The sequence below is a fragment of the Eublepharis macularius genome, chromosome 1, assembly GCF_028583425.1.
Source record: "Eublepharis macularius isolate TG4126 chromosome 1, MPM_Emac_v1.0, whole genome shotgun sequence".
Lineage (NCBI taxonomy): Eukaryota > Metazoa > Chordata > Lepidosauria > Squamata > Eublepharidae > Eublepharis > Eublepharis macularius.
Genome location: NC_072790.1, coordinates 143,051,043 through 143,123,131, shown reverse-complemented (window position 1 = coordinate 143,123,131; position 72,089 = coordinate 143,051,043). Strand labels below are relative to the sequence as shown.

The 72,089-nt window shown below is 42.9% G+C and overlaps 2 protein-coding genes across 2 annotated transcripts; both read right to left on the bottom strand.

The window, feature by feature from the left end:
* Nucleotides 1-18,394: 18,394 nt before the first annotated feature.
* On the bottom strand, nucleotides 18,395-30,046 carry LOC129329397 (sulfotransferase 6B1-like). The gene is made up of 7 exons (XM_054978959.1): nucleotides 29,845-30,046; nucleotides 27,670-27,803; nucleotides 26,050-26,139; nucleotides 24,606-24,732; nucleotides 22,294-22,388; nucleotides 21,017-21,173; nucleotides 18,395-20,293 (listed from the first exon to the last, which is right to left on the bottom strand). Exons 1-7 carry the CDS (start codon nucleotides 30,044-30,046, stop codon nucleotides 20,163-20,165), a joined length of 936 nt encoding a protein of 311 aa, XP_054834934.1. The 3' UTR covers nucleotides 18,395-20,162.
* A 13,792-nt stretch (nucleotides 30,047-43,838) lies between these two features.
* Nucleotides 43,839-67,178, bottom strand: LOC129329390 (sulfotransferase 6B1-like). The gene is made up of 8 exons (XM_054978946.1): nucleotides 67,109-67,178; nucleotides 65,941-66,195; nucleotides 62,250-62,374; nucleotides 60,115-60,204; nucleotides 58,851-58,977; nucleotides 58,077-58,171; nucleotides 46,203-46,359; nucleotides 43,839-44,377 (listed from the first exon to the last, which is right to left on the bottom strand). Exons 2-8 carry the CDS (start codon nucleotides 66,140-66,142, stop codon nucleotides 44,259-44,261), a joined length of 915 nt encoding a protein of 304 aa, XP_054834921.1. The 5' UTR covers nucleotides 66,143-66,195; nucleotides 67,109-67,178; the 3' UTR covers nucleotides 43,839-44,258.
* Between the last annotated feature and the right edge of the window lie 4,911 nt (nucleotides 67,179-72,089).

Here is a 72,089-nt window from a genome sequence, read left to right as displayed (position 1 = left end):
TTGGCAGCAGGCGTTCAGGCGCCTCGCTTTCCAAAAAAAAACAGTGCTTCGGACAGCCCAAACTTAGGCTCCTTCAGACCATCATTAATTCCAAGCCGGAAGTCTCTGAGGGGAAAGAACATTTTTGACAGCCTGTGTGATGTAGTGGTTAGAGTGTCAGACAAGGATCTGGGATGACCAGGTTTGAATCCCCACTCGGCCATAGAAGCTTTCTGGGTGATCTGGGCCAGTCATGCACTCTCAGTGATCTGGGCCAGTCATGCACTCTCAGTTTAATCCTCCTCACAGGGTTGTTTTGAGAAGTAGAACAATGTATGCTGCATTGACCATTGGGAAGAAAGGTGGGGAATAAATGAAGTAAATAAATAAAGAAATTGTGGTGCTACAACATTTGATTCAGAATTTTGTATTCCTTGATTCAATCATCAACCCAAAAGGGAGACTGCGAAACAGAAATCAGAAGAAGATTGAGGCTTGGAAGAGCAAATGTGAGGGAACTAGAAAAGATCCTTAAAGATAAGGATGTCTCTCTGGAGACCAAGATCAAGCTCTGGGGACCAAGATCAATCCAAACTATGGTATTCCCCATTACTATGTACAGATGTGAAAGCTGAACAATGAAGAAAGCTGACAGGAAGAAAATTGATTCATTTGAAATTTGGTGCTGGGGGAGAGTTCTGTAGGTACCATGGATGGCCAAAAAGCCAAGTGGGTTCTAGATCAAATCAAGCCTAAATTCTCCCTAGACGTTAAAGTGACAAAACTGAGACTATCATACTTTGGTCACATCATAAGAAGAAAAAACCCTCTGGAAAGTAATGGTAGGAAAAGTGGGAGGCAATAGGAAAAGAGGAAGACCTAAAACAAGATGGCTTGACTCAATAAAAGAAGCCATACCATCCAGTTTGCAAGATCTCAGAAAGTCTGTTAACAATAGGACGTTTTGGAGGTCTTTCACTCATAACGTCATCATAGGAGACTTGACAGCACATATCAGAGAGAGAGAGAGAGAGAGAGAGAGAGAGAGAGAGAGAGAGAGAGAAATGAGCCCTTTTACAGTGTAAAGCACTGTATCTATCTATCTCTGCCCAGCTTGGGAGTAAAGAGAAAATAACAGTTTTTCTCACTTTTACAATGCAAAGATGAAAAGCATTCTTTCTGACCCTGCCCAGCTTAAAGGAGAGGGGAAAGCTCCCTTTTGCACCTTCATTGTGCAACTATTTTGCTAAGGAAGTAGGATGGACAAGAACCCAACTCCCAGCTGATTCCCCTATGAGCTGTGAGTCTGCTTCTGACCAACAGGTGGCTGTAAATTTGCTCAGCAGCTGTTCAAGTTGCTGGATATAATCTCAAGATATCCCCTATCGGCTCAGTCTTAGTGTCAAACAAGGTAAATTTTTCTGCAGAACAGGTTTGCTAAGAAATTTGCAGCATCCCTATTCACAGGTTTTTGGCCATTTGGACAGACATCTTTCTGAAACCTAAGTGCAGATCTGTATTCCCAGATACAGATGTTCTGGATGAGTCTGGTCAGGTTTGATTCATGTACAGGCATGCACTTAAGAATCCCTAAGTGTCTAGTTACCTTTCCTATTATCAAGTCATTTAACTCCTGGCAAAGGTACACCACAAATAATGGTTTAAGTTATTTAATAGGTATAGTACACAAGTAATACTCTCACAGAATCGCTGCTTCCATTCTAAGCCTTTATTATTAAAATATGATTATTCAGTATTCTTTATATTAACTCAGTCAACAGAAAATCAGACAATCCTTTATAATTATGTAGATTATTAAAGAAGAGTAATTACATGAGTCCAAAAAGGTATCTTACCCAAAGATATGCACGTCATAGGCAAGGGGCCCATTCTAGGAAGGAACTCCTAATCAGTTCAGCTTCTCATATTTATAGGGCTTCACAACCATCTCCTAATAATAACTAACAGTCCCACTTCAAAGGGTTCACATTCTTGGTTAATTTATGATCTTATAATATCAGACAAGGACCAGGTTATCTATATTTGAAATACCTTCTTAAAGTATATAATTGTTAGTTCATTCTTGCTACGTTTTATCTTTAAAAAGTCTATGTAAAACTAGTGATTCCAAGTTTCTCATACATATGAATATCTTTTAGACCTCAAGCAATGCACTCATCCTTAAATTGTATCTCCGCTTCTGTGAAGTCAAACTCCCTCTGTACCTGGACCTCAACACATAGTATCTATTGATAAGACTTAGATGATTCTTCTAATCTACACAGGGCCATACAAACTGTGTTACTCTTCTGTTGTGTACCTCTCTCCAAGGTTGTTCTATTTTAGGCCTACGTTTGTGGTATTTCTAGCAATGGAGTTAGACTAGCCCTGTTTCTATATGCAAAGACATCTACTATTTTCTGGGTCAAAATCAGCAACAGTTCTCATGTATTTCTAACTATATCCATAACACAGGGATGGCAGATAAAAAGTACCTCTATACTCCACAGAAATACAAAGGTTGTTTTCACACACCTAAAATCTCTGGAAAATCATACAAAACTCACAGCATGACAGAATCTTCATAGCATGATTTCCTGTTTAATGGTGTGATTTCTGCAGTCATCACACCATTAAATGGGAAATCGCACTATAAAGATGCAGTTGTGCTGTGAGTTTTGCGCGATTTTCCGGAGGCATTTACAGGTGTGTCTGTTCCAGAGGTGACCATATCAAGGAAGATGAAGAAGAACAACTTAGTCCATCCCTTCACCCACTCAAAGATAATGACTAGAGATAGGCACAAAAAGGGGGGGGGGACCTGAACACAACGTTCGTAGTTTGTTGCCATCCGCAAACAGGGGTCCGCGAACATCCCATGACCATGACCTGTTCACAAATATGTTCATAGTTGAAGGTCCATGGGAGCCAGAACAGCTCTCTTGGGACTTAGCTGAACTTGAGCTGGGAAAGGCATGACCCATGGGTCCCCCCCCTTTCCTGTCATTTTCTCTTCACAGTGGCAAAAACTGGACTGCCTGTTGGAAGCTACTTTGAGGGGTTACAAACTGACCTTCCCAATGTCCAATACCCACCAAATTTGCAGGGGACATAGTCCTCACTGTCCTCTGAAGACCCCCCAAGTTTAAGAGAGATTGCACCCCAGGAAAGGCATGATACATGGGTCTCCCCCTTTGTTGTCATTTTCTCTTCACAGTGGCAAAAACTGGACTGTCTGCTGGAAGCTACTTTGAAGGATTAAAGCCAGAAGGAGTTCAGACAGAGTTCAGACAGTCCATGCCTTCGTTGCTAAGGGAATTGTTTGAAAGGCGCCAGACTGTCTGGGTTTACAAATGGCTGATGAACACCACGAACAGGGCTTGGAACGAATACATGTTCCTCGGGAATGGGGCCTCATGAACAGCTTGCTCGCGAACAGCTGATCGGGCTGTTCGTGGCCTTTTTTTTGTTCATATTGCTGTTCGTGCCCATCTCTAATAATGAGTTTTCATGAGAAATTCTTTACATTAAAAAGTGGCTGATGAAGATTCACATATCATACTTATGTCATTTAGTAAAATCAGATTAAAGCCTATTGTGAAGTGACATTATGCTCAGCTTTTCTCTACTTTTGCTGCTGCTTGTGGTTAGCAGGGAAATACAAAGCATGTCACACAACTTCTTTAACTAAATATTATTGGGTAACACACTGAAGAGACTCTATGCAGTGGCCATCATGGTTCTCAGGTTCACTAACAGTGCAAATTAAAGAACGCTTTCCTGGGAATAAACCCCATTCAATAGACATGAGTAGTATTCATAATGAACTTGCTTAGGATTTCTCTTATAGTTTGGCTCCATCATGGGCCATCTTTACCAATCCCTGCATCAGAGAAGATACAATGAAACTAGGGTTGTTAAAAAAAACAAAAAACATCATCCCTTTACGAAGTGTGGGAATGAGCAGCTGAAGCTTTTCATAACATGGAAGTTAGTTACACCACCTGGTAAGCAATATCCTTGTCAACCTGTATTAAAGGCACAGGTTATATTTTTCCAGGCAGTTGGCAATCCTAAGTGAAATTGTTGCATTGGAAAGCATCATGTTGGAGAAAAGGCTGCAATGAGATGTGCTGTCCTCTGCAAGTGAGCCTGTAGCCTAAAACTCATGGCTTGATAAACTGACATGCTGTTCCCCTTTTGTTATTCTTCACATTCATGTACAGATTTAAACAACAAAAAAATGATAAGGATCTCCCTCCTTAGGGGGATTTCACTGTTTAAAACTTCACCATGAAAAATCACCCTTAGAACTGTAATCTCAACCATTCCAGCTGAGGAATGTTGAAAATCATGCTGTGGAAGCCAGTTCTATGTGTTTTGTTCTTAGTAAATTTCCATTCCTAAATCTGCCAGCATTCTAATCCTTTTTGTAAACCCATACTTTGCTTTAATAATATTTTGCAAGAAAACAATCCCTTAATTAAAAGAAGTTTTATTTTCTTCTTTTTTAAAAAAAATGAGAAGCAAAAATAGAAATTACTATTCAGAGTTTTGTTATTACATCTTCCTCCATTTATGCTACCTGAACCCATTTTCAAGAATGAAGCAAAGCAATTTACTTTTGTTTAAAATAATGTTATAGCTAAAGAAATAATTTCAAAGCATTATATATAGTGCTGCGATTCCCAACATGGCCCATGGGTGCCATCAAGTTTCCTGCGATGTCGTGCTTTCTGACCCCCTTACACACTAATTCAATATTCTTTCAAGTCCCCCTTTTCTATTTTGTTCACTCTTAATTCCTCTTCAACGATGTCTTTGTTGCTTTTCACATTCTTTCCTTCCTCTTTCTCTGCCATCCTCTTTTCCTTCACCTCTACCTCATACCACTTCCTCAGTTGCCTTTGAGATAGATTGAAGATCATAGGAGGATGAAGAGGTTGTGGTGGCAGCACTATGACTGGTGTGATTCTCTACCTGAAACATCCCTGGGGAGGTGCTATTTGGAGAAACCCACAAGTTCCCAGGATACAAATACATTTCCCCAACAGGCCAAATACAGCCTCCCTGGGATTGTTTCAGGCTACGAATGTGGAACAGTGGACAAGACTGAAGACTAGGATTGTGAACCTCCAAGTGGGGCCTAGAGAGATCCCAGGATTACAACTGATCTCCAGGCTACAGACATCAGTTGCCCTGGAGAAAAATGGCTGTTCTAGAGGGTAGACTCTATGACATTATACCCTGCAAAGGTTGCTCCCCTCTCCAAACCCCATCCCTTCTTAAGCTCCACCCCCAATTCTTCAGGAATTCTCCAATCAGAAGTTGGCACCCCTACTGAAGCCCCGGTAGACCTGATCCAAATAGAGCACCGCACATAGGAGAACTGACTGAGGTGAACCTGCAACATATATGACTGAGAGTGTGACTACAAGTGACTTCCTTCATGTGGAGAACACTAGATTTTTCTCGCAAGGTTACCTGGGAAGTGAAGTCCGAGTGGTCCTTCCCCTCTCTGTTAGAATTGCTGCCTGAAGAGCCACAAGAGGGCTTTGTTTGGGGGCGGGCAGCTGCTACTTTCTCCCAGGGTGTCCTGCAGGCTGCCTGCTTCCGGAGAGCTGCTCTGGAGAAAGCGGTCATGTCAGTGAAGCTTTAGCCGCAGTGACAGTGGAAGGATCTGCTGCAGATTCTTCTGCTGTCGCTGTGGCTGAAGCTTCACTGATGCTGCCACTTCCAGAGCAGCTCCCCAGGAGCAGTCAGCCTGCAGGATGCCCTGGGAGAACGTAGCAGCTGCCTTCCCCCAAACAAAGCCCTCTTGTGGCTCTTCAAGCAGCGATTCTAACAGAGAGTAGAAGGACCACTCAGACTTCACTTCCCAGGTAACCTTGTGAGAAAAATCTAGTGTTCTCCACGTGAAGAAAGTCACTTGTAGCTTTGCTCTCTGTTACTGCTGACTCCAGATCCAACTAGGGTTGCCAGCACAATGTGGGCAACCAGAGGGAGACTATTGGGAGGGGCCTCACCAGTATCATCACATCAAATGTGACAGGAAATGATGTCAGCATACTGGAACACTGACAACCACCCTCCATCCCCCCCCATTTTCTCCTACTGCACAGCTGAGTGGTGATGGGAAGGGCCCAATAGGGGTAGAATCTTAGCAACCCTAGATCCAACCTATCTATAATACGAATCAGAATGTCAAAATTCTGCTACCAGGCAGTTTAGTTAGTGAAATAACACAGAGAGCTGCAAAGGAAAGGCCTTATTTGATTCAATTACAGACAATCAAATGCAGAAATTTGAGTAGAGGTCAATTAAATGTGGAAGAGAGGCCAGTTCAATGTGTCTCCATTTAATCAGTTTTGATCTGAAGCATTTGGTCATTTTGATGTATTTATTTCTTTATATAGAAGTTTGGATAACTTCCCATTCTCAATAGTGTACATGGTACAGTTGCCAACTTAGAGATGGGGCCTGGAGATCTCCCAGGATTACAACTGATTTCCAGTCTTCACAAATCAGTTCCCCTGGAGAAAATGGCTGCTCGGAGGGAGGACTCTATGACATTATGCCCTACTGAGGTCCCGTCCTTCCCCAAAGTCCACCCTCCCCAATCCTCCCCCTCAAATCTCCAGGAATTTCTCAAACAAGAATTAGAAACCCTAGTACAGGGTTTCATATTTCTGCTTTGCTTATGTAGCTTTTGCAAAGCAAGATGGCATCGTTTCACATTTCTTAGTGAAGGATTAATGACATAATGAAGTAACTTCTCAAATAGTCACATGTTATCAGGCTGTTCAATGACAGGCACCACAGGGACAGCACTTCCATTCTTGGACTGTGTCTGAATGACTGGTTCAAAGGGAATAGGGGCAGAAGGCCAACTGCCTTGTGAGGGGGAACTATATGAGATTTTTTTCTCTATATACAGGATACCACCCACCAGTTTAGATGCCTACTGAGAATCATTTTTATTTAGGCCTGTTGAAGCCTCCCCTAATTCCATAGTTCTTTCTTCTTTTAAACAGTCACCAGTCTTACAGATTTCCTTAAATTTTATGCCAGCTTGGGCAGTAGTTTTAGTGCTTGATGCACATTCAGAGAAGGGGCTTATGGCATAACCATAATCATAAACCTTCTAATATTATGGGGGTGGTTCTGACCGCTAACAGTAGCATATGACCAATAATATCTGACTGTTCTAAAGTCAGCAGATCTCAAAATGATTTTAAGAAATTATCATCAACTGCGTTAAGATCATCACCTTAAGGCATAGAAAACTACAACTGTTTCTGAAAAGCCAATCCATTGTTTCTTCTCTCCTTTTCTTGGAATTGTGTATTATTGACCAGACATGTTAGATCAATCAGCAAGTTCTCTTTCCCTTCTAGCCCACCTGAGGTGGGCAAATCCTTGAGCCTTTGGGTCTGAATGCTTTTAGTAGAGAGCAAAGGGGTAATAGTTAAGGTTTTAAGGAAACTCTGAGGGAAAATGCAGTGTGAACGCAACCACTCAGCATTAGCTATAATCAAAGATGTGATTCTAATGGAAAAGAAGAGGCACATCAATCTATCAGAGCAAATGGAGCCCAACAATCATTCATAGTACTTTAGCTTAACACAATTGATCCTTTGATCAACTGCTAAGTGTTCCCTGATCAAATGCTCATTTCCTCAATTGATAATATGACCTCTAAAAGGGTAAATATCAAGAACAACCCTGCATGAGTTAAATGCAGTCCTTTGCTTTACATTACTCCCAGACATTCTACCTGGCTTGGCAAAGCCCCTATTAACTCTCCTATTATCTGTCGGAGGAACTGAGTTCTGGACAGTTGCTTTGTAATTAGAGTAGTCAGGTTCTCTATTTCCTCATAAATATTCTGCAAAGTCCTCACAATCAACTAAGTCTGTAATATTTTCAAGTAGCAACATCCCATTAACTTCTGAGGAGATTCATCTTGTTCATGTAATCTATCTAAGGAGGACATAACTTTATTAAATTGTTGAGAGCCTAAAAGGTTACAGTCTCCTAATAAGTTATCATCCACTTCTGTAGGCAATGGGTACTCAATATCACTGCTCTCCAGCAACACATTAAATCTGTTATTTATCTTAATATTAGGTTTAAAAAAGCCATTGAGCTTAGTTTATTTCAGAGAAAGCTCAAAAGGGTCCTCAAAAGGGCAACCTCTTTTCCTACTCATCATAACTAGCTATCAGATGAAGGAGAAAACCCAAACACACACATATTCACAAAGACAGACTCAAATGCAATTTAACAGAATCTCTGTAAAATAACTATTTCTGTAGCTAACTGTAGTGTGAAACAGAGAGTGTGGAAGTCTCCCTATCAAAAGTCTCCTATCTCTTAACAATAGGATTGCCAGGTCCCCACTCTCTCAGTGGGAGGAAGGGGACCCAGCAGTTGCCTGTATCTTGTTCTTGTCTGTGTGCACTCAGCCCAGTGCACTGATGTCACTTGATGGGAGTGACATCATTGCGTAGGCCCAGGAGCACTCCTGGGTCCTGTACAATAATGTCACTCTTGGGACTGATGTCATCATGTCGACTGGGAGCATGCCTTGGGAGACCAGGGTGGCAGGGGAGGAGGCTTGGAGTAGGGGATTCTCCACCCCTACTTGGGGAATGGCTCTCCTGCCTACCAACCAACTCCCCTACTGCCTCCCTCTCACACAACAGAAAGACTAATTAAACCAAGCCAGTATCTTCACAAGGACATAGTCAAAGAACCATTCCCAAATGCTCCAGCCTGCCAAAGAAGCTACTTTAAGATAATAACAGTAAACCAGAAAATAATAGAAATTAAAAGAAGAATTAAGATTAAGATTGAGATACATTAAAAGAACACTTTATGGAGACAGAAGTGTCATTCCCCCACCCAGGGCAGGGGATCCCCTGCTCCCACTTCTCCCTTGCTCCCACTTACCTGGCCAGTGGGGGGGTGCACCTTCCCGGGCAGCACGGCGCACCCCCAGGTGGTGCGGTGTGCTCCCACGCCCACAGCAGCCTGATTTTGGGCTGAATCGTGCCCTGCAGTCGGGCAATTCAGTGTGCGAGCACTCCCAGGCTGCCCTTTGACCCTGACCCTTGTCAGGGCTTGCCGCAGCTGCCGCTGGGCGTGGCACTGGGCAGTCTGCTCCTGACGTCACAGGGGGGCCAGGGACTCTGCAGGACCCTGCTCTGTGGAAGGAGGGGCGGTATACCTCACCCAGACTCCCTCTCAGTCCACTCGCTGGCCTGCTCAACCTGGCCTGCTTACCCTCTGCATCCTCCTTCATCTCCTCCTTCCAGAACTCTCCTCCAAGCCACCACCCTTGCATCCTACTGCTCTCACTCCACATCATCACTCCTCACTCACACCCACCACCTCAGAGCTCTTCCTAGCCACCTTATATAGGGCTTCCTTTCCCCGCCCTGCCCTCCTTCTAGGCTTGTTCCCTCTCCTGACTTGGCCCAGCTGTGCCTTCCCTCAGGTGTTTCCCTCCTACCACTAATCCCTTCTTGGCTTCCTTGCCTTGCTGGCAGGGTGGGGTTGAATGCGAGCCATCCCCAGCTGAGGTCTCTTTGGCCTTGCTCACGAGGAGCTGCCCCAGCCGGCTTCTGTGCTGCTGAGCCTGCCTGGCCTTGCTCGCGAGGAGCTGCCCTGGCCAGCTTTTGTGCTGCTGAGCCTGTCTGGCCTTGCTCGCGAGGAGCTGCCCTGACCAGCTTCTGTGCTGCCTGTTCATTGATGCTGGGAGGGGCTACCCATCTCCTCCCCCAGAATGCCTGTGGCAGCTCCACCTGGAGGGGCTTGGCTCCTAGCACCTCCTGAGCCAGGCTGCTGTCCTCTAGCCAGGGTGTGGCTCTGGGCTGTGGTGGCTGCTTCTCCTCCTTGGAAGGTAAGGGCTCTGTCTGGGCTGTTGCTGTGTCCCTGTTCCCCTTGCCTTGGCCCTTTTCCTCTAGCCTGCTTAGCCCCCTTTCTCCCCCATGGTGGGTGGGACTAGCTGGCTTCTCCCTGCTCCCTCCAGCCTTCTGAGGCTTTGGCCTTTTGCCCCTTCCCCCTGGAGTAGGCAGGGTCTGGCTCTGTTTGCCAGACAGAGCAGCTGAACTGCTGTCTCCCGGCTGCCCCCTGCCGCTGTCTGCCAGCAAGTCCGGGGGCTGGGCTGCTGACCCCGGACACACACCCCCTCTTAGCCTGGACGTTGGCTCGGGGGGGTCTGGCTCGACGAGCCGTGACATGAAGTCCGCATCCCTATGGCTGGTCCCCCGGCGGTAGGTAATGGTGAACCGGTATGGCAGTAGAGACAGGTACCACCTCAGGATGCGAGGGTTGTGCTCTTTCATCCGGTGCATCCATTGGAGGGGTGCATGGTCTGTCACCAATGTAAAGGGGTTATTCGCCAGATAATACCGCAAAGCCCCCACGGCCCATTTGATGGCAAGGGCCTCCCTCTCAATGGTGGCATACTTCTGCTCTGCTGGCTGGAGCTTGCGGCTCAGGAACAAGACGGGCACCCTCCCTCCATCTTGCTCCTGCATCAGGACCGCCCCCAGGCCTGAGGCCGATGCGTCAGTTGCCAGTACGAAGGGTTTCTCAAAGTCCGGATTCCAGAGCTTGGTGGTGTCCGATAGTGCAGTGCGTAAGTCCTGGAAGGCAGCCTCCCGCTCCGGCGTCCAGCCGAGGCGACTAGGGCTGCCCTTCTTCAGACAGTCCGTCAGGGGGGCTGAGCGGGTCGCAAAATGGGGGATGAAGCGCCCGTAGTAGCCAAGAAGCCCCAGAAACCTCCTGAGCTGACGCTTGGTCTGTGGTTGGGGCACATCCCCTATGGAGGCCACCTTTTCAGGCGGGGGTCGGATCTGTCCACCTCCGATGACAAATCCCAGGTACTTGAGCTCCTGGAATCCCAAGTGGCTCTTCTTGGGGTTGGCCTTCAGCCCTGCCTTCTGGAGTGCGGTGAGGACTTTCTCCAGGTGCTGTAGGTGGGAGGGCCAGTCGGGACTGAAGATGACGATGTCATCAATGTAAGCCATTGCAAAGTCCCGACAGTCCCCCAGGACTTGATCCACCAGCCGCTGGAAGGTAGCCGCTGCCCCGTGGAGGCCAAAGGGCATGCGGCGGAACTGGAAGAGGCCCCGGGGGGTGGCAAAGGCCGTCTTCTCCCGGTCCTCCAGGCGCACTGGTACCTGCCAGTACCCTTTCGTCAGGTCGAGGGCGGACAAGTACCGGGCCGGCCCCAGTTGCCCCACTAGGACGTCCGCCCGCGGCATGGGGTATGCGTCGAACTTGGCCACTTTGCTCAGTTCCCGGTAGTCAATGCAGAAGCGAGTCGACCCGTCTGGCTTTGGCACCAACACGATGGGGCTGCGCCATTCACTTCGGGACGGTTCAATCACCCCCAGGCGCAGCATTTCCTCCGTCTCCCGATCCACCGCCTCCCACTGCTTCCGGGGGATGGGTCGCCAGGTTGCCCGTGCAGATTGCCCCGGCTGGGTGGGGATGGCATGGTGCACCAGGTTCGTGACCCCGGGGCGTCTTGAAAAGACCCCGGGCGCTTGCTTCCACAGGGCCTGTAGCTGGGCCTTCTGTGCAGGGTTGAGCTGTGGATCCACCTTCGGCTCCTCGAACTCCGGGGCGTCAGCGGTCCATGGCAGCTCGCTGTCTGGGAGGTCTAAGGGGTCTTCGGCCAAGGCGCACCCATCCTCTGGCCGCTCATGCCACCGCTTGAGCAGGTTCACGTGCAGGGTTCTCCGTCGGCGTCGGCCTGGCCCGCACTGCAGCTCATAGGTGGTGGGGCCCAGCACCCTCCGAATTTGGTAAGGGCCCCTCCATGGGTCCCCCTCCTCCCGTGGGAACACCGAGTGGTGTACCAGGACCTTCTCTCCGACTTGGAAGGTCCTCATCCTTGCGCCCCGGTCATAGGCCGCCTTCTGCTTTGTCTGGGCGTGGGTGAGCTGGCGGTTGGCCTCAGCCTGGGACTGCTGCACCCGCCCACGGAGCTGGCTCATGTACTCCGGTATGGGGGGAGCAGGGCTGCTGGTGCGGGGACCCCACTGTTCCGCCAGCCGAGAGAGCATCCCCCGCGGCTTGCGCCCGTACAGCAGTTCAAAGGGGCTAAAGCCAGTGGACGCCTGCGGGGTCTCCCTAAGGGCGAACATGAGGGGGTCGATGTATAGGTCCCACTGTCGAGGCTTGTCCCGTGTCATCTTCCTCAAGGCTTCCTTGACGGTCTGGTTCAGACGCTCTGCCAAACCGTCAGTCTGAGGGTGATATGCCGAGGTGAACACCTGCCGGATCCCCAAATTCTGGCAGAGTTGACGCATGGCTTTGGCCCGGAACGGCCCCCCCCGGTCTGTCAAGATTTCATCAGGCAGTCCCACCATGGCAAAAAGCTTGGGCAGGGCTCGTATCATCCCCGGGGTCTGCATCGTCTTAAGCGGGATGACCTCAGGGAATCGTGTAGCATAGTCCACAATCACCAGGGCAAAGCGGTGGCCCCGGGGCGTGCGTGGCAGTGGGCCGATAAAGTCCATCGCGATGCGCTGGAAGGGCGTCTCCATGACGGGCAGCGGGGAGAGGGGGGCCTTTGGTGGGCGCCGGGCTGCCACCCGCTGACAGGTGGGGCACGAGCGGCAGTGGGCCTTCACGTCCGCGTTCACAGAGGGCCAGAAGAACTGCTCGAGGATCTTCTTCAGGGTCTTGTGGTGCCCCAGATGCCCGGCCCAAGCGTGTTCATGGGCCGTGCGGAGGACTTCTGCCCGGTAAGCTGCCGGCACCAGTAGCTGGCGGATCTCTCCCTGGCCGTTTGGGGCACGGGCTAGGCGGACCCACACCCCTCCTTGCTTCTCAATGCGGGGAAGCCGTTGGGACCTCCGCTCATCCTGCACTCGGTCCTCTTCACGAGCTGCTGTCTCCCGCAAGCGCTGTAAGGACTCATCTGCCCCTTGGGCCTCGCAGAAGGGGCGGTCGGCCAGGGGTTCCGCTGGTTCCTTGGCCTGCGGAACTGCTCCTGGTCTGGTAGAGGGACCCTCATCCGGGTCGGGGGCCTCCTCTACTTGCAGCGCTGGGGCAACCTGTGGGTTTGCCAGTCCCTCGGCTGCCTCCCTAAGTAGCCTGGAGAACCCCGGGGCATCTCTCCCCAGCAGCATAGGGAGCGGTAAGTGGGCTACCTTGGCCACTTCCAGGCGGCGGAGCGCTCCCAGGTATTCCACTGTGATCCAGACCATAGGGTACGGCTGGGTGCGGCCCATCACGTCTGTCACCGGGACCCAGCGATGCACTGGGGTGTCAGCTGGGATAAGTTGGGAACGAATTGCTGATACTGCGCTCCCTGAGTCCAATAGGGCTTGTAGGGTCTGCCGTCCTATTCTCACGGTGGCGCACAGCTCCTGCACCGCCTTGCCGGCTGGTGGGTTAATTTCCCACGCGAATGCGCATACCACTGGTGGAGTGGCTGTGGGGGCGCAGGCTTGTATCTGGTGTTCCACCGCCTGTGCTAGCTTCACCTGAGCTGCTTGGAAGGTTGCCTCCAGCTTCCTCCACACCTCATCCAGGTGTGCCTCTAGCCATGGTCTGAGCTCTGCAGTGGCATTGGGATGCATCCCCTCGCCTGGCGCCTGCGTTGGAACGACCTTCCCCGTACGGGCCACCAACTTGTCAGGGCTTGCCGCAGCTGCCGCTGGGCGTGGCACTGGGCAGTCTGCTCCTGACGTCACAGGGGGGCCAGGGACTCTGCAGGACCCTGCTCTGTGGAAGGAGGGGCGGTATACCTCACCCAGACTCCCTCTCAGTCCACTCGCTGGCCTGCTCAACCTGGCCTGCTTACCCTCTGCATCCTCCTTCATCTCCTCCTTCCAGAACTCTCCTCCAAGCCACCACCCTTGCATCCTACTGCTCTCACTCCACATCATCACTCCTCACTCACACCCACCACCTCAGAGCTCTTCCTAGCCACCTTATATAGGGCTTCCTTTCCCCGCCCTGCCCTCCTTCTAGGCTTGTTCCCTCTCCTGACTTGGCCCAGCTGTGCCTTCCCTCAGGTGTTTCCCTCCTACCACTAATCCCTTCTTGGCTTCCTTGCCTTGCTGGCAGGGTGGGGTTGAATGCGAGCCATCCCCAGCTGAGGTCTCTTTGGCCTTGCTCACGAGGAGCTGCCCCAGCCGGCTTCTGTGCTGCTGAGCCTGCCTGGCCTTGCTCGCGAGGAGCTGCCCTGGCCAGCTTTTGTGCTGCTGAGCCTGTCTGGCCTTGCTCGCGAGGAGCTGCCCTGACCAGCTTCTGTGCTGCCTGTTCATTGATGCTGGGAGGGGCTACCCATCTCCTCCCCCAGAATGCCTGTGGCAGCTCCACCTGGAGGGGCTTGGCTCCTAGCACCTCCTGAGCCAGGCTGCTGTCCTCTAGCCAGGGTGTGGCTCTGGGCTGTGGTGGCTGCTTCTCCTCCTTGGAAGGTAAGGGCTCTGTCTGGGCTGTTGCTGTGTCCCTGTTCCCCTTGCCTTGGCCCTTTTCCTCTAGCCTGCTTAGCCCCCTTTCTCCCCCATGGTGGGTGGGACTAGCTGGCTTCTCCCTGCTCCCTCCAGCCTTCTGAGGCTTTGGCCTTTTGCCCCTTCCCCCTGGAGTAGGCAGGGTCTGGCTCTGTTTGCCAGACAGAGCAGCTGAACTGCTGTCTCCCGGCTGCCCCCTGCCGCTGTCTGCCAGCAAGTCCGGGGGCTGGGCTGCTGACCCCGGACAACCCTAACCTGTGTGACAACGTCACTTTCCAGAAGTGACATCATCACGCCAGCCAGGAGCGTAAATGTGCTGTGCACATGCACAAAAACAGAACAGAAAGACAGCACGAGGTAGGAGCCAGTGTCCCAATCTCCCACCAGGGGAGTGAAGGGACCTGACAGCTCTACATGGAGCACAAAACAATATCATTACCTAGCTCAAATCTCAACTGTTGTTGAGATTTTCAATGACTTTTTTTGTTAGAACACATTTCTCTTTAAATCCAGTTAGAAAGTCTACCAACTCTACCAACTTCAGTTAGAAAGTCTACCAATTCATAGAAGCAATGGTGATGGTAACAGGATAAAGTAGCTGAGTAGGCTAGTAGGCCTATTGTGGCCTGAAGGCTTTCCAGTGGGGAATGGGAGTTTATAGCTTTGAAAGTTCATTCCCTTCATTCCCTCTTGTCCCTAAAGAAGGACTATGAAAAATCACTCCATTTATAGGCAATTTAAGTACATAACAGATGCTCATAAATCTCCCCTTAGAGGTTAATCAATCCAAGAAAATATTGAGGAAATTCTTAAAAGCCACTTCACCTAGTTCCACTTTAATATTTTTAATAAGGATGGGTTTAATCTGAGCAGAAAGGGCTCTTTGGTGGAGACAGTATTATTTTTGAAGTGAGCCTTCAGCCCTGCTACTTTTAGTAGTTCCAGCCCAGTGCATGAGATGTCTGGTAAGGAAGTACAAACAAATATGTATACACAAATAGAAATATATATAGAGAGAGAAGTGGAAATCAATGTTTCATCCTGCATTGGGCAGGGGGTTGAACTAGAAGGTCTGTATGGCTCCCTCCAAGTCTGTGATTCTGTGATTATGTTTATTTTGTTTAAATTTCATCTCTTTCATTTCTTTATAAATAACAAACATGACAACTTTGCCTACACATTTACTCCATTTCATTATGTGGTGTGGTTGAAACAGAAAATGCTGAGAAAATAATCACTCCTGGCTATTTAATAAACAGGTTTCAGATAAGCTAATAAAAAGACAACACTTGTTCAGATCTGTAGTTTTGTGTTGCATATAAAAGCTTGTGTACTTGAAAATAGTCTTACACTTACTGACTGCAATCAGCACATGCAGCAGAATGATGAGGTAGAATTGGCTGTACCACACTGTAGATTAGAATGATGTAGGGTTGCCAGGTCCCCTTACACTCCCAGTGGGAGGGGGGAACCCAGCACTTACTTTCCTGGTGTTCCAGGACACTCCTCCTACATGTGTGTGCTGCCCCGTGCTGGCACAATGACTTCACTTCCTGGAAGTGATGTAATTGCACAAGACTGGCGAGCACAAGCGTGCTCTGCTATGGACTGATTTAGGCCCCAAACAGGCTCAATTTGACCCATTTGGGACCCAGGTCAGCCCGCTGCAAAGTGCAGGAGTGCTCTCAAGGTGGTGCAATAACATCAGTAACATCATGCTAGCCCCTGGGAGCACATCTGGGAGGCCTGTTCCCCACCTTTCCCCTGGCTGGCCAAGTGAGCAGTAGCGGGGGGGAGATGGGAGCGGGGGATCCCTCACCCTCACTGGGGGAATGAGATCCCTAGAATAATAGTATTTTTTAAATGTTCCCCATGTAAAAGCTCCCTGAAAAATTTAGCACATAAAGAAACACTATACCCTAGTCTTTTGCAGGTTGTGCTAGTCTTCAGCTTCCTCTGAAGTAGTCTGAAGTAGTCCAGTCCACTCCCTCCCCAGTACTCTGCCACATCATTATCACCTCATTCGCTGCATGTCTAGAACAGGTCATAGTTGAACTTTGCACAAAAAGTTTGAGGAAAATGCTAGATGTAGTATAAAAAAGCAGGCTCTTTTGGATGACTTTTGTGCATTCTCCCAGCTGTGTGTGAGCCACACATTTATCAACAGATCTTGCTTGGTTAGGAAAACATTTAAACAACCAATCGCATAGGTGAAGACTGATTTTCACTTTGGCTGTGCCTCAGGAGATTATGTGTGTGCTTTACCAAACAATTTAGCTTTCCTGCTGCAGCAGCCAAGCTTGGGTTTCTCTGAGTGGAAAAAAACCAACAGCTCTGTGGGTGCCAAGAATGAAAGACTTAAAGTAAACACATTCAGACCTGTTTAAACCAGATTATGGGGGTAAACAAAACCTCTCAAGAAAGAATGTTTAGCAAGGACCATCTCAAGTCTACTATTGGTTCAATTGCCATTGTATAAAAAAAAGCCTAATGAGGGGAACAAAGAATGTAAGGCGCACCTTGAGGAAAAGAAGCAGATTGCTAACTCTAAATTCACTGAGTCTATGCTTGGCACATGCTTTTTATTTTTCCAGAGAATGTTCATTTATTTGTCTATACCAATGCAGGCAAAGCGAGGGGGGGGTAGATGTCATTTTTCTTGCTGCACCACTGTTAAACTGCATCCCTGCAACTGGAAACATGGGGGGAAATCACATGAGCAGTGGGGAAAAGGTAGGTAGGAAAAGGGATAAAGGTTCTCCAGGCTGCTTCTTCTCACAAATCACCTCCATCTCAACATCTTTTGTTTACAAAAGGATTCTGTTGGGGCTTCCTTACATACCAGCAAGTGAGACAGGGCTTTTCTTGCCATCAGCTTGGTTTAAAATGCAGGGTGCAAACTCTGAAAATAATACCGCCTTATGTCAATGTTAACAGGTTATGAGACTGAGCTAAAGCAGGTCTGCTCAAAAGTCCTATTTTATTTGATGGTGCTTACTCCCAGGAAAGTGTTATTCTCAGGACTGCATTGTAGGCCCTTTTGAAAATGCCTCCTAATACAAAATTGTGATAATATTTGTAGATACACACAAAAAAGAAATCTAGCTAATTTGCTGCTTTGTTCTGTAAATACCATAAATCAAACCATACAGTGTGACTCCATGATGCATTTGAATTGAATTTGCTCATTGGCAGCAGTGAACACTACATCACATTTTAGCCCAATAATCAGAGGATCACATGAAAAACGATCACATACACCCTAAATCTATAGGCCTTCTTGCAGTGCAAAGAGCCAAACTACAAGTGACGCCTTACACAGGTTGGACACTTGTCAGCTTCCCTCAAGTTTTGATGGGAAATGTAGGCAGCTTGGTCTTGCAGCTGTAATGGAGAGCCAAGCTGTAAAACCTGTGTCCAACCTGTTTAAGGCGTCACTTGTAGCTTATCATCTTGGCTTATCTAATACTCAAATGATTCCTTTTTTGTCCCCAGCTGAGGATGCCAAGCATATTTCTGTTAGATATTCTAGTCAGTCGAGTCATGATGACCCTATCTGTCAATCAGATTTTATCTTGCCTTTCTTCCAGGAAGCTCAGGTGGTGTATGTGGTTCTTCCCTCTTCCCTCTTCTCTTCAAAACAACCTTGTGAGGAGATTAGGTTGAGAGAGGATGACTGGCCAAAGATCACAGAATTAATAAGTCCCAGCGAATGTAACTTATTTCCTGCACACACCCTACAAAGCTATATCAACTAGATATCACAGGGGGTGATCTCTATCGCCCTTTGTTTTCCACATTAATATTTATTTATTTATTTACATTATTTATAGTCTGCCTTTCTTACTGAGACTCAAGGAGGATTACACAGTGTAATTTATTTTATTTATTTATTTTATCACATTTGTACCCTGTCCAAACAGGCTCAACTGCTGAGACATTAAAGAAACAGAATAATAGTGTATAGATTGCAGGAATTTGAAAACAAGCATAAGCTAATTAATTCATATAATTGTTTCAGCCTGTGGCCATAACAACTGTAAATCAGTCTGCATTGAGTTCAAGATACTTCAATTCACTAAGTCAGTGTCATACATGTACCTGAAGAGAAAAATGTCCTGTCTCTTTAACCAACGCTTAATGCAATGTTATTTAGCAGATGATGTTATTTACCTCCATGTCATGAAAACTTCAGCTACTCATTTCTACACATGAAGCCTCTTTAAAGAGAGAGAGCATTTTTCTCCAAGCCTGTAAGTAACCCTACATACAAATTAGAGTGGTTTAAATTCAGGCCATGGTAATGCATACATTCATACACTTGAATAAATGTAACATGATGCATTATAGTAAATCAATACTTCATGGAAATTTACTATTGAAAAAATACATACAGTTATTTTTTAAAACCTATAGTGTGGTTGTAAATATGTTACAAAGAACTTTACCAGCAAACCATACTCTAGACCAAGTAAAGTATCTGGAGTAATGCTGATTTGTCCATTGTCTTCAGCAAGTCATGCATGTGTAATAATATGTCATTGCCATAGATACTACTTTGGGTGATACCAAACAGTTGACACTCCTTACTGTCAATTAGAGTCTCTGGCCATACCCAAGAGTCTCAGCTGCCTCAGAATCTACTGCATACACAGAATGAGGGAAATTTCTATGCAAGTGAAAAGTGGCCCACTAACTGCTTTAAAGCTTCCCTTCCACCTAGGGCAATGTTAAGATCCCCTGGCCTTGAAGGAGTTGGTGAACATTCTTGAACACTAGCAGGGGAATGAGCAAGAAGAGGGTTGAGGGAAGTTATGTTCAAATGGTCTTTAGGGACTATGCAGGGGAGGATTATTTTCTGTCTGCTTGGGCTGAAGGCCCTGGTGGATGGAGGAAAGGGGCAGAGCTGGCCTTGAAACAGTACACAGGTTTAACTGGTCTCTTTGCTTTACGATAATCCAAATGAGGGATGAGAGCAATGAACAAATCCCTCAACATTTTCTTCTGGAATTAAGCAGATGGCAAGAGCATAACTTTTAACCCAACATGAGTAGAAAGTTGGTGATCTTGATGCAGTTTGTAGGCTGAAGAGGCCATAAGGTGGCCATTGTGAGGCCAGAAAGTTGGGATAGAAATTTTGTAAAATAATAAATAAATACACTTTTAAATTGTATATATGTCTTCATAAATGGAGTTCACAGTGACCCCAGAATTATAGGAATAACTTGAGCAGAATTATAGGAATAATTTGAGCAGTACTCTGTAGGAAGATATCAGGGATGTGGCTAATGATGACTACAGGCAGTGGCTAAAATTGCGACAGTTGGCAGGGCTTATGGATTTTATCCTATCCTTTCTTCCCTAACTGAAACTCTAGGCTGAGAATTGTTCAATTTGCTGGTATACACATCTGTCATTTCAGGAGCCAAGCAGGAAGAAGCCTGGCTTACCCATGATTCAGGAAGCCATTGTGGCTTCTCTTTTTCTTTACATCTGTCTTTGCACTTAACATTAAGGAAGTGATTGGTAATTATATCTTATTCTTTGCACTTCTTTGTGGGGCAGCAGCCCTGAAAAGACCAGGTATGACCAAGTACATCATCTTCACTGGTGTATAAGGGATCTCTATTGTGATTTATATGAGGTAATGACTAGATTGTACTACTGAGAGATAGTGCTTCAGCAGTTATGTTGTTAACCTCAGGCCTTACAATACACCCCATACTTTAATTTTTCTCCTAATTTAGTCACCCCTAAACGTTCTTCAAATGTTCTGTCCATTTCCTGGTTGTCATCTTCACTGAAAAGGTTCTTCCAGTCACTGACTCCACCTGCACAGAATATCTGTGTTATTATCGGTAGTATTCTCATGCAATTCATTTTGATCAATCATATCTACTGATTCTAATGTTCCAGATGTGTCCTGATCCCAATATGTTTCCACTGCACTGCTACTTCTGCTGCTTTTATAAAATAAAATCAGACAATTCTAGGATATTTTTCAATGAATTCGGTGGACAGAAGAAGTTACATGACCGTGATATGAAATGGAAAGAAATTACTAACGAAATAGGCCAGTTGTGGCCAGCTATTAATCTAGCCTCAGCAACTGAACACCTCTTCTGAAGCTACCATGATGCCAGCCAATCCCTCCCTCGCTTAGATCTAGAGATGTCTTCCATGGACATGGGAGTTTCACATCCCAAACAACTGTCCCATTCATTTCAACGGAGATAGCAAACTGACAGACCAGAGGGAATATGCAGTCGCCTATGCAAGAACTCCCTGTGCGTAGAGAGAATGTATCAGGATGCATGTCTGGACATCAGTAAATGGATAGTCTGAATTTTATCGCATAAAGACTATACCGTTCTGCATGAAAACTGGCAGTTCATGGATCAATGTATCAACAAAAGGGAAATCTGTTCAGGATTGTACTTGGGAATGGGGAAGAATGATCATGGAAGTAATCCTGGGTTCAAATGGGCACTTTTTCAAGTTTTCAAATCTAATCTAGAATTAATTTTTAACTTTGGAGTTCTTTGAAAAGTTACCTTTACGGAAAAGAACTTTGCCGAATTCCCCATGGGTTCGTTGGGAATTTTCTTTCATAGCTTCGAAACTGCTTTTGTCTACAACTTCTTGAATCTCTTGCTCAGTTAGGTTCAACTCAAAGAATTCACTTATCCGTTTTACTCCCAAAGCTCTATTCTGAAATGAAGAAAAGAATAAATAAGACTGCCAGAACTGTATGTGAGTTTAGAAGATGATTGATGTCTGCAGTAATATCAATAAAACTCCACAAGAGCCTATTACTTAACAGTCTTTGGGACACATTACAAAAGAATAGCTCAATTAATCTTGTATATTAAGAAATATATAATAGAAGACAATAGAGAAAGACAGAAAAACATAAAATAAGAAACAAAGCTGTCGTCCGCAGCCATATCCCAACCAAGAAACAAAAAAGAGGGAAAGAGGACATTCTGCCATATGACTTTATCTTCTTTAAGCATGCTGAAAAATAAGAAATGTGATTCAAACAAAAAGTAAAGAAGTTAGGCAATAAGTGGAGATCAGGCAAATAGATTATTTTAAATTATTAATAATATTCTTGTTGATTTAGCACATTTCAAGCCTCTTTCATTCTCTCTTCCTTCAGCCTGACCCTATGGCTCAAATCACTATTTCTGGAGCATATGGGAGGCAATGACCAATAAATACCAGTCATTTTATCAGTAGATACAAAGATTGCCTGAGTCATAGATTAGCTTTTAGTTCTATATGAAGTTTCAGCTGTAAATCTATAGAACTGGGTTATAACAACAACAACAACAACAGCAACATTCCATTTATATACCGCCTTTCAGGACAACTTAATGCCCACTCAGAGCGGTTTACCAAGTATGCTATTATTATCCCCACAACAAAACACCCTGCAAGGTGGGTGGTGCTGAGAGAGCTCCAGAGAACTGTGACTAGCCCAAGGTCACCCAGCTGGCTTCAAGTGGAGGAGTGGGGAATCAAACTCAGCTCTCCAGATTAGAGTCTTGCACTCTTAACCACTACACCAAACTGGGTTATAGGACATGCCAAAGGACTTGTCTCCAATATACACTGTGTAGTCTGGGAGTTTAATCAGTGTTGTACAGCAGTACAAAGGAAGAAGCCTGTACATTATAATATTTGAATTGCAGCATTAGCAATTGGGCTACTGTGAGTATTCCAACAGGTGGCCACTCATGCAGTGTTATCCTTCATTTCAGTTCAGTGCTTATATTATTTCATTACCTGAGTTCCTTAGCACATCTTGACAAAAGAGTACACTTACCTCCTTCAGTTCCTCATAAGTGATTGCCATGACATTTTCATCATCAGCGTACTCATTCCATTCAAAGACATAGTCAAAATAAGATCCCCATGGTACTGGAATTATATATAGCATTTACAAAAGAAAGCAAAGTTGAGGATCAGAGTATTCTTTTGCAATTGGAATGCAATTTCTGTGAAGGTAGAACTACAGTTCAACCCCCTCCTCTTCCTTACACAATTTCCCCCCTTCTATTTGCACCTGCCCGGACCAGACTTCAATTTGGGAAACATATGCAAACTTGGCCAACTGCTAATTGGGGGCATATAAAAAGAGACATCTCCTACCTGGATGTATCAAGGACAAGTATCATCTAAGTCAGGGGCAAATTTTCTTGCTTTAAAAGAATTTGAAATTTAGGGAACTGGTGCAGATATAATGATCTTCATCCTTGATATGCTGATGTCTTTTTGAATCTTTAGCGTGATCAATTTAATCTGCTGTACTACTTAATTTTGTTGTTGTTGACAACAAGCTACTTCTGTTCATTGCATTTCTCCAATATTCTGATTGCAAACAAAAATAAAACACAGTAAGAAGCTAAATTGAATTAGGTATGAACAGTATTGTTGATATTTTAGTTGAATTTGAAATATTTTGAAGCAGTTTTTCTACAACCAATTGTCAGTTACATAATTAGAGGGGTATCTTTGATCTGGATAGAAGATGGCATGGTGTAGCCCAATCTCGTCAGATCTCGGAAGCTAAGATCTCTGAAGCTAAGCTTGGATGGGAGCCCACCAAGGAAGACTCTGATGAGGAAGACAATGGTAAACCATTGCTTCTCTGCTTCTCACTTGCCTTGAAAGCTCTTTTCTGGAGTAACCGTAAGTAGACATGGGCATGAACAGAAAACAAACACGAACATGATGTTCGTTGTTTATTGCCATCCACAAACAACTAACAATGAACATTGATGAACATGATCATGGTCACAAACATGTTTGTTGTTCATTGTTCGTGGGGGCCAGCAGGCTCTCCTCCAACCATCAAGATCCCTACGACACCACTCCCAGAAACCCTACCTGAGCAGGCAGCAGGAAATGTACCAATAATAAATAATAGCTTGGCCCCAGAGCCTGGCAGCAGCCCTGGAACTTGAAGGGGTAGATCCCTATCCCACCACACACAAAGAAAATTCAAGCTCCAATGCTCTCTCTCTATCAAAATGCCAACAGCAACTGTCTCTCCCTCTCCACTGTCTGCAAAGCCAGAACTGGGAGCCCCCCTCCCCCCTGCTCTTTGCTTCCTTGTAACAAATTTGGAGCTCCACACTTGAAAGGAAGACCTGCCTATCAAGCTAAATTGGGCTTAGATTGGGGTTTCCAGGGCAACAGCAGGAGCTCAGACAGAGTTCAAACAATCCCTGCCTGAGTTGCCAAGGGAATTGATTGCAGGTGCCAGACTGTCTGGTTTGACAAACAGCAACGAACAGCAACAAACGAGGCTTGCAAAGACCACCTGTTCATTTAGAATGGGGCCTCATGAACAGCTTGTTCACAAACAGCAGATTGGGCTGTTCGTGGGTTTTTTTTAGTTCATATTGCTGTTCATGCCCATCTCTAACCGTAAGTCAGTTGTTACTTGACAGCACTTTACACAGAAATCTATATCTATATGTTCCTGAGAAATATTTTGTCAGTGCCAAGAAGAGTAACATGATAGCTTTGAGTGAGTTATGTTGTTTTAAGTTTACAAATTGGTCTAAATTGATTCTTTTAGCATCATGGTACCACAGTGCCTTTTTGTGTTGCTGGTATTCATGGTCCAAGTACATTCGTTTGCAATGTTACTCTAAACAGAGTTACACCCTTCTAAGCCTATTCAATGAAGAAATTGAAATTATTAAATATTTCCTATTCCTTGGTTCAATCATCAGCCCAAAGGGAAACTGCAACCAGGAAATCAGAAGGGAATTGAGACTTGGAAAGGCAGCCATGAAGGAACTAGAAAAGATCCTTAAGGATAAGTAAGTGTCATTGGGAATCAAGATCAAGATAATTCATACTATGGCATTCCCCATCACAATGAAGAAAGCTGACAGGAAGAAAATTGATTAATTCAAAATGTGGTGTTGGAGAAGGGTTATACAGATACAATGGACCACCAATGATAGGAAGTTTTGGAGGTCATTAATTCATAGGGCCACCATAATTCAGAAGCTACTTGACTGCTCATTACACAGGCACAAGCCTATTGACCTCCATACATGGGTTAGATGGGTGTAACTCAGTTTAGGATTGCATTTTTAAGTGGGGGGAAAGAAAACATACTTTGTCCACTCATGAAAGCTTTGAAGTAGTCATCCCAGGACTTGTAAGAGCGAAGAGGAGACAATCCATTGGAAAAGTGGTAAAAAGATGTAGCTACATCTTTTGGATTTCGAATCAGCAGCAGTATCTAAAATTAATATATATATACATATAATATTTCTAGAGTTTATGAAGACAAAACTGTAGTAACAATTTACTACCACAAAATGAGTACAGAAAGTAATGATTTAATCTCCTGCTTCTTCAAATATTTTTTCTTCTCCCTGTATTCTTTATCATATAACTATCATCATATACTATAACTGTCAACCTAACGCTGGCTTTTCTTAACAACTCAAAATTCATTGCAAACCCACCCAATTCCTTTCTTGTGAATAGATGTTCTCTAACATACACAAATGGATATTCTCTAATACAAACTCAAAAAATTCCATTTCTAAAGGAGAAGGCTGAAATCTGGACTTGATTACCATGATACAATTGGGCTGCTTCTACACAAGCCCCTCCCCCAGCAGTCATATTGCCAGTATGGTTCCTAAATAGCATCTGAAAGGAACACTTGTCTCAATCTGCATTAGGTAAACGTAACGTGTTAACTGGTTATATAAGAATTTTATTTGTGACAAACGAAAGGAATCCCTCCCTAATCCATTTTGTAGTTCCATGTTTCAAACATCTATCCATGAGTGAGAAATGTCATTAATTAATTTTGCCTAGAGCTTCAAGTTCATCCAGTCATGTATATGAAGCTCCTATACATGCACATTATTCCAGTCTCTTCCACAGAAAAGGAATTCTGTGGGGCAGACTTTTCCCACTCTCCTGAGGTGTGCGAAAACTCCTTTCTCTGAAGTCCTTGGGTTGGATCCCACAGAAGATTTTTATGTGCACAACAGTCTTTGAACAAGCAAAAGCAATAATATTATTTCTCACTGTCTGCTTGCATCCCCATTGCCTTTTCCATGTGCACAAGACATAGTACAAGATATTTGATCTGACACAATTTCAAAAGCAACTTAGATAATAATCATGCAAGATGTTTGTTGTACATTTTTGCTCCATATGCATTGTTATTTTGTTTAAAATTATACTGAAGTGCTATGTGTTGCTGCAGTTGTTGCATGAGTGTACTAAGTAATTTTTCTTTTCCATGGCAGGATCCAACTCAACATCTGTCATGCCACCAGACCAGAGATATGTAAAGCCTTTGTGAAATTTGATGTTTCGTAGCATTTGTGTTTTGTGGAACCTTAAAGAATAATGGAGGATGGGGAGTCACCCAACCCCAACTGGGACCTAACCCTGGCATGAGGGAAGCTTTAAAGAGTAGCTGTCCATGCTACAGTTGATTGATGGTGTCTCCAGGAACCACTGAGGCTTTAAAATGGAAAAAGAGTAACTGTATCTGTTACAATGACTGCAAAGCATTAGAATTCTCACTCACCTTGGCCTTGTTCTTGAAGACAGATTTAGGTAGATTACGAGGAACAAGGTGGGTGAACATAACTCTTCTGGAAGGTAAATTTGCCATCCTCTTGAATAGTGGAGAGAAAAAGAGAACTTAAACAACAGTTTAATAATTCATCTATATATTTATCCTGTACAATAATGGTTATTTGCTATTAGAAGAGCTGGCCACAAAGTATATATTTTTTCCTATCATTTCAAAGCTATTCAAAACAGAAAGTCAAATATAACGTAAATTTTAAAAATCATCCTAACCACTCTTGATGTACATGATCAAGAAAAAAAATCTGTAGACTAAACTACATGTTGTATTGAGAGCTCCATGAACTGCCACCATATTCATTGCAAGAAATTAGAAACTGATAGTTTAAGAGTAAGACTGCATGCTTCAGTGCACCCAAGCCTAACTAAATTCCCAGAAGCTTATTCCCAAAGAAAGGTTTTATATTCTTGTGGTTTGGCACTAGAAGGTAAGGGGCTGGGCACTATTTCTTGCCAAGGAAAGTTGCTTGTACATATTAGAATGCACAATCACCATGGTGTCCTAAGATGAATCCATTTAAACATGCTGGATGAAGACACAGGACTGATATGATCTCGACATTGTATTACAAAGTAGGCTTTAAACCTATTTCTGAACACTATTTTATCTGTCAAATAGATTATAAGATTAGGCCAAAAGACTACCATAGAAGTGTTCAGAAAATAATGTGGAAACAAAGGGGTACATATGAAATGGAACATGAAATGGAGCATGGGAATGAAGAGCACATAAATGTGGACGATAGGGAAGCATGGAGTGAAATTTGACCAGTGGAAGAGATCCTAACATTTTCCCTAATATTACAGGTAATTGATAAGATCTTGTATTTCCTCACAGCTCTTCAAAACTATCCAGGCTGACACATGGATATTCACATTGCCCTCTCCAGCCAGGGAAAAATCTCTGAAGCAGATGGGGGCGGGGATTTCTTGGCTATTCAAAATTGTATCTTGTGAACATATGAGCATGTGTGTGCATGTACACACACACAGTCCCCTAGGACTGATGCTAAATATAAGTTTTACATTTTTCTTTCACATAAAGGGCTACCCAGGTCTCTGAACTGTTTGGGATTTTGAGCTGATTGGCCTGCTTTGGACAAATCCACTTATTGAGTGATCTTTCGAAAGTCAAATAAAATAATAAATCTTGTGCTTCCTTGTCAGTGGATGAGAATAAGTTCTTAACAGTACAGAGTGGCATGCCCGTGTTTTCCTTAGGGGACCAGGGCTGCACATGTGAGTGATTCAAGACTTTCCATTATCTACTGGGATCCTTGGAATAAAGCACCATGTCTTAGAAAGATCTCTGGTTGTAGTTCTGCCATCTGAGTGAGGAACTGATTGTGGACAGGGAGTAGGAAGACAGGAAAACCTGTCCTTACTTCTCCCCATGTGCTCTTTGCTGTTTCCTTCAGTGTCACATTCGATTTACCAACTGTAAGAACCTTAAGATTATTTCAGATTTCACATAATGACACATGGAGATTTTGTCCTAAGTAAAGGAAAATCACTGAAATATTTCAGAGCTTCTCTGCTTGCAGTTGGTGTTCACCTGATATTTCTCAGCATCTCCAACTTCAAGATATGGAAATTCTTCTAGTTCATCATCTGTGCTATTTGTGTCTTCATTGTGCTTTGCAGATGCATCTACCAAATCAGTTATGATTTGGCCAACCCAATTTGTACCTGACAGATAGATGGATAACACTGTTTTAATTATATAGCCATCATGATCAAAGTATACAAGCACAAACATTCCAAGAACACTGAAGTAATAATTCAAAAGGCTATTAAAATAACATAATGTTATCTCTGGTACAAATCAGCACAATTTGTAGCAATCCCATGAATACCACTAACACTTCTCCCTTGATGATGAACTCATGCCAATTAAGATCCAATCAGCACTGCCATGTCCACCTCGGTGTCATTGCAAGTCAAAATGTGCCTAGTCAGGAGCTTTTTCAATAATGGACCCAACCCTCCAAAATTCCCTTGCAGAGGAACTTAGATGAATCAGTTTATGAAATCTTACCATGGATGTAGTACCTTTCTTTTTAGACTTGTTTTTAACTGATATGTTTTTATCCACCCTGCCCAGAAGGTTGTTTTCCCCTTTACTGATATTTTATTGTGTTTTTAAAAATATTCTACTTTTAAGATTTCAAGGTACTGTGAATTGTCTAAAATGTTGTAAATTACATTGAATTTAAGCAAGATGGAATGTACCCTGTACAAATAACAGAAAATAAACCTTTGCAGTAAATGTTATCTCTAATTCCCAATACAACAATATGTTGACTTCAAATGCAGCAGGACAACAAAATACCCTTCTGAGTTCTGGTCTCAATCATTCTATCCATAATTTATCAGATATGAGAAAATACTGAGCTGAACTCTCCACATCTTTTGCATCTTCCTGGCTGACCCTATGGTCTTGCTGTGCCAGGTACTGCTGTGTTATAGCTATACTGCTATAAAGACAGGTCTGAAAGAGTCCCGGGCATAGTTGAGATTTAGCACAAACACAATTACATGGGGTGAGCCACTCATGGTGTTTGGCTGCCTCACATGCCAATTATTTTTGGTTGGCACTCCCCAACTCACGTATACAATCTTCAGTCCCCTACTGCACTTGTGGAGTTCATCACTGCCACCCAAAAGGAAAAGAAAGAATAAAGACAACAATGAAAATGGGGTGGACAGTGACAATATATAAAGTTAAAAAAAATGAAAATGGCCATATCAGATCATTCCTAGCAATGATATCCAGGATCATCTCTCTTCCTTGCAAGATTGTCACATAAACTATTTCAGATACTGGTAGGACACATTGTTAGCAGTCAGACCCCTCCTCATGCTTAGAAGGTAGTTTATGGATATAAATATCATAAATCCCTTCCTCATATGTCATAAGCCCAGGGCACTGTCTGCCTCAGCAAAATGAGTGCCAATCAAGTGAGAGCCTGGAAAATTACCAGAAGGCAAGTCAGGGTGACAGAGTGACTGACAGCCCTTCTATGCCCTGGAGAGATACAAAGATAATGAGGTTTCCTAAGAAAACCCTTGTCTAATCTTGTCAACACCCTGTCATACTTCGCCTCACTCATTCACCCTAATCAAAGCTATTCAGCAAACCTGGTAGTTTTTCCCATCTGGTGCTTGCCAGGTCATCAAGCAATATTTTCACCTGTAGTTCACCCTAGATGAATATATCCAGCCTCTCCCAACTTATTATTCTACATCCAGACAAACCATTAAGTTATTGTACTTGGGGCAGAGACATCAGCTTGCCCCAGGGAAGGTTTTGCCCTACAATGGGGCTCCCCAGCTACATGCTGTGTTGTGCATTTTATTTTTAATTTTAAAACTCCTTTCTGGTTGAACATCTGCCTGATTTATTTGAGACTTCTCTAAGGGAATAATCCCTGTAAACATTGGTGGAGATTTCTAGTTACCCCCTCTCATGTGTTTCCTTTAATGCTAATTCCCCCAACTGATTAAGGAGACCTTCTGTTTGGGTAACACCATCACAATCACAATTCCATGAAGTCCTTCCACAATCTTAATTCTGCCCTTGTTCAGCCTGGTTGATTGCTTAGAATTTCTTACACCTTTAAAGTCGAGCACTTGTCCCTGAAAAGTATGTGTTCTGCCACTGAATAGACCCATTCCACCTCTTACTGTTTAGAATTTAGAACATTCATAGGAAGCAAAAGATATTTACCTGATTTGGGGTATCCTGCTAGAAATACATCATCATTTCTTGCTTCAAAGGACTCAAGGGCTTTGAAGACTTCAGGGCTGCAAACGGTAGCTGGGTACAAAATCCCCTTATAAGTAAACATTAGTTCTTCTGGTGCCATCTTTTCACCATCAGCCATTGCTTTATCTACAAAGGCAATAAACTTCTTCCTATGCTTTGACATTTTTCTGTCCTCTACACCCTCACTTCACTTTAGATGAAAAGAACTGTGGGGATGGCTACAGACCACCTTTTAACAAGGCTTTTAAGCATGAGGAAGAACATCTGACTCTGCTACACATTTGTATATGTGCTTCCCACAAAGAGCATCTATTCAGATTAATTTAAAATAATCTCATCTACTTTACTTGGAGTTGGATCACACTCAAAAGGGGAGGAAACAAAGAATTTAATGGCTTATTTAGCCAAAATACCTATTTGATTTCAAAATATTACACTTTTTAAAATTGCATTTTAATTTTCCCTCGCTATCCTAATATAATAGTGAATTGACCTTGGTATGCAGATCATTAAGTCCATACAGTAGGGTCAAGTACAGAGTAGGGCAATGTTTGTACAAATGTGGGTCAACCCCCAAGTTTGCACAAAAAGGAAAGAGAGAAAGAAAAGGAAAAGATAAAAATTAAATTATGGACAGAAAAACATAGATTTCACTGTTATGTATCAAGGCCTCAGCTGCCATTTTGAGGGAACAAAAGGGAGAGGAAGCTGTTGTCTTAACCAGGTAGCTAGTGCCAGCATGTAGTTGGGCAGGAACAGGAGCTGCTGCTTGCCAGGAAAAGTTGCTTCCAATGGCAAGGGTATCCAAAGCAAGGCTTCTAATGATGATTATGCAATTGCCTCACAATCCAAAATAGCCACCAGTCATGACCCATCCTCATGAGGTCTTTGCAGCCATTTGGAGTTGCTAGGCAACACCTAATAAGAGTGAAAGGGGAGACCAAAAATGGGAGCCAATAAGGGGGAATAGAGAGAAGGCAAGGAAAACTGGATAGGAGCTATTATGACCAGAGTGAGGCTTCTCACCCTGCCCCCCCTTCTTCTTTTGGTTCATTCAGTAGCTGCCACCACCCAAACTGAAAAGGCTTAGTCCCTCACCAGCCATTTTGGAAGCTGGTGAACTTTATGCAAGTGCAAAGTTCTAGCAAATGGCTGAGCAGAAGGCTGAACACAGTTTGACTTAACCAAAGAGAGATCTTTATTTTACTAAAGCAGAATATAAACTACAGAGAGCACAATGAGAAACTACAGAGAGCATACAAAAGAGAGGAAAATCTAATGTCTAACTATCCCTTGAGAATTACCAAACTGTACCTGGACATCCCCTGCAGGAATATGTGTTCATTACTTGGGGAGGTAGGGGATAGAGCAAAACCACCTCTAGTGCCTTCCTTTCTTCATCCCCAATGAAACACACACGCAAAAGGCAGCAGCCCTTTTTAAATCCCCTCCCGGGAGAGGGGAATGTCCCCTCCTTCTAGGGAAATAAAAACAGTCCTCCATGGCAAGGTTCTGCCCTAGTCACATCTCTCACAGAGCTTGTTTTATGATGGCACCCAAAAGGCTAGAACAACATAAATTTATCCCTCACAAGATGTCAGCTCTTACAAACATCCCAAGGAGAGATGTCTGAGCAGCCAGTGTACTGCTCTGCCAGGTTAATTGCCCTTTCCTCCCTGCAAAGATTTCTGCTTTCCCAGGGTTGGATTTGAAAGGTGACCCATAGGCCAGTTTGGTATCTAAAAAGCCTGCTGATATACGTCTTTTATGACAGGAACTAGTAAGGTAGAAAAACATAGACAGTACAGAGAAGGAAGCCGGTGTGGCTAGGATTATGTATGTGCTTTCATAATACATAAAGGATAAAATCTTATGAAAAGTTACTCCTAAATGGTTGTTGTGGATTTTCCAGGCTGTATAGCCGTGGTCTTGGCATTGTAGTTCCTGACGTTTCGCCAGCAGCTGTGGCTGGCATCTTCAGAGGTGTAGCACCAAAAGACAGAGATCTCTCAGTGTCACAGTGTGCAAAAGATGTTGGCAGGTCATTTATATCTACTCAGGAGGGTTGGGGTTGGACTGAGTCATCCTGTAAGCGTTTCCCAGGGTGTGGAATGCTAATGGAGGGAGGCTTCACTGTATCTTGAGGAGGTTCTTTTGCATATGGATTGGTGCTTGATGTGCTAATCTTCTCTGCAGGGCTATTGTTGGGTATAGAGTGTTTTGTTAGCCTGGTGTTTTTCAGGACTGGAAACCATGCTCTATTCATTCTTAAAGTCTCTTCTTTCCTGTTGAAATTGTGCTTATGCTTGTGAATTTCAGTGGCTTCCCTGTGCAGTCTGACAAAGTAGTTGGAAGTGTTGTCAAGTATTTTATTGTCCTGGAATAGGATACTGTGCCCTGTTTGAGTTAGGCTATGTTCAGCCCCTGCTGATTTTTCAGGATGCCCAAGTCTGCAGTGTCTTTCATGTTCTTTTATTCTTGTCTGGATGCTACACTTTGTGGTCCCGATGTAAACTTGTCCACAGCTGCAGGGTATACGGTATACTCCTGCAGAGGTAAGGAGGTCTCTACTGTCTTTTGCTGAAAGTAGCATCTGTTGTATTTTTTGGGTGGGTCTGAATACCGTTTGTAAGCTGTGCTTTTTCATAAGCTTTCCCATCTGATCAGTGATTCCTTTGATATATGGCAAAAACACTTTTCCTGTGGGAGACTGTTTTTCCTTAGTTGTTTGATTTATCCTTGGTTTACTCGCTCTTCTGATTTCATTTCTGGAGTAGCCATTTGCTTGAAGTGTGTGGTTTAGATGATTAATTTCCTCATTGAGAAAGTGCGGTTCACATATCTGTCTTGCACGGTCTACTAATGTTTTTATTATGCCTCTTTTCTGTCAAGGGTGGTGATTGGAGTTTTTGTGTAAGTACTGATCCGTGTGAGTTGCTTTCCTGTAGACCTTGTGACCTAACTGAAATTTTGCTTTGCGGATGACCAAGGTATCTAGAAATGGAAGTTTACCCTTGGTTTCTCTCTCCATGGTGAATTGTATGTTCAGGTGGATATTGTTGAGGTGGTTTAAAAACTCCATCAATACTTCCTCCCCATGGCTCCAAATGATAAAGGTATCATCCACGAACCAGAACCAGACTAGGTTTGTGGGGTGCTGATTCTAGAGCTGTTTTTTCAAAATGTTCCATGTAGAAGTTTGCAATAACTGGGCTGAGAGGGCTTCCCATGGCCACCCCATCCATCTGTTCATAGAATTCGTTATCCCATTGGAAGTAACTGGTTGTCAGACAATGGTGGAATAAGGCTGTTACATCCTCTGGAAAAATCTGATTAATATCCCTATTTACCAAGGTTCCAGTAAAAGACACAATCACACTTATTAATCAGATTTTTCCAGAGGATGTAACAGCTACCCCGCTTTCTGCTTATTGATTTGTTGTGAGGGCACCCTACTTGAAAGCTGTTAACTCAAGAACTGGGCTTTGTAGGAGTACCCAGTATAGGTCCACTTAGAGGGCAGAGACCAGTGAATATGGAGGTGTATGATATGTGCTCCTACAATCTTTATTTTTTTGTGTAGAGCTTTTCAATTTCCCCCAATATTTGTGTTTGGCTTTGCAAATTGTGAATAAGGAACTAGGAACTGGGAACAAACTTCAGCTTTGTAGCTCTGGCTGATACAGCTGATACAGCTGGCTATGCCTCATTTTGGTGGTTGTGTGATGTAGTCCACTCTAAGGAAATTGCCCAAAAGATAAAAAGGACAGCAAATCCCATCAGCGGTCAGCAGATCTTGAAATTGCTTTCCATATCTGCTTTTTGCTTGGCTTGTTATCTGCGATAAGCCCTCTGAATGAGTTTGGCTAAACTCAGAAAGAGTGTTAAGTGAAATAGTATCAGACAATCTTTCAGGCATACAGAGCACCTGACAATCTCAGGAAGAGTCCAAATGTCATAACTTTACTGCTGTGTACACTGACTTGTGTCTACCTTCTTTTCAACAGCCAAATGTCATCCCCACCCGAATATTACAAATGAACAAGCCTAGATCAGCATGAATAAAATAACCTGCTTTTTTAAAAAATTCAGTTCTGCTCTCCATTTTGCTCCTGTTGCTTGTTCAGTTTCTTGGTTTTTCTCATCCCTCTCTGACTTTCATCATTGCCTTTTCATATTCACATCCCTTACAATCAAAGTAAATATATTTAATGATTATTTGTTGTTCTAGAGTAAGATCAAATGTCTTATATGTACTTTCTCAATGCTTGCTTGGGTTGACTAACGCCCATTGAACTCCAGTCATCTATTATTAATGGAACAATAGCCTCTTCATAGCCCTTCTTTAAGGTGAGGCCAAATTTCAAACCTGTCAAAACTTATTCCTCAGTTCCATACCAGACCTTCTCTGACTGGCCTACAGAAACTGTGGCTGTTTCCTTTCTGCTCCTATCATCAAATCTGATGAGCAACATCATATTTGCTTCACTGTGATTCCCTCTTTCTTTACATTGTGTAGTATGTATCTATATTCACGTATCAGCAACTAATATGACTGCTGGTGCTGAATCACCAGGAAACAGCAGAAGCACAAGAAGCTCAGTCTAGGTATAGAGGGCATCCTCCTATATATATGTAGCATCCTGCCCTGATTGGGAGCCTTCTTGGGGATCTTACATAAGCTGCCTTTATTTCTGTGAGGGGAAAATGTACAATATAAATGCAGTTTTTAATAACAGTCTTGGATTTATATATCAAACCATGAGTCTTAATGTAGAGAGAATTTAAAGCTTATCTTGAACCAAAATTTTAATTCACATACTCATGTGCTTTTATGAGAATGATTTCTTCATTGTTTTTATGGGAAGATTTTCTAGCACAATTGCAGCAATAGAAATAAACAAGTGAAAATTTCCACAACATTTGAGCCTTGTTACATCACTATGGCTTTAATCCTCTGTTGAGAACTATTAGCAGATGGTGTCAGGCTTTTAAAAGTTATATAACCTGTGTGGAACAGCCAGGTAGTAATTAATGGATCAAAATCCCATAGATACCTCTGCTAAAGTCAAAGTCAGTCCAATCATAAGACCAAGTAAAGATCTTGCCTTAAGCGGTGAATTCGAGTGCCATTTAGGCAAAGATTGCCCAAATTATGCCCCAGCTTTACTCACTGGCTTTAGTTATTCACTGGTTGTAGTTCCTTGATGCATGAGTAGGGTGCCCCTAATATGCTCCAGACATGAGCATTTTGTGCAAATTAGCTAGGACAGTTGTTTCATAGTGACACTCTCTTGTTCATAGTGATGCCACCATTTTAGGAAGCTTGCATGCACTATGAATTCCTGGTGCTGCTTTGGAGGTACCTCAGCGATCATTCACCCAATCTCCCAAGAATGTCAATCTGTTATATGAAGAAATAGAGAAGGAGGACCACTGAAAATGTTCAAAAAGCAATTATTCCATTTGTGTGTCAAATATCTTATTGTAAATGCAGAACAGTTTGCTGGGAAATGATGTTTACAAGGCTTTACCTGCAGAGTCACATGATGGAGGGGCGATGAAAGCTTTTCACATTCAATTGTAAAATTGTCATAAGGTGTTCACAAAAACAATTGACAGTAAAGATTATTTGAATTCAGTATTCCAGAACCTTTACAACATGTGCTGAGAGACAGCTGGAGCAGAAGTCATTTCATTCAACAACTTTACCCAACAATCAATGCAAAATCTGTTATGCCAGCACAACAAGGGCAATTTTCTTTAGGAGAAATAAATGGCTGGTACATTTGTAAGCGGCCATAACCACCCCCATAACTTTAGAAGGCACATGGTTATGGATGTGCCATGAACTCCCTTCTCTGAATATACTTCCAGCATTAAAACTACTGCCCAAGCTGGCAGAAAACAAGGAAGCTGCTGCCCAAGCAGACAAGCCAGATCCTGTCTGGGAGCTGAAACATGGGGAGAAACAGGCGAGGCCAGCTCACCCCCCTCCCTCACCCCAGAGGCACACTAAGGACGTGATACGATAGGGCCTTCCTGGAATTCCTGAATTAATCAACATATCCCACCCCAGTGATCTCACCTTAACTACTTTCCTATTCTTAAGCACCTCAGAGAGATGATAACTAGACATGGGCACGAACCGCAATATGAACCAAAAAACCCCACAAACCGCCTGATCGTCTGTTCACGATCCGGCGGTTCGTGAGGGTCCATGGCCCATGAACCAACATTCGTTGGAAGCCTGGTTCATTGCGTTTGCCCGCAGTTCATGAAGCCAGACAGTCAGGCACCATCAATCAATTCCCTTGGAAATGGAGCTGGGGGAATGCCTGAACTCTGTCTGCACTCCTTCTGTCGCCCTGGAAACCCAAATCAAAGCCCAGCTTACCTTGATCAGCAGGTCTTCCTTCCAACCATGGAGCTGCAAATTGGTTACAATTGGTTACATGGGAGAAGACACCCGGGGGGAGGGAGGGGGAAGGGGGTGTTCTGTAGCCATGGGCACTCCAATCTCATCCCTGCAAACCCTGATAGGCAGTTCTGATGGCCAACCCCTTGTTCACTGGGCCAGCATCAACTGGTGGCTCCAATTGTATCGAGTGGGAGTTTCCTGGGGGCCTTGAATTGGAGAGGGTATAACTCCAAGATCCCTATTGCAATCTTGACCAAACTTGGATGCTGGCTGGAGGAGATGATGCTAAACACTCCCTGTGAATATGGGCTCTCTAAGTGCAACGGGGGCCATTCCGATGCCCATGAACCGTGAACTGGTTTGGTAACGGGAAATGTTCGTTATGGTTCATTTGTTCAGGTTTCTCGGCGGCACTGAACTACAAACTGCAGGTTTGTTAATTTTTTTTGTTCGTGCCCATGTCTAATGATAACATCACCCACCCACCTCGTGGGTCATCAATCATAATTTGATAATTTTATTTCCACCCAGGAAGACTTAATCTAACCTTCCTAATTCTTTGTTACAAACCTAGAGACGGTTTACCAACTTATTGTCCCACCATGGTAACAATTCAGTAGTTCTTTGTCTTGCTCCAGAGACAATTTTGCAATCCCTTGTCCCACCACGCACCAACCACTCAAGCCTTTGTTTTTGGGGTAAAAGATGCAATCTTGCCCCAAGATAGGATCCATGATATAAAAAAGACTGCTCATCAACCTCAAAATGTGTGCATACTTGGATCCAGCATTCCATCCTTGAACTTCATTCAAGCCATTCAGCCTTGAAATGCTGGCCACTCATCACTCATTGCTTCTCCTCTGCCTTTTTACTTTCTTTCCTAGTTAGTCTTGAATGTGTGTTGTGTGTTGTGTGTATGTGTTGTATGCTTCTGATTTTTGTTATTTTTAATAAAGATTCCCCGTTTGAAATTTCTGTCTGTTTATTGAAAGGAGTTCTCTAGCTGTGACAATCCCCATAAACGTAGACTAAAAGATCCCTAAGTTACCCCTCCTCTTGCAAGCCTCTCCTTGTTGCTAATTCCCTCCAACTCGCAAGGAGACCACTTTTGGATAATATAATAAAAGGATGTAAAATTAATAAATTAATGTTAATGGGGTTTAATATAGGTAAACAGGTTAAGGGAGAAATATAACAGATAACAGAATCTAATTGGTCTAATAAGTATATTAAATATCTTGGATTAAATATCAATGAAAATATAGATGGCTCATTAAAATATTATTTAGATCAAATAAATCTTAAATCGGAAGATCTGAAACATTAGACAAAACTGAATCAATAATACAGGGGCAGACTGGCCATTAATCTTACCAGGATAATTCCCAGTGGGCCTCTGCCCTGGAAGGCCAGTGGCTAGGCTAAGGGGGACATCAGTCATGGCAACCAGCAGAAGCATCTACAGAGTACAAGGAGAGAAAAAGAGGCCAAAATATGGGCTGGGGGGAGTGACCCTGACTTAGAAGGGCAGGGCTGCCTGGGCCAGGACCCTCTTTCTTCCATTGTTTTTCTGGGCTTCAATCACAGCTCCAGCTTTACCAGGTTTTTGTTTTTATGGTGATTCCAAAGACCAGGAACAGATTGTGGTCAGACCACAAACTGTTTATTTATTATTTATTTATTTAATCACATTTCTAGACCACCCTCCCCGTCAGACGGGCTCAGGGCGGTTTAACAACAGCTTAAAACAGTAAAAACATTATAAAAACATTAAAACATCATATTAAAACAATTAAAACTGGCGGGTATAAAATATTAAAATACAGCATTGTCCTGCATGGGTGGTGGACGATCTTCAGTGGTATGGCCGGCGAGAGGACAGCCTAGCCCCCATCAAATGCCTGGTGGAACATCTCCATCTTGCAGGCCCGGTGGAAAGATAACAAATCCTGCCGGGCCCTAGTTTCCTCAGACAGAGAGTTCCACCAGGTCGGAGCCAGATCTGAGAAGGCCCTGGCTCTGGTAGAGGCCAGGCGGACCTCTCTGGGGCCAGGGACCATCAGCAAGTTCTTAGTGGCTGATTGAAGCGACCTCCGGGGAACATATGGGGAGAGGCGGTCCCAAAGGTATGCTGGGCCCAGTCCGCATAGGGCTTTATAGGTCAACACCAAAACCTTGAACCGGACCCGGTACTCAACCAGTAACCAGTGCAGCTGACGGAGGATAGGTGTTATATGAGCCATGATTGGTGCTCTGGCAACCACCCGTGCAGCTGCATTCTGAACCAGCTGCAGTTTCCGGATCAAGCCGAAGGGAAGCCCTGCATAGAGTGAGTTGCAGTAGTCTAATCTGGAGGTGACTGTTGCCTGGATCACTGTTGTAAGGTTGATAGGTAGGGGACCAGTTGTCGAGCCTGTCTTAGATAGAAGAAAGAGGATCTAACAACCACTGCAACCTGTGCCTCCATAGACAAGGAATCATCCAGGACCACCCCCAGGCTCCTCACTCTCGACACCGGCATAAGTGGCGCTCCATCGAGAGCAGGGAGCCGGAGTCCCGCACCAATGGACCCTAGACCCACATGCAGGACCTCCGTCTTCAAGGGATTCAATCTCAGCCGACTCTGCTTCAACCATCCAGTCACAGCTCCGAAGGCACGTTCCAGGACATCTGGGGCAGAGCCAGGCCGGCTGTCCATCATCAGATACAGTTGGGTGTCATCTGCGTATTGATGGCACCCAAGTCCGAAACTCCGTACCAGCTGGGCGAGGGGGCGCATATATATGTTAAATAGCAGGGGGGAGAGTATTGCCCCTTGAGGGACACCTCACACCAACGGGTGGCGGGATGACAACTTCTCCCCTAGTGCCACCCTCTGTCCCCGACCGTGGAGAAAAGAGACAAACCACTCAGAGCTGTCCCTTGAATCCCCACATCAGCAAGGTGGTGGACCAACAGGTCATGATAGATAGACTGCTGATAGATCTAACAATATCAGCAGTGCCGACCCGCCTTGATCCAGCTGTCTACAGAGATCGTCCATCAGGGCAACCAGCAATGTCTCCATCCCATGTCCCAGACGGAAGCCCGACTGGAAAGGATCTAGGGATGAGGAATCATTCAGGAAGACCTGCAGCTGCTCTACCACCGCCTGCTCAATCACCTTACCCAGGAACAGGAGGTTCGAAACTGGGCGGTAACTGACTGGGTCGGTAGGGTCCAAAGATGGTTTTTTCAGGAGAGGCCTAACCACAGCTTCCTTCAACGCTTCCAGGAGGATCCCGGAGCTCAGAGACATGTTGAAAAAAATTAGAATAAAGCTGAAGATAAATACTAAAATAATCATAGTGCCAAAATACACTCTCAATAACATTCTTGAAGAATTTAATAACAATGTAAATTATAGATTTGCACTGCTAAGTTCAATTGAACATGATACATAAACTGAAACAACTGTGGGCTGAAACCAGAGCCACTATCAAGGAAGAATGTGCAAAGACTATTCCTGTAGCAAAAAGAAAGGAAAAGCCTCAATGTATATCATGTGTATAATGTGTCATCATGTGTATAATCATGTGTATCATTAAGTATAATGTGCTCTAATCCATATTTCCATGACACCTCAGTAGGCTAGGTGGTTTTTTTGCCTACTCTACTCTCAAAACAGTAAGAGGAAATTCTCTAGTTTTCAGTGACACCTACATATTAGTAATCCATGTTGGCAGTAGCAGTGCAGGTTGTTTGAATGATGCACAGTACAGCACCCTGAGGCACCATTTGGATGTTGAAGGGTTAACTCTCAGGCCTGGAGCCACTGTGTTTTTATGGACTTGGGACAGGAAGCCCTTGAGTGCTATCATTTTAATCAACCCATAGACTCTGCAGCTAGGGAGATAGGAAGTAGCACACCTCCCTTGTGCATCATAAAATTTTGCAAGGAGAAGCCTGAGCCGTACATATATGACTCAATGCTCAGAACCAGAGTGGCCTCACCCATAAATTCAGGAGTGCCCAAACAAAAGGAGGCCTTACTCTTTGGCATCCCACCAATGGCCTGCACTGCTTCTGAGTTTAGAATGGGGTTTGACCTATGGATGCTACAGATCTCCTTTGACTGATGTAAAATAAATAAACTTGGTCCTTGTTATTACCTGTCTGAAGGTGTCAGTTCTCCTTATTTCATGTCTGCATGCAAAAAATTAAAATTAAAAAGTACAGTAACCTCAATGAGTTTCTATTGAGCTGAAACAGAAAGTCAATTATATGTGCCAGACTAGAATCCTAGTTAAAGCCCCCACTGAGTCATGAAACTCACTAGGTGCTCTGAGGCCAGTCATTCTGTCTCAGCCTCACCTACCTTACAAGGAGGTTATTATGAGGATTCTGTATTTTATAATTCACCTTGAGTCCCAGTAGGAAGGCTGGGCTATGAATGAATGGATGAAAGAATGAATGACTAATAAAATAAGGAGTCACATGTTCTGCTGCCCTGAACTTCTTGAAGGAAGAGCAAGATAAAAATGCAGTTATTTAAGACATTTGTGTTTGTTTGGAAAGGAGTGTAAAATTTTTAAGTATACAAAACATTTCAGGCAAAACCAGAATGTTGAATAATCTTGATTATAAGAACATGTTGATTAGATCTTGCAGTGTACATTCTTCTTTTTCAGTTGGTATCCCTCCTCCAATAAAAATATCAAACTATTTGTTTGAGTTAACTCTCCCAAAGTACAGAAGAACATTTTTGCTTCTGTGTTTGAACACCTTGCCATTGAAGATGATGTTTGGAAGATTTTGTGGTATTCCATACTCTAACAGACTCCGTGGATGTGGTACTAACCAAATTGATTCCATACACCATATTCTTTTGGAGAGTCCTAAATTTCTAAGCTAAATTGATTCTTCCTCTGTTTAAGTAAGATTTTATCTGTCTTGAAGCTAAATCTTCTTGACTATTAAGAGATGAAGATAAACAAGTAAATTTGTGTGTGGTCAAAATTTTGGCAGCTGTAGTAAAATCATGTTATAACTCTGGCAGTAAACTCTAGGTTTCCCTTTTAGTAGGTGATGACTTGCTGTTTATGACTTTCATTGTGAAAACAGTAATTAAGAATGTTGAATACTTCACTGCTGTTTTAAATTGACTAGCACATCTCCATTATTTTCTGTGTGGCACATGTCAGCAACATCATATGTTAAAACCAATACAAACAATGAACAAGTTAAACAGTCCTCTTAAAAATCAAGTCTAGAAATGTTTTTGAAAAATGGATTTACCACAATTAGGAACAGCATTGTGAAAGCTCTAGCCACCAAAGTCCTCTTCACTTACAAAAAGGGTGTGCAGTGTTTAAAAGCTGAGGGAATTGGCCAAGGAGTGGAAGTCCTGAACATTTGCCTGGAAAAGGTTTTGAGATGGATGACAGCCATAAATTGTAGGTCAGTCCAAACAAGGCTGAGATGCTGTTAGTCAATGACAAAGCTACTTAAGAACTGAGGAATCAGCCTCTCCTGAAAAGGACTACACACCCTCTGAAGGAACAGGTTTGTAGCTTTTGGAGACCAAAGACAGTGCTTTTTCAGTAGCACCTTGCTTGTGGAATACTTTCCTTGTTCAGGCTCACTTGGTATCTACCCTACTTTCTTTTAGGAACAAGGCCAAAACATTTCTTTTTATACAGGTCTTTAACATTTAAATTATTGCTACAATCTGCTTCTATCCTGAGGATTCCTATGAGGAACATCTAGGCTGATAAAAAAGTTTATGCTGTGAGGTTTTATGTTCTTTTATGGTTTTAGGTTTTTATGGTGTTTTTGCTCTGAGTTTTTATGAGATTTTATACTTTTGGTTTTTATTGGCTAAGTTTTTAATGGTAGCTAATTTTAATTATTTACATTCTTACGTAATGATTTTTATGATGTTCATGATTGCCTCATGCTTTATTTTTTAAGCTGCTTTGAGCAGGTTCTATGAAGAAGAAGCATAGAAATTTTCTACATAAATTAATTAGGAACATCAGAACAACTTGCCAGAACATGAACACCAACTGAGTTACACCTCAGATAAAGATATATTAGGCACTAGAGAGAGATTAATATGTTGGCTATCACAATTTAATTGGTCTTTCATCTGATCAAAATCCTCTTGGCCACTTCCAGAAATCACACCCATAATTACTGTGTTACATTGTCTGTTGATGAATTAGATACGGCCTTTGCAAATCTATGTTTTGTTAAGCTAACTACATATGAAAGTAAAATTGGCTGAGATTAAAGAAATTATTTTGTTCCTCCGTCCACCAAGGAACAACAGTCAGCATCTACTCTGATCATCCAAAGGCTGCCATCTACAGGAAGAATATGTTTAAAACAAAAAGAGCACACATAAGTATATTTACTCAGAATCTGAATCAGGTCTTTTCAGTGGGGCTTTTTCTCAGGAAAGGCTCTTAGGTTTGCACTTTTACTCTGCAGCAGAATATATCCAAGAAATAATTCCATCATTATCTCTTGACCCAGGGCCAGCATCAGCACATGGCAAGGTGGGGCAGGTGACAGGGTCCTTGACTTCTGGTGCAGACCATTGCTGCTGACTCCCTACTCATGCATCTCCTCTGATGCCTGCACTCACATCCTTCCACTGCCTGCTTATGAGTGCTTCATCACCTCTGCTCCCAGCTGCATATGCTTCCTAGCACTGCTGGAGAAGGTCATGTGGATGGTGCAAAAAGTATCAGCATTCCTGGTGGCCATGGCAATGGCACTCCTGGGAGCACCCAGTGCACCCACCACACAACACTATTGGGGAAAGGGCATGCAGGCAGTGTGGGCAGCTGTTACTGCAGGTGGTGGGACAACTTGCAAGTGGGCAACAGGAGACACAGGTAGGTGCAGGCACATGGATGGAAGGACAGGAAAGGGAGCCTAGTAATGGGCTTCTCCCCCTCACCTCACCCCCCCAAAAGAAGAATGGCATGATTTTATTATTTTATTTAACAAACAGTAATGGAATAGAATTATTCCAGAACCCCCTGGAACCAAAACTGAAATGGAAATTTTCTTGGTGCATGCTCCTAGTAAGTAGTCCCAAGCCATATATGGCTTTAAAGTTTGGCACCAGCACCTTAAATTGTGCCAGAAAACAAACTGACAGCCAGCATGGATGGGTCAAGACTGGAATGATATGGTCCCTACAACCTACTCCAATCAATCTCCTGACTGCAGCATTCTGCACCAACTGAAGTTTCTACATATTTATCAAAGGCCTCCCCATGCAGAGCATATTGAAGTAATCTAATCTAGATGTAATCAGGGCATGCACCACAGCGGCCAGATCTTTTCAACCCAGGGAAGTCTGCAGCTGGCTAACCGGCTGAACCTGTAAAAGGCACTTCTGGCAATAGCTGCTACCTGCTTATCAAGCAGTAGGACTGGGTTCAAGAGCATCTCCCAGTTAAGAGGACCACAAATCTATTCAGTACAGGTGATACCTTAAATTCTGAGACAGACCTTCCATTCACCAGTAACACTTCCATGTTGTTGGGATTAAGATTCAATTTATTTATGAAAATGCACTCCTGTTCAAATCATCTGCAGTCTGTTAGCTTAACTCATCAAAGATCAACAATACACATGATGATTATTGTGGAAAAGAAGCAAGTTTCTCAGAAACATGTGTGGGGAAGTGTTAAAAGACAAAAGTATGTGTGTATTTAATTTGCATACTGTGCTGATGGTGCCAAAAACATCTGGACAGCAGCAGTGAAAGTAAGCCTGAAATGTCACTGAGTATAATTTAGATTTATTTATGTCTGCACAGTTAAAGGCAGAGTGAAAGCAGTTTCATTTTGCAATGACCTCCTACATAAATACAAACAAATACAAAGCAAGAAATCATATGTGAGAAACTGAAGCTCTGCTGTTTTTCTTGATTTCTCAAGACTGGCAGTAAATTTCATATTTCATACTTCATTATCTCATAAAGCTTCGTTCCAGTGAAGGACTCTTCAATTTTTTTGTCCATTTCTTGGCTCTGAGTTTCAGAGAAAATATTCTTCCAGTCTCCAACACCTCCTGCATGCATATTATTAACATAAAATAATTAATTAACAACTTGATTTTTAAAATCTTATCACACCCTGAAAGAGTTAAACAAAAGTGGGGAGGGCAGATTAACTTCACAAAGGGTATTTGTTATGTTTAAGTAGAAGGATATACAAATAAGAATGAAAATCAAACATTTTAAGCAGCTATCAATTGCCATTCATAGGTTTCTGATTCGCTATTTCATTTATTCACATGATGTGGCCTCCAGCCTGTATTTGTTCCTACCATATCATCATCATAATCATGACATTGCTACATTTTGCAGGAAATTTGATTGTTTTGCTACTGGGAGGACACAGAAACCTGCCACCCAGTATTTGCAGATATTGCCATTTAGGGTAATAAAGGAACTGATCCTCTGTGAATCGCCATAGTCTGCTGTAGTAATGAGTTTGGCTAAAAGTTGATGCTCGTGATTATTCTGTTCTCTCAGAATTATATTGCCCTAAATGTCACATTTTTTTAACATTGTGAAAAAGCAAATACACCATCAATGGAAGCTCTTTCAAAGGGCTTGCAGGCTCATTTCTCAGGTGCAAATAGAAGAGCCTCTTGTGTTGCTGGGAGGCTTCTTTCTTTCTTTCTTTCTTTCTTTCCTTTCTTTCTTTCTCTATTTATGTATTTATGTATGTATGTATGTCATTTATAGTCCGCCTTTCTCATTGAGACTCAAGGCAGATTACAGTATGAGATTAGTACAATCAGTATCAAGTACATTTCAACACAGTATCAACATTTCTATAAACAATGCCATTGGGTAAATAGACACAAGTTTTTAAAGACATAGGCCGTTTCCACACGGCTTACCTCAACCCAGAACGCTGCAGAAAAAAATGCGGAAGATCGTGTTTTCTTGCATGAGTTTTGCGCGATGTTGCGGAACATCGCGCAAAACTCGCGTGAGAAAATGCGATCTTCCGCAGTTATTTTGGCATGTTGCGCAGCATTCCGGGTTGAGGTAAGCCGTGTGGAAACGGCCCTAGTATTAGCAAGAATCCAATACAGAGTAGAAAAAATACTGAGACAGAACATAATCCATTCTAGGACTAACATTAGACAACTTGGAGCACAGGTGTACATAAGAGTATATATTTAAAGCAATAGATAATATGTAAGGCAAAATAGTGATGAAGTCTATGGTCCCTAACTCATTAGTGAAGCATCTGTGACCCCATCCCTACAATACAGCCCTCTCATTTTGGTAAAAAGCCTTTTTGAATAGTTCGGTTTTGCATCATTTATGGAAAGCCAGAAGGGTGGCGGCATCATTGCCAGTGGAATGATCTAACCCCCAAACAGAAAGGGCAGTAGCCCTTTTCTGAAGTGAATATGTGGAGTGGAGATAGTGTCCCCTGTCCCCATTCTTGAGTTCAACATGATTATGCATACAAAGACTACAGATATATAACATGTATACAAGCAAGCTCGGTACGGAAAACCACATAAACAAACATAAACCAGCAGATGAGATCCTGATTCAACTTTTCCACAAATTTATTGAATGTCTGCAAAAGCTTCAGACAATATATAGATTTGATTACATTCTCTGTTGGAAAAGCAGCTGCCAATTAAGGCATAACAAGTAAGTTTTCTCTACTAAAATTGGGGGAAAGTTTTGAAAACTTTTAGTAGCAAAGAACAGGACAGAGAATACATCCAAATAACATTTCTTGAAAGAAATCAGCAGTCAAAGAGAAGATGTGTTGATTACCATGTCCACACAATGATTGCTAATGGAAATCTGTGATCGATTGCCAAAGCCAATATGGGGAGTGTATCTTTTTAAACTAACCTTTGCGGAAGAGTATGTCCCCAAGGTTGCCATGGGTACACTTAGAATTCTTCTTCATTTCCTGGAAATTGCTCCTCTCTATAATCATTTGGATTTCTTCCTCATTAACAGAGAATCCCAAAAAGTCAGCTATTTTCTTCATTCCCAACTTTGGCTCCTGCAAAAGGGTTTAATGGTAGTCAAACAAAAACTTGTCACTATGACATGGCTATGAATTTTGAAAATAAATATCATTGTTCATAAAACAACTAGCAAGAAGCTACTATGCTGCTAGGAATGTCAGCAGAGTAGTATAGGAGCTGGCATTCAGCGTGTGCATGGGAGAGAGAAACAAACTGAGAGCCTTGGTTAAGCTTTAGAAAAGAAATAAGAGTCCTTTATTGTTGGAATTCCATACTGGATCAGAAAAAGTAGAGATAGAACTCTATCTACTTATCTAGTCAAAGGATGCCAGTGGACAGCAGGACAAGTCCTGCATCCATGGAGAAAGATGATAAGAAAGAGAGATGGAGGATGTGACAAAAAGTGGAAGATATCATGAAGAGGAAGTCATGAGGATAACAATCTACATATCAAAGGGATAGTTCCAGGGCAGTAAAGAGCAGCAGGGTAAACAGATCCCAGAGTCCCTGACCTCTTTATTTTTCTAACTCTTTGGTCCCCCCCCATTTCCCCCCCAAGTAAGAGACATTGCTAGTTCTCTTCTTCTAAGAAGGAAGGCTAGTCACATTTATTGGCACTTCTCCAGAGAAAGTTGTCCGATGACTATTGTAATGGTTTGCTTGTTTTTATTTGTTTTTAATCCTTTGCCTTTAGATCTTTAATCCAGCTCCTCCTTATTTTACCTAAAATTTATACCTCAGGAGGGCCCTGGTTACAACCAACACTCTTATTTCTGCTCACACAGAGTTTTGGGTGTTCTTTACTTTACAAAGGCTTATACCTCAAGAACATTTTCCCCTTTTGTGTTTGTGTGACCTTTCTATTGCTGCCTCCCTGGCACCTTCAAAAGGTTTTCACTGTCCTAAAGGGTTTTGCCTTTGACCTCTTCGAGTTAACTATGAGACACTATGACTTTAAGTAGGTGGTGCTTAACAGGTTCTACACATCCCAGAGGGCTTTGCAAAAATGGACAGAGAAACCTGGATGGGGTAGCAAGTTACTTGTTCTCTCTAAGTTATGTTAATAGTTAATAAAAGTTCATCTTATGTTGTACTGCATCCTAGATCCAGAAAGTTATTCATAAAGAATGTTACATGGTACCGGAAGGGCTGGTTGCATATTGCAGTACAAGATCTGAGAAACAAGGAAAGCTGGAAGAAACTGTAAGAAACACAACAAATAGATGAAGATGGAGCAGTTCAGGACTCCAGCCACTCTTGCTCTCTCCAGCGATGCAGCAGACAGCTGGAAAATATTCAAACAAGAGTTTGACCTCTTTATGAAAGCAAATGGAGCTACAAGAAAAGCTGATGAACAAAAGGTAGCTATATTTTTCAATATTGCTGGATCAGAGGCATTAGATTTACTTAATAGTTTGCAACTTAGTGAAGAACAATAAACTAGTTGTGAGACTGAGTCTGTCTACATGAGACTCCTCGGTGTGAGCTCATCAAGTGTAGGGAAATGCAATATTAGCCAGGAAGTGTAGTTTTAAAAGACAGAGCAAGAGGAGATCACTCCACAGATGGTTTATTAACTTCGTCTTCACCTCCCCAAAGGCTCTATCAATTTCACCTCTCTAGTCTAAAACTGTGTGGGATCACAACAAGAGGGCAGCGAGGAATGGAAATGGGATGGAGCTGCCTTCCACAGCCAGACTTTGACCTGGAGAGGTTATAATGGGCTGAAGTTTCCCTTTTAGTATTTCACAGCTCCTTCACACAGCTCCAGTGTATAGAAAAACCTTTGCCCTACCGCAGGCTCTGTCTTTTTAAACTACCCTTCTCAGCTAACATTGCATCTCCCGACATGTGTTCTTCATGTGTCAGATGTCTTGTGTAGAGAGATTCACTACATTACCAAAATTTCAAGAATATTGCACCTTTAAACTAAATGAAGCCTTTGGGAGATAACAGTTTCATATGAGATTGCAGGAGACGGAAACATTGGAATCCTTCCTTAGAGATCTGAGAGCGGGACCACAAGTGACGCCTGACACAGGTTGGACACTAGTCAGCTTCCCTCAGGTTTTGATGGGAAATGTAGGCATCCTGGTCTTGCAGCTTGACTCTCTGACTGCTGTCCAATGGACTTTTCAACTGTCACTTGTCCAACATTCTGCCAAGCTGCCTACATTTCCCATCAAAACTTGAGGGAAGCTGGCAAGTGTCCAACCTGTGTCAGGCGTCACTTGTGGTCCCGCTCTTAGACTTATAAGAGGAACATGCAATTTTGGAGGACTTGCAGATCCACTTACTAGAACCCAAGTTGTAATTGGCATCCAGGACTCTGGCCTAAAGAAAACATTGCTTGGGGAATCTGATCTAACCTTGGAAAAAATAATCAGGATTTGCCAAGCTACAGAACAGAACAAGGCCAGAATGCAGGTTCTGGAGGGAAGTCAGAACAATGCAACAGTGAACTGTTGCATGCCAAAAGTACATGCAAGTTCAACATGAAATAGCATCTACGAAAGTCTACATGAATGAGTATTCATGCTGTGGAAGCAAACACAGACCTAGGCAATGTCCTGCTTTTGGACAGACCTGCAGCATTTGCAGAAAACTAAATTACATTGTGAAAGTTTGCAAGCAAGAAGAGACTGGACTAAGTTAGAAACAAAGTATCAATGTTTTGCAAGGTGGGGGATCAACACTCCTTTGCACAGAGAAGATCACAGCACCAGCACCGGAGAAACCTTTTTCTTGGGAAGTCTGCAAGAGATAGCAGGATCCAATGACAGGACAATTACTCTAAACACAAATGGGACTTTTGTTATCTAGAAGTTGGATACTAGAGCTCAAGTAAATTTAGTATCTGAGATTACCTTAAGGGTTTAAATAGAAAACCAAGCCACACCGAGTACAAACGGATCCAACTTAAATCTTACAGTGGAGAGTTCATTCCAACCTCCGGAGTTTGTGAGCTATATGTAAACAGTAATATTGCTTGAAGTTGTTATAGGTAATGGGATACCTGTATTGGGACTTAAAACATATCATACTCTAGGTCTTATTAAAAAGCTGTGCAGTGTGGAAGAACAGGGGCACACAAACATTGAAGATCAATTTTTGGATGTCTTTATTGGTATAGGAAAGCTCTCAGAAGAATATAAAATAGAACTGACAGAACCTAATTTTTCCTGTCATACACGTACCTAGAAATGTTCCCCTGGCTCTTAGAGATAAGTTATAGAGGAATTAGACAGGCTGATTGAGCTGGACATTATAAAGTTGAAAACCGCACAGAATGGGTTAGTTCTTCAGTCATAGTAGAAAAGAAGGATGAATCCCTGTGGCTATGTTTGGATCCTAAACAGCTGAATAAAGATGTTAAAAGAGAACATTTTCCAATACCAATTAAAAATGAGATATCTGGTCAAATGGCAGGTGCAACATATTTTTCTTCTTTGGATGCATCTGCTGGATTCTGGCAGGTGGCCCTAGAATGAAACAGCAAACTACTGTGCACTTCCAATACCCCATTTGGAAGATATTGTTCTACTAGATTGCCATTTAGATTGAGCCCTGCTAATAAAGTCTTTCATAAAAAGCTACAACAAATCTCTGAAGGTACTAAAGTTTACATTGATGATGTCCTGATATGGGGACAAACATTAGATGAACATAATCAGAGACTACACAAAGCTCTGGAAAGGATTCATGAAGCAGTTTTAAAACTCAACAGAAAAAAATGCAAATTTAAAGTTAAGAAATAACTAGGAGAAAAATTAACTGAACAGGGTGTGTACATTGATTGCAGTAGAATCCAAGCTATTACTAACATGCCACCAGCAACATATAAACAGGGACTACAAAAATGTATGGGCATGGTGAATTTGGCTGGAAAATTTGTTCTTAATTTAACTGATCATATTGTTCATTCCAGGACTCTGTTATGTAAAAATATCCAGTGGACTTGTGATACCCATTATTGCAAGGAGTTTGAAAACATTAAACATCTGCTACAGAAATCACCAGTTATGTGATTCTATGATGGTAGATGTCAAACCAAGATGTTAATAGATGCTTTTCAGCATGATCTAGGAGCAACACTGTTACAGAAAGATGTTTGTTTGTTTGTTTGTTTTTGTTTGTTTGTTTGTTTCATTTATAGTCTGCCTATCTCAAGGCGGATTACATAGCATGAGATTAGTACAATCAGTATCGAGGACATTTCCATACAGTGTCAAGGACATTTCCACAAACAATGACAAGATTTTACAAAGACATAGCATTAGCAAGGATCAAATACAGAGTTCAAGAATTGCTGAAACAGAACATAATTATTTCTAGGACTGACATTGGATAACATGAAGCTCAGGTAGTATAGGAGTACATATTCGAAGAATGGATAATATACAAGGCAACATAGTGGTGAAGTCTATGGTCCCTAAGTCATTAATGAAGCATTTGAGACCTCCTCCTTACAATACTTCCCTCCTTTAAAAAGTCTTTTTAAATAGTTCGGTTTTGCATTGTTTGTGGAAAGCCAGGAGAGTGGGGGATCTCCTGACCTCCTCAGGCAGACCATTCCATAGGGTGGGGGCCAGCACAGAGAAAGCCCATGTGCAGGCTGCTGTTGATTTCGCCCATGTGCAGTATTCTGGAAGCAGCTAAGAAGAGATGCTTACTTCCAGGTAGCCTTAACGCACCACCTCTTTCAACCCAGATTGTAAAGGAATCCTTACTTACAGTCAGAGCCAGTGAACAACACATGGTTCAATCATAAGCAAGATACATCTTTATTGGTCCAGATTTGTTGTAGACAAGCAGTAAATTCATGATAGCTGTTGCATCCTTGCTTGAGGGGGTAAGATCCGAACAAAGGGAGGAAGAGGACCATCAACTTTTAACACCTTCACAGGAAGCCTACAATAAACTTCTGTATTGGAGGGGGGGACTACAATTCCCATGAGTACCAATTGTTAAAGGGACAGCACATAGTTCTGACTACACAGATACTGAGGCTTTCTAAGATGCGGTTACAGTACATGCAGGCTAGCACCTGCAAGAGACTCTGTTCAGATGAGTGAAGCTGCCTTAGAGGGACATAAAGAGTGAGGCGATCTCATAAGTATGCTGGGCCAAGGTCATGAAGAGCTTTGTATGTAATAACCAATACCTTGAACTGAGCACGGTAACTGATAGGTAGCCAATGGAGTGACTGTGGGATGGGAGTGATGTTCATGCTCCTGCTCGTTCCTGCTAACAGTCAAACCACAGCATTTTGCATCACTTGGAGCCTCCTAGTTAACTTAGATGGGAGACCAATGTATAGTGCATTACAATAGTCAAGTTTTGATGTTACCATAGCATGGATCCAGGTGGCCAGGTTGGCCGGGTCGAGGTAAGAAGCCATCTTCCAGGCTAGAGTGAGAGTGTAATAAGCATTTTTTGCAGCTGCCTTAATTTGTTTTTCTAGTAGTAGCACTGGACCTAGTATAACCCCTAGGCTCTTAACCAAGTCTGCAAGGGTCAGACAAACTCCATCGAAAGTGGGGAGTACAATGTATTTCAAGATCTCTGCCTTCCCAACAACCATCACTTCAGTCTTGTCTGGGTTCAATTTCAATTTGTTATTTTTCAGCCATTTCACCATGGCTGTCAGGCAGCGATCTAAGATTTCTACTACATCTTGTGGGGACCTGGATAGCAAGATATAGAGTTGGATGTCATTTGCATATTGATGACATCCCACTCTATAGCTGCAAATGAGTTCTCCTAAAGGTTTTACATAGAGGTTGAATAACATGGGAGATAAGATTGCGCCCTGTGGAACCCTACAAGTTAGTTCCCATTCTGGAGATAGCTGATCTCCGACAGCAACCCTTTGAGTCCGTTCCATGATAAACTATTTAAACCAGTCCAGGGCACATCCTTTGATGCCCACTTCTCTTTCTAAATGCCTCAACAAGATGGCATGGTCTACTGTGTCAAAAGCTGCAGACAGATCCAGGAGGAACAATAAAGAGGCATGGCCTTTGTCTATATTCAGATGATAATCCCCTAACACTACTAGTGCTGTCTCTGTCCCATGCCCTGGTCTGAATCCAGACTGAAAAGGGTCTAGAGCGCTAGAGTTTTCCAAGATCTGGAGTTGGTCAACTACTGTTCTCTCAACCACTTTGCCCAGAAAGGGCAGATTAGAGACTGGGCGGTAATTGTCCACATCAGTTTTGTTTAGGGATGATTTTTAAATTAGTGGATGGATAACTGCCTGTTTGAGTGGCCAGGGGAAGGTGCCCTGAGTTAGCAATTGATTTACAATAGATCTCAGTAGTTCACTTATGTGATCTTTTCTTGATTTTAACAGTCAAGATGGGCAAGGATCAAGCACACAAGTAGTGCCTTTCATAGATGACAGGATCCTGTTAAGGGCTGTCATTGTCATTGGTTCAAAGCAGTCTAAATGTAGGCCAGATGGTGTATTAATCATTTCTCCTATCTCATTTGCATTGCACCTAGCATCTAGATCAGAGAGTATTCATGCTATTTTATCAGCAAAAAGCTTAGCAAAGATCTCACATCTAATTGTCTATTCTTGGGACTGTAAAGGTTCAGATTTAGGGGTTAGAAGGTGTTTGGATATCCTGAACAGTTGGGAGGGTCATGAACTAGCTGACACAATGGTTGCCGAGAAATAACATTTCTTTGCCGCTTTCATTTCTCCTTCATAGATCCTCCAGTGTGTTCTGTAGCAAGCTCTATCAGCTTCCATGTGGGGTTTTTGCCAACATCTTTCTAGATGTCTTCCAGACCTTATCCGGTCAGCCAGTTCCATGGGAAACCATGGTGTCAGCTTCCATTTCAAGGGCCAGAGGAGTTGACAAGGAGCAATGGTGTCAATAGTTTCAAGACGCTTTGTGTTCCACACTCCTACAGCAGCTTCTGTGGAGCATGTGTCTTGCATTCTAAAATCCCCCAAGATATTTTGAAATCTGGGAGGGTCTATGAGACTTTGTGGGTAAATTATTTTAATTGGGCCTCCCATTTTGAGGGGTGTTGGGGCTATATTCACTTTTGCCTTCAGCAGATGATGGTCTGACCATGATTCAGGTTGAATTTCCAATGCTGAGCCAAGGTTTTCCCTCAAAGGCTCAGTGTAAAATATTAAGTCTAGTGTGTAGCCTCTTTCATGTGTAGGGCCTGACACTATTTGAGAGAGGCCCAGGGTTGCCAGGGAAGGTATACATTCCTGAGCCAGGCCTGACTTGGGACACTCAGCATGGACGTTGAAGTCTCCCAGAACAATAAGTCTAGGTGTCTCCAATACCATGTCTGCTAGCAGCTCTTCCAATTCAGAAAGGGTGCTTATGGGGGAGCTGGGTGGTCTGTAAACAAGCGGGATACCCAGTCTATCTTTAATTCCCAGAGACAGGAACATGCAATAATACCAGCTATAGCTTGTACTGGAGATCTGTGGAAGTTGAAAGACTCGCAAAGAATAATAGCAACCCTTCTACATCGACTACCATAGCAAGGTTGGTGTAGGACTGCATAGCCAGGGGGAGTTAGCTGGGATAGACACACCTTGTCATTCTCCTGCAGCCATGTCTCTGTTAGACAGGCCACATCAATTTTCTCTTCCTGCAACATCCCAGCAATGCATGCACTCTTGTTCCTAACAGATCTGGTATTGCATAAGATTAGTGTAACGGGGGGTTGAAGCGGCCTCATTGTCCGCAGGTGGAATCTTAGAGAGGTTGGATAAGCAGCAAGTATTACTGCTCGATGCTGGGTGCCTTTGGTAAGTCCCACTCCCATATTTACCAGCTCCCAATTGCAGTTGAATAGTACATTTGTCAGATATTTTCACCATATAAATAAGTAGTAAGTAAGAAGCTCAGGACTGGACCCCACAGCCACATACTGGAGTAGCAAACATACTGGTGGTCTCAGTGCAGGCAACGGAGAAGGCCACAATCATGGTATAGTTGAGCAAGTAAGGTCGAAGAGGTGTGGCACCCATCCTAGACACAATTCATAATATAATGATGTTCCTCCTATCCTCTCGTGTGCTCTAACTCGTGTAGCTGATGACTGGTCCTGGGCTGTGTGCCCCGGGCTAAGAGTCATGGCCCAAGAGCCCTTTGGCTCACGCCTTTCAGCTCATGCCTCCCTGCACGGTGCCCCAGTGAAATAGCCAGGCTAGCAGCAGCAGTACCTGTGAAGAGACAGAGGGGGGGTGGAGGGGGGGCTTTGGGTCTGGGATCCAAATGGTCAGCAGCTGCATATCAAAGGGAAGTACTGCAGGCATCCATGTGGCCCTCAGAAAGGTCTCACAAGCAGGCATCCCTCTAGGCCTTCAGCAAGTTCTCCTCCCAAGCAAGCAAGCCTCCCTGCATGGTGCCCCAGTGAAAAATATGGTGACCACTGGAGACCCATAGCATATGCTTCCAGAGCCTTAATAAAAACTTGATGTTAATATGCCCAAATTGATAAAGAGGCACTAGCAATAGTGTCTGCAAGCAAAAAAACCAATGGTTGTTGTGGGTTTTCCGGGCTGTATTGCCGTGGTCTTAGCATTGTAGTTCCTGATGTTTCACCAGCAGCTGTGGCTGGCATCTTCAGAGGTGTAGCACCAAAAGACAGAGATCTCTCAGTGTCACAGTGTGGAAAAGCATAACCTTCAAGCAGTATTCAGACCCACCCGAAAAATACAACAGATGCTACGATCAGCAAAAGACAGTAGAGACCCCCTCACCTCTGCAGGAGTATACCGTATACCCTGCAGCTGTGGACAAGTTTACATCGGGACCACAAAGCGTAGCATCCAGACAAGAAGAAAAGAACATGAAAGACACTGCAGACTTGGACAACCTGAAAAATCAGCAGTGGCTGAACATAGCCTAACTCAAACAGGGCACAATATCTTATTCCAGGACACCAAAATACTGGACAACACTTCCAACTACTTTGTCAGACTGCACAGGGAAGCCATTGAAATTCACAAGCATAAGCAAAACTTCAACAGGAAAGAAGAAACCTTAAGAATGAACAGAGCATGGTTTCCAGTTCTGAAAAACACCAGGCTAACAAAACACTCTATACCTGACAATAGCCCTGCAGAGAAGATTAGCACATCAAGCACCAATCCATATGCAAAAGAACCTCCTCAGGATACAGTGAAGCCTCCCGCCATTAGCATTCCACACCCTGGTAAACTCTTACAGGATGACTCTGATCAACCCCACCCCTCCTGAGTAGATATAAATGACCTGCCAACATCTTTTCCACACTGTGACACTGAGAGATCTCTGTCTTTTGGTGCTACACCTCTGAAGATGCCAGCCACAGCTGCTGGCGAAACGTCAGGAACTACAATGCCAAGACCACGGCTATACAGCCCGGAAAACCCACAACAACCATCGTTCTCCGGCCATGAAAGCTTTCGACAATACAAAAAAAACAATGTCTTGATATATGGAAGGGCAGTATTGGCGGAAACAGACAACAAGCTATTGGTGACCATTGCAAAATAGATCTTAGCAGACCACCTCCTAGATTGCAGAGACCGATTTTTGAATTACAGCTATATGATTTGCAATTGGAATATAGCCCTGGCAAGCACTTAGTTATTACAGATACTTTGTCCAGAACTTATGATGAGACTGAAATTGAAGCAAATTCTCAATCTGGTATCATACATGTAAATCTGCTTTAGAAAAAACTTTTCCAGTATCTGACCAGATGTGGTCAGATATTGTAAAAGCTACAGCTCAGGATGTTACCTTTCAACAAATCATGCACACCATTAATTCTGATGGACCCACACAACATTTACCACATCCTTATGACCATTTTGAAGGAAACCTGTGTCCGGGGTCTGAGCCCCAGCCCCCAGACTTGACAAGAGGGAACAGCAGGGGACAAAAGGGTGGCAACAACCCCACCCCCCAAGCCGGCAACCAGAGCCAGAACCTACCTACTCCAGGGGGAAGGGGTAAAAGGCCAGAACCTCAGAGGGGTGGAGGGGGCAAGGAGAGACCAGCCAGTCCTACCTTCCAGGGGGAAGAAAGGGGGCTAAGCAGGCCAGAGGGAAAGGGCCACAGCAGGGGAAATGTGGGACCAGCAGCAGCAGCCCAAGCAAAGCCCTTACCTGGCAGGGAGAGGAAGCAGCCTCTACAGCCCAGAGCCACACCATGGCTAGAAGACAGCAGCCTGGCTCAGGAGTTGCTAAAGCCAAGCCTCTCCAGGGGGGGCTGCCACAGGCATTCTGGGGGAGGAGATGGGTAGCCCCGCCCAGCATTGCTGAGCAGGCAGCGCAGAAGCTGGCTAAGGCAGCACCTCATGAGCAAGGCCAGGCAAGCCCAATAGCACGGAGGCTGGCTGGGGCAGCTCCTCGTGAGCAAGGCCAGGCAAGCTCAATAGCACAGAGGCTGGCTGGGGCAGCTCCTCGTGAGCAAGGCCAAGGAGCCCTCAGCTGGGGATGGCTCGCACTCAACCCCACCCTACCAGCAAGGCAAAGGAGCCCAGGAGGGATTAGTGGTTGGAGGGAAACACCTGGAGGAATGCACAGCTGGGCCCGGTCAGGAGAAGGAACAAGCCTGGAAGGAGGGCGGGGCGGAGAGAGGAAACCCTATAAAGGGTGGCTGGGAAGAGCTCTGGGGTGTGGGTTTGAGTGGGAGTGATGGAGTGGAGATGGAGTGGAGAGAAGCCAAGGAAAAGGCAAGAAGGAGAGGCCTGGGAGGAAGAGATGGTGGAAGATGTAGGGGGTAAGCAGGCCAGGTTGAGCAGGCCAGTGAGTGGATTGAGAGGGAGTCAGGGTGAGGTATATTGCCCCTCCTTCCACAGAGCAGGGTCCTGCAGAATCCCTGGCCCCCCTGTGATGTCAGGAGCTGACTGCCCAGTGCCACGCCCAGTGGCAGCCGCGGCAAGCCCTGACAACCTATAAGTGCTAGATGATGGAGACATAGATGTGCTATATGTGCTATTCAAAGGTACCAGATTGGTGGTTCATAACTCTCTAAAGGAAGAGATGCTTAATTCCATGTATGAAGGACATTTAGGAATGGAGGAATGCAAACAGCATGCTCAGAGAATCTTATACTGGCCAAATATGAATTCAGACATGTTCAGCTGCTTCTACACAGTGATAATTCTTCATGTAGTCCTTGTTGCCAACAGTGCACCCACACAGGTCCTTTCCCTGCACTTTCTTAGACCTTTGTAGATACAATTTCCCCTCTCCAACACCACCAGAGGGCTATTTTTAGACTTTAAAAAATCATTAATTGCTATTTCACTATATTGAAATAATATTAAAACTGTCTGTAGCCTTTTTCATTGTGGAGCTATAAATAGAGAAGTGTATCTCTGCAACAGAAAGGACTTGTTTTCTTTAAAAAAGAAAGCTTGCCATATATTGTGGCAAGAGATTTATGACATTATAACACCATAATGATCTAGCAATTAAGTGTTTTTTTTTTAAAAAAAAAACCCTCCAATGGCACAGCAGGGAAAATGGTGCCCTTGAAAATCAAGGAAAACAAAATGACTGATGTGGGTAGGACCTTGGATAATGTTCACCCTCTGTCTAAACTACTTGATAATGGGCGTGAACTGTGATGGTCCCCAAAAGATCAGGAAACGAGCATACTGACAATAGGGAATCAATGACAGGCACTTGATTAGACCACAAAGCAGCTTTTGTTTAAACAAATGTATAAGGGTTCACTGTATTTATCATGGTAAAAACCTCGATTCTTACCATTTTCATTTCTTCATAGGTTATGAACTTAACGTTCTTTTCATCAATATATTTGTTCCATTCCACCAGATAATCAAAGTATGAGCCCCTGGCCACTAAAACAGAGTCCACATGTCAGTAGAATAACAGTGAAAATAAAAATGCAGTTAACAGTAATGAAACAATAGCTTAGTAAAATCCATCATCCAGTGAGTAAATCAAGCTTGCCAAGATTTCAACTAAAGAGTAACAAAGTCAAAATTTAGCAATGAAATTAAGCTTTTGTGACAGATCTTAAGTTTCATTGTTTGAAACAGTATAAAACTTAAGTTTTACAATAAAAGCAGTGAATAGATTTTGAAAACACCTGAGGTATCTGACTGCAGCCATTACACATAAGTAATGTTTATGTAATAATGACAGGATAGGTATCATCTTGCATAATTAAAAGACAGCAACTTTTCAATCTTGTACACACTTAATTTGGAGTAACTCCACTGAACAAAATGGGATTTCCTTCCAAGTAAACATATTAGAACTGAGCTAATCTCTAATTGCTGGAGGCACTGTGGGATATAAATACTAAATACTAATTTAGAAGTAGTTATAGCAGCGTCTACAGTAGATTCATATATGCACCTACCACAAACAGAAGAGAGTGTGGGACTCCATACTTGCTTTATATAATTATCCTCTGAACAAAGACAAGATGCAGGTTGATGGACAAATTGTGAAGTAAAACTTGACTACAGTTTAGCCACACACAAAGTAGCTAGATCAAGTGAATTCTCTTACCTTTGCCCTCCATAAAAGCTCTGAAGAACTCATTCCATGTCTTAAATGAAGGAAGTGTGGGCATCCTGTTGCTGAAATGGAAATAAGATGCAGCTACATCCTTTGGATTTCTAAACAGCACCAAAACCTAAAGAAGGGAGAGGAGCAACATTTCCTAAGGTGAAAATAATCAATTTTAGAATTTTTATGAGTTTGCATATTTATTGTGAAAGGGCTTGTAAATGAGAAGCTCAAGGTTTCAGCAAAAGAAAATTAAGGTTCCTTGATAATTGGAAATCTCATTCTTTGGAAGATGACACCATTCACCATTCAATAAACAGTCTGTATGTACTGGAGCTTGAATGTGAACAAAAAGATAAAGAGCTAATTGTTTTTGGCAAGTTAACTTGCAATGAATGAATGATATCTACATAAGAGTGTACCGTAAGTGACACATCTTTGGAATGGAATTGTGCATTGCAAATCCTGAACTACAATTGGCAACTGTACTGTCTGCCTTTGGAGTGTATTTGCTCCCAAGATGCTCTACTTGAATAGTTGTAAACAGACAGATATTATCCAATCCCATAAGTGTTCAGAGCACTCTCTTTGCTCAAAAGGAAACTAAATCCTATAGCAATGCCCTAGAGCTTTTCACCACTCAGGAAAACAGGACCTGCATGACAGAGCTGGGCAACAAAACATTGTTTATAGTACATGCCTTCCTAACTCCAAAGAAGTTATCAATAAAAGGAAATGAATTTTAATTGCACATGCAGAAAGTCAATTGGGTTTCAACTCTTCTTCAAACTGAATAAATAAAAAATGGTGAAGATAGGAAGGAAGGATTTTCAAACTAACACTGTTATAATTATGAAGATTTGGATTCCTCCCCTTCAGCTTTGTTGTTATTCCTCTTCTCTACTAGTAAAAAATAATAATGTTAGAATATCAATAATAGAAAAAATGTTTAACATGTTAATGATTTTTATGTTGCCTTTCTGCAGAAGCACACCAGCACTCCAGTAGAGTAAAAAAAAATACATAACAAAATTTTTCTTTCTTTCTTTCTTTCTTTCTTTCTTTCTTTCTTTCTTTCTTTCTTTCTTTCTTTCTTTCTTTCTTTCTTTCTTTCTTTCTTTCTTTCTTTCTTTCTTTCTTTCAAGTTGAAAAAAAATCTCTTTTTCTAGAGATTTCAGCTTAATGGCCTTTTCAGGATCCTTGACTCAAATTTTCCACAAATGTCTTTCATCTCTTATATTGTTTTAATTAGAACAGCACTTACTTTGGCTTTGTTCTTAAAAATGGATTCAGGCAACATATGTGGAAGAAGATGCGTTCCTAAAACTTGTCTGGATGGTAAGTTCTTCATTCTCTAGTTAAAAGAAAAGTAGACTAGTTGAAGGATGTTTACCTTTCCCTGCACACTTGAAGTACAGGGCCATGAAGGAATCTACAGTGTCTTATTCAGAGGAGAGACATGTTAAGATCAAATATGTATAAAAGCAATTTCTGCGATGTGCCCATCTTCAGTTTTCTGGCTCAAACAGTTGGGGAGCAAAGTTCTAATATGAGTTTACATTATGATTTTCATGAGAGGGAAAATAATTACAAGAGGAGAAATTTCTGCTCTTTTTCTCTGGTTATTTATTCTAGTAAAATGACTCCCTATACAAAAAAAAGGTGTTATCCTAAGAAAAGACACTGTTCACATTTCAAGATTTTTATGTCACCACACTGGGACTCATTAGTCACAGATGTTTAGCAACTATAGGTGAGGTTCCTATATGAAAAAGGATTGCATAAATGCAGCCTGGGATAGAGGAGGAGAGAACAGTATGTTTCATATAACTATTTGTTTCCCTATCCAAAATTGTTTTTCCTGCCCAGTCATTCACAAGCTGAGCTCCAACTCTCATTGTGGCATTGATTCCCCACTGACATATATTTTAATTGTGATCTGAAGGGCTGGATTTTGTGGAGTGAATTTTTTTCCCATTGTAGGAGCTCCTTAAACATCTTGGATGAGGTACTTTGAGAATGCATGTCATGATCTGTATCACACCAACTTGCCTACTCAATCCCATCTTGTCTAGTCTGTCTGCCAGTAGCTGTCCGAGGTCTCAAGAAAGTATCCTCCTTCCTCAGTTCTCCATTACTGGGAAAAGAAATGGAGTTGGAAGCTGGGACCTCCAGTATGCACTGAATGGGCTGCAGTGGTGAATCCTGCTTGCCATGTTCTATATAGAGATTGCAAGTTTTGATTATCCAATGTTTGCAAAACAGCCATTTGAAAATCAAACTTAAGCTGTTCAAAATGACTGTTTGCTGTTGAGTCAAGTCCTTCAAATATAATTGCCTTAACAATTCATTCACAATTCCTTAACATTTTCTTAAAGCACACTGTGTGCAGTGGCAGCATTCAGCATGACAGTCTGGCTGGGTTGCTCACAATCGACAACATTTACATGCTGCATTTGCACTATTGGCAGTATTCATCATGTTACCACAAGCTCAGTGTGTGAATACATAAATATTTTGTAATGTAGCATGCTTCTGACTGGCAGGCAAAATGGGCAAGACTGAAGCATTGCAGAGAAATACCATGCAGTTTCTCCTCCAATTGCAACCAATATTCGACTCAGTATTCAAGTGTTTTGATCACAATTAGCTATCCAGCTGCCATCTGAATAGAGGGATGATTGAGCATCTGCAGTTTTGCTGGACTGTGGTCCTGTATTACCCCTGGAGTGGAATCCAACCATGAACTTTAAGTAACAGGTTTCACTTGAGAAAATGTGCCTGTTTCAGCAATTTTGCAATCTGAAATCCAAGGTCTAAGGGAACTGGTATGAAAATAAATACTTTCCTACCTATGCAACAGACACACATTTTTTTTTAAAGGGCAGCTCATACATCCAAAGAAACCTGTTCCAAATGGAAGTTATCATGGATCAGGAAGTGCCAGCGTGCCCCTTTTCCCCCAATGTAATATTTTGAAAGTTGGGTAGATCAAAATATGAATGCCCTATAGCTGGCATGAGGCTGCTACAGAGGGCAAATGTAGGGGTCATCATAACATCTATAAAGACTGGTAGAATAAGGTTTACCCCTACTATTACACGAGTCTGCCACCACACTATTCTTCTGTACCCTACAGAGTGTCTCCATGCTAGCATCAACCACCACCAAAACTGAGACACTACACTTGATGTGGAAGAACAATGTGATGAATTCTATAATCTATTATGACGATGCCATCAAACATATTCAGGCATTCCCCCTAATTCATACCACTTTTCTGCTGATGAAGCTGTTCTGAGCCATTTTGGTGTTGCAAACACAAATTCTTTTGATGTAGGTGCTCTCTAACATGGCAATTTTATTTGTTTTACAGGGACTAAAAAAAAATTAACCAACCTCAAATTTTCCTGGATCTCCAAATTCTAAGTAAAGCGAGTCGTCACTTCCTTTATTCCATTCATCTTTACTTTTCTTTACAGTTCTTACTAAGTCACATAGAATATGGATAAACCAGTTGGTACCTGGGACAAAATTTATAATGTTGTATGGGGTTAATACCTGTGCTTCTACATTTGAGGAGTGGTTTATTTGTAAACACATTTAAAAAATTCTTACAACAGAAAGAAAGTAGACTAGATTTTATAAAGTTATCCAGATAGAACATGTAGTATGTCTGGGGCCAGAAGTGCATTGAATGATTGCAGACCCTTTGTCAATCATGAACTACTGGCCAGTCAGCTTGACCTCTGTTGCAGGGAAGATACTGGAGTAGATATTAAAGGCATCGATCTGCAAACATCTGATGGACAACATGGTAATATGGGGAAGTCAGCATGGATTTGTCCCTGTGATGGACTGCACTTTTTAAAAGCTTAGAAGTGTTGTACAAACAGCTGAAGGACTGTTAAGGGTTAATTCTTCACAGAAACAGAGAGCCTTGAGAGACAGGCTACTCCAAAAGAGTCTGATTGGGTAGCATGAGCTGAACAGAAAAAGACTTCTGAACTGGATGCTGAGGAGAAGGGAGTCTGATTTCAGCCTTAGCTAAGAGGAGTCGAGTACTGACAGTTTTGAGATTCAGCCCTGACTGACAGCAGTCTAACACAGACAGGCGAACTAAGGGAAAGTTGCCAAGGAAGTTTGGGTAGTAGGTGAAGACTCCCATTCAGGCCAAAGAAAGAGGACAGATCTTCTAGTGGGAGGAGAATGTACCTACCCCGTCAAAAAGAGAGTTAGCTCTGAAGAGTGAAAGATCCCTGGTCTGGTGTGCTTAGAAACTGCCTTTGGAGACCTTAAGTTAAAAACTAAAGACAAGCACTAGTTTTTCAAGAGAAAGGGTTTGGGTACTGGAAAGAGGATACCAGCCTTTTTAAATCCAAAAGAGTAAGAAAATAGTCAAAGAAAGTGTACTAGAATGACTCAGAAAACACTGGAACAAAAGCCTCCCAACATAAAGGTTTAAGTAACTGTGAAGAGTTTAAGAAACTCTCAGTCTGAAACATAAGAACTAAAGTCTATACATGTACTGATTTTACCTCAGAATTATCTATATTGCATTACCTCTGAATTTCCGGCCCCTGATTTCACCTGACTTTTCCCCTCTATGTTATATGTGCCATATAAGATGTTTAAGACAAAAAGGGGGCATCATAGTCCCCAACAAGTCCTGCCAACCCAACTTCATCCCTTTCTATGATAGAGTGACAGGCTTACTGGAAAGCAGGAATACTGTTGATGTAGTCTATCTGAATTTCAGTAAAGCTTTTGACAAATTTCCTCATAATGTTCTGATGGGTAAACTGGTGGACTGTGGACTGGACTCTAGGATGGTCAGACAGATAGAGAACTGGCAGGATAACTGCACCCAAACAGTAGTTGTCATGGCATCATGTCTGATTAGAGAGAGGGTGTGAAGGGATTCCTCATTAAATTTGCAGATGACACCAAACTGGAAGGATTAGAAAACATCCTTGAATCAGGATTCAGAGTCAGAATTCAATGAGATCTGAACACACTGGAAAAGTGGGCAGATTTGAATAAGATGTAATTTAACATGAATAAGTGCTGGGTTCTTCACCTGAGTAACAAAAATGCAGAGCATGTATACTGGATGAGAAATGCACTTCTGGGAAGCAGTGTGTATGAATGAGATCTTGGAGAACAGGTGGATGGGAAGCTAAATGTGAGCAGTCAGTGTGATGTAGCAGAAAAAAGGCAAATGCAGTCTTGGGGTGTATCAACAAAGGCATAATATTCAAATCACAGGTTGTCATTATCCCTCTATATATCGTGTTAGTCAGACCACACCTGGAGTGTTATATGCAGTTCTGGAGGCCTCACTTATACTAATAACAACAACAACAACAACATTCGATTTATATACCGCCCTTCAGGACAACTTAATGCCCACTCAGAGCAGTTTACAAAGTATGTCATTATTATCCACACAACAAAACACCCTGTGAGGTGGGTGGGGCTGAGAGAGCTCCAGAGAACTGTGACTCACCCAAGGTCACCCAGCTGGCTTCAAGTGGAGGAGTGGGGAATCAAACCCGGTTCTCCAGATTAGAGTCCTGCACTCTTAACCGCTACACCAAACTGGCTCTCAACCACTGGCTCTCAAACTTGAAAAAAGGATGAGGAGAAACTGGAATGGGCACAGAGGAGAGCAACCAGGATGATCAGGGGCCTGGAGACCAAACCCTGCGAGGAAAGACTGAGGAACTTGGGAATGTCCCAACTTGGGAGAAGAGGGAGTTGAAGGGAAACATGATTGCTCTCTTTAAGTATTTAAAAGGTGGTACTGACAGAATATTAGGAAAAACTTCATGTTAAAAGTAATTCAAGTGTGGAATTGGCTGCCTAAGGATGTGGTGAGATCCCCCTCACTGGCAATCTTCAAGGAGCATCTGGACAAATACTTGTCAAGGATGCTTTAAGCTGTTCCTGCATTGAGCAGGGGGTTGGACTCAGTGGTCTGTAAAACCCCTTCCAATTCTATGATTCTATGATTATGGCTTTGTCACTCAGACTTGCGAGATCTTCAGTTTTAGAATCAGTTTACATTCTGTTAAGGGTGCTTCTCATTCTACATTTTATACTGCAGTTCAAAAACTCAAACATAAAATATATATGCCAAATGAAAAATTCAGCATGCTTGTTTCAATTGCCAATTTTTCACAAAAATTCTCAGCAGTATTAATCAAGAAAAATTCAGGCCCTGAATATCCATCTATTTTGTTGGGAGTAACAAGAACAACAACGACATTCGATTTATATACCACCCTTCAGGACAACTTAATGCTCACTCGGAACAGTTTACAAAGTATGTCATTATTATCCCCGCAGCAAAACCCTGTGAGGTGGGTGGGGCTGAGAGAGCTCCAAAGAGCTGTGACTGACCCAAGGTCACCCAGCTGGCTTTGAGTAGAGGAGTGTAGAATCAAACCCGGTTCTCTAGATTAGAGTCCCACACTCTTAACCGCTATACCAAACTGGCTCACCAATGCAAACATCACTGAACATTTTCAATTGATACAAGGCATGTATACTTTGGAATTTATACACAAGTCCAAAATATAAAATGAGAAGCAGTTTCCATCCGTCCTCTATCCTTGGGCTGAGATCATACTGGTATTTATCCAGTTGCACAGTTCCAAAGACTTATGCACACTTATGTCTTCGAAAGGGGGACTGGACATTCCCATCAGTTCTCCCTTTCCACTGCAGAATCACACATTGCCTCCTATGCTATTCCTGATGATCTACCCCAGAAACAAAATTTCAGAGAGCTCAGTGGGAAAGTCTTGCACTGCAAATTACTGGATATATCCTAACAAGTTTTTTAAAAAGATTTTCAGTGCTGAAGATGCTCTGCTGTCAACAAGAAGAAGGGAAGGCCAATTTAATCAATTCCCTTACTGCATCTCCTGGCATCAGTATTGCCTTTTGCTTTAATCACTGTGAAAGAGGAAAGTGGGGAAACAACACATGCCATTCATAGGATCCAGCCCACTGTTTTGTAAGACTCCTGTTACACTAGAAGCATTTAAGTTACCACTTATGGAAAAGAAAGCTGCGTATTCACCGGTTTTAGGATACCCCGCTAGGAAAATATCATCACTCCTGGCTTCAAAAGACTCAAGAGCCTTGAAAGTTTCTGGGCTGCAGAATGCTTTAGGAAACAGCACAGACTTATAGGAAAACAGCTTGTCCTTTGAGAGAATATCTTCAGCCTCAGCAATAGCTTTGTCTACTGTCTCCACGAACATCTTCCTGTCTGAAGTCATCTTGCCTCCTTGAATTCCTGCTTCTCTCCAGACAGGCTGTCTTCCAGGATACTCTGATGGTGAAGAAAAGTGATTCTTCTTCAGTATCTAATTACAGTCCCAAGAAAGGGGAGGTCTTTTAATGAAATATTTCTAGATTAGAGAAATTATTCTAGTCTAATCTGCTCCTTAAAATGGGGCTACCCAAGAATTCACCCCACCAACCCATCAGATGGGAGCAACAACATGAGAAAAACTTTGAGAGATGGAGAATCTGCATGACCCACTTCACCTGGCAGTCTGTGACATTCTAGACCTGCACCCTGAACAACATGATTGTCAGAGCTAGGAAGATGAGAAGGTGAAAAAATACTAGAACTAACAACCAATTCAAGTAATTATATGAGTAAAGTGCCAAACTGGAACACTCAGCTTTTATAATTTGTGACACAAATGTGGAAGGCTATATCTTACAATCTTAATCAGAAGCCAAATAAAGTAAATAAATTATTCGAAATAGCATATCTTCCCAATTGTGATCTGAAAATTGATTCAAAAGCTGCAGAAATGTAGGCATCCTGGTTTTACAGCTTCGCTCTCCATTACAGGTGCAAGACCAGGATGCCTACATTTCCCATCAAAACTTGAGGGAAGCTGACAAGTGTCCAACCTGTGTCAGGCGTCACTTGTAGCTTGGCTCTCATTTTACTCAATGCAGCTTAGTCCCAGGAAAGTATTCTTGGAATTGCAGCCCTTGAAGCCTATTGAATCTGCACAACACTGTAATTTGCATTTTATGCACATAAGATCTTTGTATTGTTTGGGTACCTTATAATGTACAGTCTCCAAAGTTTCCAAAGAACTTACAATGTGAAAATGTATGTCATAAAATAATAATACTGCATCAAAATTAATCTTAAAATAATTTGGAACAATATGGAGTAACAATAAATACAACTTAAAATAATTTAAAAGTATAAGTCCTACCTTTAGTAGGAAAGCTTTTCGCAAACTTGGAACCTCAATGCAAAGCTTCCTCCAAGAACCAAACTAAGCTTTGTATGAGAAAATGAAGGTGAACAAATCTCTTTTATAACCTCAGGCCTGGAAAGACCTTATGCCTGGCAAGATTTACACTCTAATTTTTAAAAAACCTACCAATTATTAACTACAAAAAGGTAACCTATTATGAAAAAACACCCAAAAGATGGAAAAACCATGACTATGTGCTCATGCCAATTATGCCATCTGGGAAACAGCAACATGAACTACCAAACATTAAAACCAGGCATCAAATTAGGGGTGAAACATTAGAATGTTTATAGAATTTCAAGTTCTTTGTTATAGAACGTATTAAGCTTCATGGATTTAATTGGATTAGTACAAAATACACTCTTATATAAAGAGATATTCTGATTTACACACTGAGCACTATGCATCATTACGGATTAAATTGAAAGGCTGGGGGTGGCTGTGAAAGCACTCAAGGAGCTGACAGACCACTGTGCCAATGTATCTTGGACATACAAGACTGTAAGATACAGATACATTCACATGGTGCCTACCAGTGCACTACTGGTGCAACTCCTGCATTGGTGGAGGGGCAGCCCAGGGGTTTGGCAGGTATTAGTTAGTTCCTTAATACACCCCAGGCTGGGAATGCCCTCTAGAACTGGTGGTAAGTTACACCTATGGCATAGCCCATAGATTTCATGGAGTCTGGAAAATCCAACCTCCCCCACAGCCAGCACATTCCCTGTACTTTGGGAACCACAGGATGTTGATGGGTGCCATGTCCAGCATCCATTGGCTGCTGGCCAGTTCCCCACCCCAGCATGGTCAGTGGCGGCACCTGACAAGCACCCCTGTTTTCTGCACGTTCAGAATGTAGAAGCAGTGCTGGTTGTGGTAGAGCTGCAGCTTCTCCAAGGTATGATTAGTGCAATGTGGGCACAGCCAGTGGTCCGCACTAGGTTCAATATGCCTGTGAATGCATTGAACCTGGCACAGATGGGGGCCAACTTGGCATCCTCTGGGTGGAAGTGCACATGCACATGCACGCACAGCAACATGGTATCCAAGAAGCTGTGGAGGCAGTGGTTTGCTAAGGCCCGGGACGCCTCCAGCCCTTCAGCCATGACCACAAACAAGCCCATAGTGAGGAAGCAGAAGGGTAGCAGTACCTTGTGCAGGATGGGGATGGCCTGGGGTTGTGCACCTAAACGTGCAGTGATGCCTCAGAAGGTGCCATGCCAAGAGCTCCTTTGAGCAGACCAGCACCCTGCAGCTCCTCAGTGGCACATGACTGGAATGGTTCTGCCATGTTTAAGTTATAGCTTAGTTATTACCACTAATGGAATGATATGGCTGTTGTGCCACTTGGGAAAACAATTCTATGAAACAATTCCCCATGCATTTGATCGAGTTCAAACATAGCAACAATGTAACAGTTTCTTTTGGGTTTTTGCACTGGCATGACTGATATCCTTAGAAGTGAGTGAAATTGCTTCTTCTATAGTTTTGCAGTTCTTTATGTAGTAGAATTAGTCCACAAGTGTAACACCAGAACTGGTCATGACAAAAACGGGGAATATTTCAAAGTACACCTTGATCTTTTGATGTTGTTAAACTTCTTCCCAGTTTTTACTTCAAGGTAATTATCATCATTTGCACACCACGCTGTTTGGTTATCAACCATTTGTGTCTACTCTGAGTAACAAAAACTCCATCAACTTCTGTCAACCAAATGATTATAAATTGTAGCAATCCAGAAATGTACCAAGCTAACCAAGCCATTCATAGCTAACGTACAATCTGACAATATACCACTAGGTGCCACTGTGGACCATATAAAGGAGCTCTAACTACATTTTGAACATGGCTGGGATTATTTATTGAAGGAAGCAATACAATGCCTACACCTCATGCCAGAAAGATTTACAAAAATCTGTGCATCTACTTTTCTGCAATTAAAATGCCATTGTTTGTAACCCACTACTCATTTTTGAGATAGGATGTGTTTTGCACACAACTCGTATGGTCAACAGCTGTGCAAATACATGTTATTGCAAGAATCCTATTGAATGGAGGTGTGCATTCATCACTTGATTTTACAGATAATCTGAGATGAATTCACTGGCAGAATGCATCAAGATCTTTGATAGGTAATCTGTTCTTGTATTTTTTTGCAAATGTAAATACCTAGAAAATTAAGTGATCTGGTCTAGTGGCATCAACATTAAAATCAACAATTTTCCTATAAATAAATTCTAACACAGAACACCTATGGGTTTAGAAGTTATATGTTTTTAAAACTGAGAAAATCTGCAAGAACTGATTATCCCTTTTACGAAATTAGTCCCACTTGTGTTCCTTTCTTCTGCCCCTTGAAGTCTACAAATCATGCACAATTTTTTCATATGAAACAGTAAAACTATTTCTTGCAATTGCTTCAGAAATTATGAGCACTCATATTATTTAGATGTAGGAATGAAAAGTGCATTCTCCTCTCCAATTTGCTTTGGCATTGGCTATTGCTTTTATTGGTAATATTAAAAGGTCTCATTCCCTTGAAAAAGACAGATTTGCAATGCAAATGTCTGCAGAGTTACTCCAGTCTGAGGCTACCAATGAGTACTGGAGTAACTCTACATAGGATTGCCCTGTCAAGGCTGCCAATTTGATTAGTATGAATATGAAATTTCACTTCTGGAATGAAGTGGTAAAGAAAGAGCTGTGATTAATACATAATCTATGATAAACACACAATATTTACATCTGCAAATATTGCATTCTATTTTGTCACTTTTGTAAAGATTATTAAAGATATCAGTTCAGTCAAGATTCCAAGGCTTAAGCTTCTTAGACTGTGGAAGTGATCACTGCAGCTCACCCTTTTATTCAACTAACAAGAAACCTCAAGAAATGGTGGGTTTACTGCCCTTGTCATGCAATGCCTATTAATTCAATCCCATTTCTGCAACAGCCAGGGTGGACATCTTTGAAGTTACCTTGTAATCCAATCAAGTTCATTTCTTTGGGAAGACTGCCTGATGTGTCACAGCAAGCCTGAACAGGATTAGACCCTCTAGTCACTTAAAATGAAACTAAAGACAGGCTAATAAAGGGAAAGGTTATCAATTCTGCTCTGTGATATCCATTTTGTCTTTCAAACATCACCATTTAAGCCCACCGCAGACAAAATTTAAGCCCACTGCAGACTCTCAGAATTCTTCAGTAACCCAAATGTTGACCTGAAGAGGACTGGAGGATGTATTTCCTGTTTCTTTCTTTTTAACAGAAGTATCTTTATAGCAATGCTACAGCAGCTGTTCTTCTATAGGTTCATCTCATGGTACAGCTGTAATCTTTTCATATAGATGGAACATAATATTGTTGCCTGGCTGGGGGGTGACAGAATCTATGTGATTTTCAGAATTCATGTGATTTTGCAGACCTTTGTTGCAACCATACATTAAGACATGAGCCCATGTAAAAGCAGTTCCCCCTGTAAGATTTACAATGCAATCCTAAAGAGAGTTACTCCAGTCTAAGCCCATTGAAATAATTGAAATCAATGGGCTTAGACTGGAGTAACTCTCTTTAGGATTGCACTGTTTGACAGTCCTTCTGAGTTCTATGAATGGATTCTTTCTCAGAAACCCACAAAGTGGTTAGTGGAATGGCTTGTTTAGCTGCTTGTTCCTACAGGAGTTTCAGACAAAGCAGATGAAGTTGTTTCTGGAAGATCTTGGAGTGCCTATTGGTGGTGCTGTGCCTGAAGCTGTACGCTTCGATTGTCTTTAATTTGATGTTGGCTTTTAATTAAATTATATTGTTTGGCTTTCATATTTGCTAAGTGCCTCAAATAATTTAGTAAGAGTTCTGATATCTCTTTGATTTCTCATTTGTTCTAGACAGTACAATCCCTTGGAAACTCAACTTGAAAAAGACTCTTGATGCCTCCAATCTAGAAATAAAACATCCCATATGGTAGGCTACACTGAAAGCCAGTCTGGTGTGGTGTGTTTGTGTGTGGGCGGGGGGGCTGAATGGGGCCTGAGTCAACCTGAATTAGCCCAGATCAGGCCCAAATCAGGTCATATTTGGGGCGATTCGGCCCAGATCAGGCTGCTGTGAAGTGTGGGATTGCTCTTGCACTCTGCAGCGACCTGATCCAGGCCGATTCAGGTCTAAATCAGCCAGGATTAGGCCCAAATCAGCTGGATCGGCCTGGAACGGGCCACTGTGGTGCGCAGGAGCGCTCCCATGCTCCACAGTGGACAGTTCTAGGCTGATTTGGGCCTGATCCAGGCCGGATCAGGTCCTCGGAAGTGCGCTGCACTGCCCATGAGCATACCCTGGGAGGCCCATGCCTCCCTCACCAGCCAGGTAAGTTGGGGTGAGGGTAGAGAGTGGGAGTGGGAGCAAGGGATCCCCCACCCCCAACGAGGGACTGGCAACCCTAGAGAGAGCACTGTGAAAAAGAAAGTACTCTGTTCAAAATCTCACCTCTGCTGTGAACACCTAGGCAGCCTTAAGCTTATCATTATCTCTCTCCCTTAGCTTTACCACATCTGAAATATTGATATAATAATAAAATTGCCCCAAGGATTATTAAAATAAAATATGTGAATATTTCTAAAGTGTCATGTAAGTACTAAATTTCCCTATTATGGTCTTCTGGCCCAGCAATATGAACATAAATGTTTATGTTTCATGATTAATACAAATCTTCTAGATGGGCTTGCGGGGCTGGGGAGGAGGAGATTCAAAGGCAGGGCCAGCGCGCCCATTGAGACCAAGTAGGCTGTGGCCTCAGGCGTGGGGTGCAGGAGGGAGCGCCGGAGGAGGCGCAGGGGCGGGAGCACACACCACAATGCAGCAGCCTCCTATCCCTCCTGCCCCACGCCACTGCCAGCACAAGCCCCCGGCCGGGCACAGCCGCTGTGGGTAGGTATCTGCGGTG

Bases quoted from the DNA above. Each gene is read 5' to 3' on its own strand.
- LOC129329390 (XM_054978946.1), bottom strand. From the start codon at position 66,142: ATGACTTCAGACAGGAAGATGTTCGTGGAGACAGTAGACAAAGCTATT. The intron at 62,375-65,940 runs GTGAATACGCAG...ATTTTGTCCCAG, and splicing joins AGCGGGGTATCCTAAAACCG to GTACCAACTGGTTTATCCAT. The intron at 60,205-62,249 runs GTTGGTTAATTT...TCTTTTAACTAG, and splicing joins GAGATCCAGGAAAATTTGAG to AGAATGAAGAACTTACCATC.
- LOC129329397 (XM_054978959.1), bottom strand. From the start codon at position 30,046: ATGTCAAAGCATAGGAAGAAGTTTATTGCCTTTGTAGATAAAGCAATG. The intron at 27,804-29,844 runs GTAAATATCTTT...TCTATCTGTCAG, and splicing joins AGCAGGATACCCCAAATCAG to GTACAAATTGGGTTGGCCAA. The intron at 20,294-21,016 runs GTAACTTTTCAA...TATTCTGTGCAG, and splicing joins CAAAGTTCTTTTCCGTAAAG to GTGGAGTCAGTGACTGGAAG.